The sequence below is a fragment of the Diadema antillarum genome, unplaced genomic scaffold, assembly GCF_040938485.1.
Source record: "Diadema antillarum isolate AM-2024a unplaced genomic scaffold, OU_Dant_1.0 scf00000116, whole genome shotgun sequence".
In the NCBI taxonomy this organism is placed as follows: domain Eukaryota; kingdom Metazoa; phylum Echinodermata; class Echinoidea; order Diadematoida; family Diadematidae; genus Diadema; species Diadema antillarum.
The window spans coordinates 994,487-1,052,308 of NW_027271005.1; the positions used below are offsets into that span (position 1 = coordinate 994,487).

Genomic DNA, 57,822 nt, shown 5'->3' on the forward strand with positions numbered 1-57,822 from the left:
AGATGACTCTATTTGTACTTTTATGTATTATTTGGTATGAATATGATTGGGTGCTTCATAAGTTTTAATGTAGCTTTTGTTTACTTACTTGTTTATATTTGTGTTTTCTATTTATGTTTGAATTTAGCATGTAGGTTATCAATTTGACAGGTATTTTTTAGATGTTTCTTCCTGTGGTTTCTGATATACACCACAGAATGCAAAGACACACTCACAGATTTATATGAAGAAGATTAAAGTGAGCTCAAGTCAAAGAGGAGGAAAATATAAACTCATTTTGCAAATCATATGATGCTCTAGTATTCAGGTGATGCTTCTGGAACCAAACTCCATAGATACATTGCTTCTCATGTGATAACTGTCAGTACAGCATCCTATTTCTTATCTGTTTGAGATTAAAAAAAAAACAACAACCCATCATTGACGTCCTTGAAATATATCTATTTATACAATAACATTTGTGCTGGTGGGTATGTACATTGTAATGTTGACCACGCCCCAGTAGTGCACAGTTTGTGCTTTGAAAAGAAAAAAAACCACACAGTCCAGCTTGCATTGTGTGTGATCAGATCATTTCAAATATACTGTGCTGCCACATTTGGCAAAGCTATTATGTCCAGTGAACACTTAGAAGCACTGTCCCAATCATTTTATTTATATGTACCTGAGTTAATGAGAATATATACCATCATTTTAGTCCAAGGGATCATGTGTCTGCCATCCGTTACCATGGCAGAAATCTAGTCTGGGCTTTCATGTCTACATGTGGCAATTGTTCTATCTTGTCACCATTTTTTCTATATTCACTATGCAAAACTATATAACATAGCACTGTTTTTTAACCCGTTTAACATGTGTACGTGGCGTATATTTTAATAAAAACAGTCCCCTCTTGTGTAAATAATATCTACCCCTTGTCAAGTGTGGATTTGTTCGACAATCCTTTTTGTTTCGATTGTATATATATCTATAGTGAAAACTTTGAGCAAAGAAAATGGGTTTCATCGGGATTCGAACCCGAGACCTCCGGATTACTAGACTGGTGCTCTACGGACTGAGCTATTGAAAGCCCTAGTGCGGTCGTCCCAGAACCCTTAATTCTCTTTGCTCGTGTGGTCAGAAGCTTTAGTGTGTGTATGTGTGCCACACACACATTAACCTGACATAAACCCAAAGGATGTAAATCAACTTTGGGATAAATGCGAGGGATTGCCGAAGCAATCCAGCCCTTTTCATATTTTGTAATATATATTGAAACAAAGAAAGGGAAAACTCACCAGAAACAAATGATATATAATTGTAGTGAAAACTTTGAACGTAGTGAATAGCAAATGTGCATGGTATGAGATATCTATCTATCTTTATATATATATATATATATATATATATAATATATATATACTAGATATGAGAAAGGAAGGAGAAATCAGTGCGTAGCTTTTGACATCATTATTCCTCTTACTGTTCCTCCTTTTCGGAATATATATATATATATATATGAAGAGCATAAATGCAATAAGTGAATAAATAAATAGATAAATAAATTAAAAAAAAATCAATCTAGGGCAATTACCCCTTGGCCAATTACCCCAGACCCTTTCCCTGACCATAACCATAATCCTCATCCTGAACCTAGACCTAACCCTAAATCTAATCTTTACTCTAACCCTTATCGCTTACATGTACCAGTATTTAGCCGGGGGGGGGGGGGGGGGGGGGGGGTAATTTCCCTGACATTTCATCAATTGCGGTATGGGAGATTGAATCTGATGAAGAATAAAGAAAATTGTTACATGAAATATACATGTGATGATTTTGATATCTTAAATTTCTTGTATAATAAGTGTGCTATCATTAAAAAGGTTTCATTTTCTTTGTCACTTTGATGATGACCTAGTTAAAAAAACAAAAAAACAAACAATCAAACAAAAAGAAGGGGAAAAAAAGAGGCCTGGGGGTCTCCCGCTCACATGGGGTATGGTATCCATTTATTCTATTACATTGGTAAAGAGACCTGCAAAGTACACTGTACCTAGAAAACTTGATTATGCAGTTTAAAGAAAAATAAAGATCAAAATATAAAAACTGGTCCTCTTTCAGTCCCCGCCTGGATCTACCGTAACTAACCCTTGAAAGTACATGCGGCAATGAACTTACAGAGTATTTTCATCTAAGCAAGATTTTCTCTCTTTTTTTTTGTATATTAAGTATAGACCTAATCTACCATTTGCAGATGAAACAAAAACCCGGCATTAGTGCTTCAAAAGAGTTCTAAAATGTGACTTTGGGATAGAAACAACCACTGTAAAAACTTGAAGCCATATAATCGATGAAGTGTTAATAAATGCACAAAATGTAAAATAATAACATAATGATATAAATGTTTCCAGCCTAAACCGTCTACAGTTACGGTTTATTGGGAAAAACACTGATATCACCTAATATTTTAGGTTTTATTACAGAAGTTTTATATGGTAGGATGTTTTGTCATACAACAGACCTACACAGATGCATCAAATGTGATATCTTTCAACATTTTTGAAAGGCTGCTTTCAAAGGTAAACTGGACCTTTTTAATGAACACTGTGACTCCAGTGATAATGCTGTCGAGCTCTGTGGCAAATTTGACCTTGTGTAATTCTACGAGAAAAGGAGGGAAATGTGAAAATTAGGGCCCAGTACATATGAGTACATATGGCCATAGCCCCCTCCCCCCCCCCCCCCCCACTCTCACACTGAGAGCCCATCCCTGGAACTGCCATGGATATATTTAATTAAAACTGCAGTCACCATTATATTTACTCATAACATTAACTTCTCGTTCTAGAGAAGAAGATATATAAACATTTCCTAATTTGGTGGATTATATTCCCCCCCCCCCACTCCATGTGGCATTGTGCCCCCGAGGCTACCCCACATGTGGGAAATTGTTCACATTTGTACTTATATATTTCCTACACTCTTTGGCTATAACACCTAGCTGTCAAGTTTGTTGAAAATCTTATCTTACACTTTCAAGAAGGAGATGAAAATATGAAAAATTGGGCCCAACTTGACCCCCCCCCCCCATCCCTGGATCTGCCATATTTTGTTTTAAATTTAATCACGGGGTTAAAAGACCTTAATCAGCCTAGAGGCTGTTTTTCAGAGAGGCCGTGAATAAAGTATTTGACATAAACAGAACATATCAAAGATACTGAACAAAACAAAATCAAATCTAATATAGAGGTGATACGAATGTCAAAGAAAAAAAAAACACATAACGAAACAAAGACTAAACACACTTAAGTTCTATAGAAGAAGATTCCCAAAGATTCCTTTAAATTCATGGCCTCCTCCTCCCTCCCCCGCATTGTGCCCCTTGCAATTGGGGGTCCTAAAGCGAGGTATGATGCCCAATTGCACAGATACATATTCTGTCGCCTTAGCTATAATCCCTGTCAATTTTGCGTTGTGAAAATCAGACTATACGATTTCAAGAAGATGAAAATTTGAAAATTGGTCCCAATTTGGTACCCCATCTCATCCCCTAATCTGCCATGTTCTATCACCCTAGCGATAATCCCTGCTGCCAAGTTTGGTGAAAATCAGACTATGAGTTTTTCAAGAATTTGAAAAATGTGAAAACTGATCCCAGTTTAGGCCTAAACCCCCTCCCTCCGCCCATCTCCAAATCTGCCGATATCAATACTTGAAACAACAGTCACCAATCTAACTTATTCATAGCACTGACTCATGCAGCTTACCACTTAATTTGAGAGAAGATTAGTAAAGATTCCTGGCATTGCGTTTTTGTTTGTTTGTTTGTTTGTTTGTTTTATTTCCATCCTAGAACACTGGAGAAGATGGCTGGATAGCCTACATTTAGATCGGCACTATACCTGGTCTTCCATGGGGCCCAGTTTGCATGCGGGACTACTTCACCCAGGTTAAACACCCTGCTCTTTGCGATGAATAAATGAAACGGGATCTTTAATATGCATGAGTTGTGACTCTCTCACACACAGGACCTTCGTTTTATGTCCTATGCGAGGGACAGAGTGTATTGCTTCTTACTAGAGGGGACAGTATGATTCTTTGCTCAGCGGGACCACCCGAGAATCGAACCGGTGTCCTTTGGATCGTGAGGCAGACGCGCTACCGACTGAGCTAATTAAATTCACCGCGATGGATTCCGGGTGTGGAGTCCGATGCTAGTTTGTACAAATATCTGTTCTATCAGTCTATCAAACATCTGCCAAGTTTGGTCAACAAAGAAGCGCCATGCATTTTCGAGAAGAAGATAGAAAATAATAATTAATGCCCCAATACGGACCCACTGGAGCCGCCATGCATGAACAAGAAACTACCGTCATCAGTGTATAGCTTACTTACTCGTAGCTTTAGCTCCGCTCTATTAACTATCACTTTTGGTTTTAGAGAGGATTGTGAAGATTCCTTTTTTTTTGGAGGGGGGGGGGGGGGGGGGGGCAAGGAGCCATTTTGAAGAAATTGAGATCTTATCCCCCTAGGGATGCTATACCTGCGAAGTTTGGTGGAAATTCAAGAGTTTTCAAGAAAAGGGTGTAAAAAGTTTACGCAAGACGGACAACGGACGACCTCGGACAGTGAGTTCACCATAGCTCACTGGCATAGATGAAAACAGACTGAAGACAGTTTTTGCATTCCATTTCTTCATATACATATACCGGTATGTTAAAATTCAGACTTTGCATGAGATTTGATGTGATGTCCAGGCTAAAATTGTTTCTAAAGATGTCCTTACCGGTGACACGACACGACAAGGACTTACTAGGGATAGCGTTATAGGGTTGTCAAGTGATAGGGTTTTCAATTTAGTTTGATATGCCTAGGATTATGGTTTGGGTTAGATGTTTGTGGGTAGGATCTATTTCTTGCTTAGCGTCCATATATTTCATGGGGATGGTCCCCGAGCTATTGTTGCAAGAGCAAAATGTTATCCGGAACCTTCTTGATCCCCACCCATGATATCTTGGGGTAAGCCCTTATATACTTACATCAATCATCTCCATAGATGAAAAGTATAGTTTTACCCAAAAGGCTGGTTGTGTTATGATCCCCTTAACAGATTGAAGTCAGAGTAGGCCTCGCCCTATTTGTATTTTTCTTTCTTCTGATGCACTGTACTAGTTATTTTTGTCAATTATTTATAGCTAATACTTGCATAGTATATATACTTGTGCATGATAATTGCCACTCTACTATCTTCTTTTTAATTAATTATTATTATTATTATTTTACATTGCTCGGTAGCTTAGTCTATATGATAGCAGTGCATTACTGTAGTCTGACTTGAGCACGTGATACGACCAGTGCGAAGGTCATGCATTGCATGTTCGTCTATCCAGAGTGCATGTAGTCTCCTCATTGGGGAATCCCCGCCAGTATGTCTGGCCGACACATCGTACACCAGAGACTGTGTAGTACAATTACTTACCGTGCTTGGGCGAGTGCAGGCAAGACTCAATACTTTGACAGCACGAATTACCTTCTGCCACTCTATTATACCGCCACCGCCTTTACACCAGTGAAATCGGTAAGACTACAACTAAACATTTTTCCCATTAATGAAAATAGTGATAGTGTGGGAGATTTATGACAGGGTACTTTACATGCATGCATGCCCATTATCATGGAAACATCAAGTCATTGATTTGCCTTATACACAGTGTACTTCCCTTTTCATTACATGTACACGGTGCTTTTACTTCGCAGATTTTGCATTCGCTAGTGGCATATCTTGCGCAGAAAGAGGTTTCTTCCCTGCCAGGTGCACAATGTCATACGGCTCTCTCCCCAGCCAATCGAGCAGTGACGCTGCAGGTGCCGGACAGGTAAACACATTCAAATGAATCATGACAATTTGTGATTTTTTGGAAGACCTTTCAACCTAACGCATGAGTTGTTTTATACAAATGCATGAAAGCATCGACGAGAAATATTAGCACAGGCAATTATTACATAATGCAGTGAAAGCACCAATAAATATTAACATGCAACGAGATAAACTGAAGAGAATGCAGGTCCGTAACGTCACCATCTCTTGAACCTTTTTGTAGCAAGAAGGTTCAAGAGATGGAGTCACAGCAGTTCTATTCTCTGTGCTAGTCCCTGGTTAGATGACGTCACATAAAATATTTGAAAAAAACTATTGTGCCAAACATGTTATGCCCCTCAGATAGGAAGACAACAGATGCATGAATCATGGCATGGAGCCAATCTCTATGGAAGATATGTCTTGTGATGGTATTTACTTTTCGCCATCCCTGCTTATAAAAGATGAGTGATACATGGGGGTAAAGACGCGGGGACGCGCGAATAGAAAGTTGCGCAAAAAATGCTGAAATAAACATCAACATTAACCGTCTGGACATATTGGACACTATAACCTGACATATCACTTTGTAAAGCACTACCATGGCTACACCGAATCAGCTTCATTAGTCAGAATTACGCGGATCGAGAAGTGATAAAGTTTCCCAATGGGTAGGACTACAATTTCAAACACTTCCACAACATACACCTCAGATTTACACTTTCGCACATTATTTCCGGACAGAATTGACTTTTATTTTACATGCTTTATCATCAGGTGAAGTTTCATTTCATTTTTGACGAATAAAAAATCAAAATACACTCGAAATTATCTTATCCCAAGAGTTCAAAATGAAACTTCAGATTGCTAAGAAACATGACGGCATCGAACCCCATCAATGCACACACATGCGTGGATCTGTGGAATTCTTTTGGAACTCTACTGAAAATTGATAGCTGTTTGAATAATCAAAACTAGTTGGAACTCCATCTCTTGAACCTCCTTTACTTGTAGGCACTTCACTCGTTTTGCAAGGCGGACGTAACAAATTTATAGAATTACAAGTATGTCTGAACAAAAAAAAAATGAATTTGCGCTTCAGACCATATAGTAGACCACAATGAAAGCATTCATTTCATTGATTTTCACTGAGTATGTTAGCACTTTTATCATTATCATTGATGAATATACTATAAGCTGTAATGAATACTTTTTATTTTTTTAAATTTATTTATTTCAACATATTTGACAGGATAACAAGATCAGCAAGTGAATGCTGTTTTACATCAAGGTCCTGTACAATCCAACTATATAAATATAAAAATCATGTCACATAAGTATAAGCATAAAAACCACTACAAACAAGCAATCAGAGCTGAAAGGAGCAATACGTCTATAGTTGAAATCAGTAGTAACCAGATCGATGTATGATATGACGAAACAATATGATAGAAAAGGATATATTAAAACAGCGAATAAAATGATGCAAGATTATATACACAATCAAACCATTTGGTGTACAAAAGGAATTTAAAAACTCTACCAGTAAGGACTTGAATCAACAAGCCCACGATCATGAAAAGCAGATAGAAATTCCATGTAAAAATCTACACTAATAAATAAATTACATGCAATCTGGCAGTCATGCCCATTAAACCTAAACAGTTGAATGCTTGTATACCCATAACACACATTCAAGGACTCACGCACACATACTTTGCACAAGGCAAGTTTGGGTAATACAATGTGACCAAAAATAATATGATACATATTATGTAAAAACAGGGCGTTTGATAAAATCAGTGAAAATACATTTTCTTACATAATTTAAAAGCTGATAATGACTTTGATTTCTTTAAAACATTTGGTAGTGAGTTCCGTACCTTTCCTCCTGCATATGTAAAGCAGCTTTTAAAACACTCTACATTCGGTTTAGGTGGTACCACATTCAAAGAACCAGCTGCTCTTGTATTAGACCCATGCCTGGCAAAAATCATCTCAATATTATTGCACATTCGGGTGGGGGCAAGTCCATGGATGCATTTATACATTAGCGTTGACAAAAAATAATTCCTTCTATTTTCAAATGCTTGTAAATTCAAAACCATGATAATGTCATTTCCATTTGCAGTTTCGTAATCAAAATTTGATGTGATAACTCGTGCTGCCCTCTTTTGTAGTCGATAAAGAATATTTCTATTTTTCACAGAGCAATTTCCCCAAACGGAGCATGAATAATCAATACACAGTTGAATAACTGCAGTATACAAAAGTTTAAGTGAATCTTTATCCAAAAATTGGCTCATTTTACGTAACATAAATAATTTCATAGAAATAGATTTGGCAAGATTTTGTATGTGTGCACCCCACTGAAGATGGTCGTCTATTATAACACCCAAATACCTAAAATCATGAACCTGTTCAATCCTTTTTCCATCAAGAAAAGTGTTCAAACTTTTGGAGCACCGTGGACTTAATAGCATTACCTTAGTCTTATCTAAGTTAATACATAATCTATTTCTCTTGTACCATCTATATAATGAGTTCAAATCATTTTGCAACATTTGTGTAACTCTATCAGTATCTTTAGGCGAACAATAAATTACTACATCATCTGCGAATACATTACAGGAACATGAATATACAGATTCGGAAATATCATTAATAAATATGAGGAAAAGTTATAGGCCAATGTACACTCCCTTGTGGTACCCCTGTCGTGATACTTTTGGATGTTGAGAGATGGCCATGGCAAAAAACATTTTGACTCCTACCAGTGAAATAATCAGAAAACCATTTCAATTGTTTGCCCTTGATGCCATAACATTCCAGCTTATGCAATAATAACGTATAATCAATTGAATCAAAACACTTAGAAATATAAAAAAAACAACAACATGCAGTAACTGCTTCACGATCGTTAAAAGACTCCAACCAATCATCAACAGCTCGATGGAGACAAGTGTTAGTTGAGTGATGGGGCAAGAATGCGGCTTGATCGTTAATCAAATCATTTTGCTGAAGATATGCCAATAACTGATTTTTCATCTGCTTTTCAAAAATTTTTGATACATGACAAGCGACAGAAATTGGTCTATAATTTGAAGGATCATTTTTACTTCCTTTGCCCTTATAGGCGTCGTTTTAGCCCTTTTCCAATCAGTCAAACTCTTATTACATGTAATATAAAGTGTTTCAGAAATGACAGGAGCAGCTATACATAACAACTTAGAATCAAAATTCAGAATGTCAAGGTTGCTATCTTTACCAAGATTTATGAGAGAATTACGAATGCTATCAACAGAGACACAATCAAAAATAAACTCATAAATACATTCAGAATGATTCCATTGAAAAGTACTTTTACCACCTTCTACTATTTCTTTACCGACATTAACAAAATATTCATTCAATTTATCAGCAGTCAATTCCATCGGAACGTTATCTTTACGTTTTCTACCCGTGACTCTATTCAGTTCTCTCCACACTCTCTTACTGTCATTTTTACATTTATCTAACATAACATTCATATACTTCTTTTTACTACTGCATCTAAGTTTGTAATACTGTTTCTGACTCTTTGGTATTCCTTCTTAAAAAGAGGTTGGGATTCACATTTTTTCTTTAAATAATCTCTTTTATAAATCAGCTTTACAATATCTTTTGTGATCCATGGACAACATCTCTGTTTAACTCTTATCCTTTTTAAAGGGGCGTGCATGTCACATACTTGTAGTTTTCCATTTTATACATTTTTCATTTACTCCTTCTGCCTCATCCGTGAAATCATTCATTGAAAAAACTCTCTTAAGATCATCCAAAAACCTAATCTCATCAAACACATTAAAATCACGGAAGACAATTTCTTTATGTTTCCTATCAGTACTTATCCTCATGTCAACACATGTATGTATAAGATAATGATCGCTGATTGAAATCTTTGCTACATTACAGACAGTATGTTTATGAGGGAAACTGGTAAGTATATGATCTAAACACTTTGATGATTTATCTGTGACCCTCGTCAGCTTGTGAACAATTTGTGTTAAGAAAAACAGATTTTCAATCAAAATGATAGGATTATTACACAAATTTTCATCAATCTTATAATCATAATTCAAATCTCTCAAAATCACATTCTCTTTATTTTCATCTGTTATTTTCTCAAGAATATCCAAAAAAAAAAAAAAATCAAAATACAACCTATTCGCATCAGGTGGATGCGCTGCCATGCAACTTTAACATAATGATTACATGAAGTAACATTACCCCCACAGTGCTTATCTCCATTAATTTAAAGCCAACATGCCTGTGATCAAATCAATGACCCTTATTTCTGCTCATGCGCAAAGTGGAACTACGAAGTTGCCATACAAGCCAGTTCGTAATTTGCTCATGTGCAAATCTCCAAAACGATCTATTTTTTTATGAGGTGGTTAGATACTTTACTCCTTTTCAAAGCGGCATAATACCCAACATAACATTATGAAATTCATATTCAGACAAATAATGAACCTTCACAGACCAGGTGACCAGCACGGCCTATAGATTAATGAAGTGGTAACGTGATTAGCAGGTTTAAAACGATGAAGAAATTATTTACATTTACTCAAATGGTAATTAAGAATTCAGTGCGGAAACTAATCAGAAAATCTGAGTTTAATTTACACCGTGGATTTGGAATCTGAGACTGAATTTATGATTCTGAATTTTAATTTATTACTTCCAACCTATGATACGAATATCTACTTGGCTTTTGCTAAGTTACGAAATAACAAATACATAAATATTAGAAATAGAAAATATAAAAGTCGATGAGGGTAATTCGTCTCTCGTTTGCCACAAAAGAAAAAAAAATCAGTGCAATTAAGAATCATTAATTTGCATAAATATCAGTAGGTCTACCCGCTGCGACTATACAGGCATAGGTACGATAGGGATAAGAACCACCAATGACTATCAGGCGGAATCTCGTTATTATACTCGGTGTTACAAAAAACATTTCCCACTTTTGATCCGTTATAATTCAAATCGATATACCTCAGATAACACTAACATTGACATGAGCAATAGCTGAAAAGTGTAAAATTTTGTTGGAGGTATTTTGAAAATGAAAGCATGATTCAGCTTCTTTGAATTCAACATTAATTTTTCAGTTATTAGGTTTCAGATTTTGCTCTATTTTCAAGCCTCGGTGTTATACAAAACTTCAAATTTGCACAGGGGGTTATTGGTGTGAATAGGAGTGTGTTGTTGATAACCAGACAATGGTCCTGGACAATGGCCAGGATTGGAATGCTCCATTACCATGATTACATATTTATGAGGAATTCCACTATCACAGCTAGTCTTTATTCATTCTGAAATGCGGTGTATGCAAGCACATGGAAACATGTGCTCACTTTTTTTCATGTGCATGCATTTCACCCTTTGCATGAATTCAGACTAACAGTGCCAAGGGCAAGCCACATGAATAATTAATAAAGCATTCACGTGCCTTGCAGCAGAGCTCTAAACAGGTGGTAGCCAGGTCTATTGTTCAGGGTCAATAAGCACACACTCACATACACATCATTGGTTCCTGTGTAAATTTCAATTTTTGTACAGAGGGTTGAAATTTGCTCAAAATCTGGAACCTAACATTGAAATAAATCAATTATTTCATGAAACTAATATAAGCTTTCATATTCAAATCACCTCCAACTAAATTGTATACTATTCAACTATTACTATTATCAATGACAAATGCTCTGATGTATAGTTTTTGAACAATTATAAAGAATCAAAAGTGGGAAATATTTTTTTAACACCTATATAGTACATTTATTTGATGCTTGTTTATAGTCCTCAGGAGGTCGTGGGTTGAAGTGCAACCCAGGTATACTTGGGTCTTCCATGATCCTTTCATCATGCATAGCTATCACTCAAGTACTGAATACTAGCAAGGAGGTTTAAAGGGGACCTCCGGATGATTTTCAGACTTTTACATTTGAACAACTATAAATTAGTTAAACTGAGTACAGAGTTTTGGAATTTTAAAGTGATTGGGATGAGGAATAAGAATGTTTTCAAAATTTATAACAAATTGCAATGAACAAGGATGATGACATGTCAGCCTCACCATAAGAATGTATGAGTTGGGGCTCAAGGAAGCAGAACAAAAGAAGAAGGCATGCATATATTTTTCACAGGTGAACTTGTTGAGCAAGTGGTATTGTAATGGAATTACACTGCTACATTTCTGAAATATATGAGGCTCTGATGTCATCAACACTGTTCAGTGTAATTTGTTTAAGATTTTAAATTCATTGGTTTCTCTGCTCAAGGACCACAATAAATTCCACGAATCTATACATGGAGCTGTCGATTTATGTACTGCATGATGTGAAATTATGAAAATCGTCCGGAATGCCCCTTTAAGAGATGGAGTTCCAACTGGCTGTAATTATTCAAATAGTTGTCACTTTTCTATTGATGTACAAAAGAATTCCACAGGTGCATCTGTGCCTTTGGTGGCGGGGTTTGATGCCGCCGTCTTGCTGAGCAATCTTAAGATTCATTTTGAACGTTAACTTAATTTTGGCTATATTTTGCTTGTTTATCTATTAAATGAAACGAAATCTCACTTAATGATAAAGCTCATTAAACAAAGTCAATCCCTTCAAGAAATATGTGCAAAAGTGTAAATCAGAGCTGTATCATGTGAAAGTGTTTAAAATTGTACCCTCCTGGAAAGCCGGTTTTATCACTTTTCCACTTACTTCCTCCAAATAAAACTGATATGGAATAATCTTCGAGTATAATTCTTTATTATAGATATATCAGATTAGTGGCCGGGCACGGCCAGTCGAGTAATTTTCATTTTCATTTCATCATTTTTTGCGCAGTTTCTATTCGCCCCGTGTCTTTACCATTATATACCACCTATCTTTTATAAGTAGGGATGGTGAAAAGTAATTACCATCACAAAGACATATTTTCGTTAGAAAGTGGCTGATGATTATGCAATACTGAGACATGAGTTAATTGTCTTCCTATCTGCGCGGCAGATCGAATTTGCCAAATGCTTCAAATACTTTCGAGTGGCGGCATCGAACGTGACTTCAAAGGAAATACGACAGTTGTGACTCCATTCTCTTGAACCTCCTTGATACTAGTAATCGGTGTTACATTTACATAGGTCGATGAGGGTAATTTGTCAATCAGTTGCAATAATAAACATCTTAAAGCAACACAATACGCATCATAATTATATCATGCATATTTTCATAAAACCAGGACAGAAAAAAAAAAATCTTCTTTCTGCTTGGACTTACCAAATATTAAAAGGAAAGGATGAAATTATGTAGTTAAACATGCGTGTGCCCCATTTTAGAACCGAAAAAAAAAACAGGGCTGTTTGTACGCCTAACAGTTTTCCAAACTACTTCAGTCAGTTTATGTCTGTTTCGCAAATTTCTATAAAAATATGTAGAGAGTAGGCGGGACCGATAGGCCGTTTTCGTAATGTATTCAAATTTATGGATGTTTCATTCCCGGGAACATTAAGACGAGCTATTGCTGGAATCTAGTTTGCATATTGTTGCTATGTCAGACAAGCCTCAGACAAGCTTTCAGGTTGTCAAGAACAACATCTGTTTAAAAGATGGACATGGATATGAATATATGTCACGAAAACAGCCTATTAAAGTCGGTTTCAGTAAGTTTTATTTTTCCACTTGTATAAAGTAAATCGATGTGACAAAACAAACTATTTTGACATGAAAATAATCCTACACAAGAGTGCTCATTTCAAATATAAAATTATAAGAATACGTACATAGTTCCATGGTATATGTTAAAATATACAGGTGGAGGAGACCTTTACCGATAAGTAAATAGCTTGACTGTGGATAACGGCCTCTGGTGATTATGACTTGTTACAGTTCTCTCTATTCTTTTTTAAACTGAAGGAACAAAATACGCATAAAACGCAATAGCTTAACCAGTCGAGTATTTCCTATGTCATGTGTGATGTCATACTTATTCATCGTCATGTAAACTGGGGATCTAAAGAGCCTCACCTTGCCCGAATACAATGTATCTGTGAACAATATCGTCACTAACCATGCTCACACCTCAGGTTCCAACCCAAGACTGTGATATCATCACTTCTGGACTCTATTGTGAGTCATTGTTTTTGTGTGAGGGAGCCAGCGTATATGAAGACGAATCATACAGCGTAGTTCATGTGCGAAAGCCAGACACAGATCCTATCTATACGAGCATGTATTGATATCAAACTACATGATGACAATGCGTATTCATATTTCGTTCACAGTGGTACAAATGTACTGAGTTACTAACATGAGACGACCTGTTTCTTTTGCATTCGTTCTTTCTGGTACCCTCGGATAGCGCTGATACACGGTCAATTCAATCCTGAATGTTATACTGAGTCGCAGTGTTGTAGAACGGGTCTTTTGTTTGTGATGGAGGCGTACATTAAGAGAAGGTTGTTCAATTTAGCCAGTTCACAATTAGCTCATGTGGACACTGTACATAGATTCATGTAATGACCTTCCTTTCCTTTCAGTTCGTTTGCCACTTTACTCGTTTTCAGAGCAGCGTGATACATAAGCTTGCCCAACGGACCAATAATTTTGGGGTTCGTGTTCAAAATAAAACACTGTAAAGATGTAATAATCACAATTGCTTTTCTACCGATTTGTTATAAAGTATGCATACTTGCAGGGCTAGACAAGTTTTTGAAGACGGTGCCAATAATAATGTTCGTGTGCTGGATCTCTCCGTATGTGTGCGTGCGTGACGCATGTGTGTGTGTCCGTATGTGTGTGTGCGTGCGCGTGTGTACATTGTATATGTGTGTGTGCGTGTACGTGTATATGGGGGGGGGGGGTGGTTATTGGTCGGGCCAAGGGTCAATATAATTATATACTCCCTTCCTCACTTTTGAAGCTGCAACCCCTGTTCTGCGTCCCCTGTAGGCACCATATCTTGTGATCATTAATTTTGTCAATAATGACTTCCTTTCTCCCTTTATCACCTAATGTTGTGGCTTTCCACCATTAGGATGCTTTAGATTTGTGACGCGGACGTTAAGACGAAGATTGCGTTGGATGTTCTCCTTTCTCTCCCCGTGTCGTTTAAAATGCGAATTAGCTTTAGATTTCGCGAAGACGCAGCATATAAAAAGTAAAATGGCGCCCCATTTTATGATCAGCGCATCAAGTGGCTCTCTAACGTTGTGAATTTGAGCGGCTGCAAAAATGGCCCAGAACAAGAGATCGATTATGATAAGCATTTTGCGCATGCCCAGAACAGACTTTTTCCTCTACATGTTCCGCTTGTCGTGCGCGCGCAATAAGGGGATTCCCCGCTGAGCGAAACCTTAATGATATTATGATTGGTGTTTAGACAACAGATCGCTAAGTTTGAGTTATGGCCATTGACTAATGTCCGGTGGAACAAGCATTTTCTTCTAATCAAGAATTTTAGTCAGTGATCAACACATGAGCTGAGGTTTGAAGAGAAGAGCTGCGGGAAAATTAATCTGTAGAAATCATGACTAGCTCCTACGAGCGATTTCAAGGTAGTGAGGTATGTACACGACAATGTTGACGCATTGTGCACAGCGCAAGAGTACTTCGTAGTATTTTGGCAGCTGCGACCATTTTGCATGAAACTTTGTATCAGGTACAGAATGGATGAGAGGGAACGAATGCTGCTGTTTTTTGTGACTGCTACAATGTCGGTATTATGGATGTTTCGTGTTCTCAGACAAGCACGTGGCAATCGTACGTGGTCAGGGCCTGATTATAAATTATTTGTGTGCAGGAAATATTCCAAGTTATACATTCATGGTGTTGTCAAAGTTGTGTTACACATTGCACTGACATCCGCAAGCACTGTTCTGCGCATTCTGCCATGCATTTGACATAGCGTCTAATTTGTTGCGCTAGCAACGGAAGCAGTCTTTGTTTTGATGGCAGTGGCGGATCCATAGGGGGCGCACTGGGCGCGCGTCCCCCTCTTTATTTTTATTTGAAACAAAAGAAAAAAATGAAAAAAAAATAGGAGGAGTGATGCATGTGCCCCCCTTTAATTTTGCAAAGGTGCTCCCCTTTACTGAATTCCTGGATCCGCCCCTGGATGGTGTTTTCAAAACGCTCGGGCAACACTAGAATTATGCGCACGTCTTGTAGCCATGCATTAGTGACCGTCGTTGCAGATGAAACAAAAACCCAGCTTTAGTGCTTCAAAATAGTTCTAAAATGTGAGTTAAGGATAGAAATAACCACTCAGTGTAAAAAATGTGAACAACAGTTATAATAAGTCGATTTGCCTCTAGAAAACACCATCTACAGTTGGTCTATTGAAAATATAGTGACATCTCCATGTATTTTTGGCTTTATCCAACTTTATTGCGATTTTTTATGTGGTAGGAAGTTTTGTTGGCCTACATACAAGTGACCTACACATATATGCGTCAAAATGTGATAACTGGAACATTTTTGAAATCACTGCTCCCAGTGGTAAACACCGGGTACCTTTAATTCCTTGTGTCTGCATGTTCCTGTGCGCTGACTGTGTGTCTGCGTGCTATATGCAACACAATTATTGCACAGCCACAGCAACAGCAGCAACAACTATAGGAACGAAAACAAAAACAACGATCCAATTATTATTTTTCTGTTTTGCACCGAATGCAGTAGCGCAGAAGAGAGAAAGAGAGAGAGAGAGAGAGAAGTTCTTATGAGCATTAAATAGGCATACATCCTCACCTTATCTGCTCCATATGGAAATCTTTCTTGGAATTTTCACACCTGACAATATTAGAAGCTAACAGTCCTGTAAAAGACCTTCATGAAGGTAATTAATAGAGTTTATCAAAAGTTAAGTGCAATTTATTTTTTTTTCTGCAAATAAAAACAAACAAACAAGCAAACAAACAGACAGCCCACATTAACAACTCCATCGTAGACCCAACGCATTGATTATTGAAATGGCATGGAGCCCCTTGAAAATTGTCCTAAATGATTCAGTGAATGCAGAAATTTGATACAGTTACATTAGCAAAAGTTTGAGGAAAATAAAACTCGTTTAAAAGGTTATAAATGATTTCAAAATTATTTGTTAAATTCATGTACTGTCAAGCATGGACTACGATAAAAAGAAAGATGTAAATAGTAATTTTTATGGGAGCAGGGACGTCGATACATTTTGAGGACTGAGAGAAGAAGACACTTTGATGACAGTTATATTGTGTCCTAAAATAGGCTGGCAATGCGCTTAACATTTTGTGGTGTCACTTCCGGGATCAATCGGCAGACAAGCAAAAAAAATAAATAAAAATAAAACAAACAATCAAACAAACTAAAACCAAACCACACCAAAAAACAAAACAAAACAAAACAAAACAACTACAACAACAAAAACCGCACAGGGCTTTTTGCCACCTTCCGGGTTAATAGGATGCCAAGTGAAAAGACAAACAAACACACACACACACACACACACACACACACACAACAGGCACAAGGCTTACAAGCTTCACAGTTTCTGAATCTTGGAGTTACGTGTGGCTGTTCTATTATTAAGCATATTGTGTTGTATCTACGAATATTTTTTGTTTGTTCCTGTTATTTATACCGGCATTTTGACGTGATTTTAGTTTATGTCACTATAACCGTGGTCAAACTGGCAAAATATGCAGTCTTTAACTTCACGATCTTTTGCCAGTGTGACCGTGGCTTACAATGACTGTTTCTTTTTGTATTTATTATTCTTTTTTTGGGGTACTTTTTCCATGCGTATCTGATTCTTCCGTGATATCCAACACTTACTGGGATCAACCTACAAGACACAAATTTGCAACACTCTTAAGTTGATAAAGGGGGAAGGGGTTACACACGATTAGAGCTTCACTTCGCTCCTAAGTTATTGTTGTCCACCTGTACTTTCACAAATCCTTCAACTTTAGACGTGTCAATGTCGCTTTGCAGATGGACTGGAAACCCAGGGTCTTAGTCTGCACATCCAGCCTGCAGAGCAACGTGCAAGGATTCATTGACTGTATCAGTCGAGAGTTTGGCCACCTCGCCAGAGACATTCAGTTCTGTCAGCTGCCTTATAACGATGTGAGCGATTTTTCGTTCCGAGATCGCCCAGTGGATGCTGTGATCCTGTGTCACTCCATACACAACAGGAGAATGGCCATCACCGATGTGACAGACGCCCTCTACGACAAATTTCTGCCAAAGGCTGCGCATCTTCTCGGTGAGGGAGGAGTTCCCGTTAAAAAAAAAGAAAAAGAAAAAAAGAATGACATGGCTTTCTTCTGAAGTCAACTTTTATGCTTCGATTCTTGTTATTCGACGTCGAAAATTGTTTTTTATGTCAAATGTGGAAAAATTAAACAGTAGATAGATATAATGTAGGAATCAGGGACTGAACAATTCATGTTCGTATTTTTCCATTAACTGTAGTCGCAAAACTTATAAATAAATGAATAAATGATCTTGTATATGATTATGAATATTGGAGAATAGTCGAGTACTATTGTTCAATACTCCCCTCCCCGTTATCCGCCAGAATGTTGCATTCATATCAACGAGTCGAAACCGTATTATCTCTTGGTTTTAATACATATTTTGTTTACTTGGTATTAACTGTTTTCAGATTGTTTCATTTCTTAAAGGCAAGAACAACATCGGTGTGATAGTGCACGATATGCCATCAGAGAAGATGGACACGAGCGACAAATACAAACAACAAATCCAGTTTTTGAAGACCACTCAACCGACAACTTTCGACTGCGCCTCTCTGGTGGCGATGGCAGGGAACCTGGGGCCCAACTCTCCCGAGCTCTTCGGCGACAGTCTCATCCAGATAGAGCAATTTCTTAGAGGAACTTCTCCAAGAAAAGCAGCAGCGAGAAACTCTGATGTTGCCTTGCCAACGTCAATCAAGAACAAGACAGTCATCTTTGGTTCTGTGATTGCTCTTTGTGCACTGGCACTTATTGCTATTATTATAGTGGTTGCCACTGTAGAAGAAACAAATCCCAACTCCAACTCTACAACAGTTGAAGTCGGGTCTCATGCTGCACAAAACAGGTCAGACAGAGCTGTTAATATGGATGGTATGAAATTTACAATACCACCTGATTCCAGCGTTGAGAGAGGGGGAGAGGAGAGAGAGGAAGGAGAAGAAAAGATAATTGAAAAGGTCGAGTGGGAAGGGGAGAGGGATGGGGGAGAGGAGAGAGATGAGGGAGAAGAAAAGATTATTGAAAAGATGGAGTGGGAACGGGAGAGGGAGAGACAGGAGGGAGAGAGGGAGGGAGAAGAAAAGAGAATTGAAAAGGGGGAGAGTGAGGGAGCGGAAGAGGGGGAAGGAGATAAGAGAAGAGCAGAGAAAACGGGAGAGAGGAAGAGAGGCCCTGGGTAAAAATATCATGATCAGAGGTAGATCGTAGGATTGTCACTAAACTTAATAGAAGAACACGAATATTGAATATCGAAGTAACTGCCATTTTCTGTTATTGTGAAACGCCTTTATCACATAAACCGAAAAAGCAGTTTAATATGCCACAAAATGTTTTCATCCAATTTCAAATCTTAAGTCTATGTGTACATCCTCAAGAGAGTGATGAAAATGAAACTCGTAATCTGACCATAAAACCTGTTATTCATAGTGTAGGCTTATGTGGATTTTTCCAGCCCATTTACATCACCTCTTATATACATTTCCCATATCATTTGCTTTTAATCCCATCGTATAAGCCTTTGTAGTATGGTTCACGATCACATTTTGGACAAGGTTCTTCCCGCTTTTTGAAATTCCCATGGAGCTTAGCTATTCTGTCGTTAATTCATAGGACAAGTAGGCCCTCCAGCATTTTTACGGATCTATTTAACCCATCTATTTGTTTGTTGTGTTTAAGACGGATACGGGGGGGGGGGGGTCAGCCAAAAAATTGAAAGTTTGTTTACGTTGTTTTGCTTCTCTCAAAATTTTGAAGGAAATTTTGAATTTAAAATTTCAATTCTGGAAATGGAAACCCTCTCCTCACTCCCGTTCTGAAAACAGATCGTACCTCCACCCCCACGTGGGCGTAGTTCTGCCCCTTCGATCCCCATAGGTCCAAACCTCCACTAAAACTGTAACACTTTAGAATAACTGTTCCTTCTAACGGGCCTTCTCAAGTGTATCATTATTATTTTTTAAGAAAGCATGGAGGAGTGTTGTGGATTGGCCTGGTTCCTTCTAATGTTTGAGCATTAGTTTGGCCTGAAATTTGGCACGTCTTCACATGACCAAATGCATCTTTTCATCGCTGTTGGAAGGATGCACTACCATGGTATACTCATCACCATCTTTGTCTAAGAAATTGAGGATTGAGGTAATTTTCACAGATGAGGGTGGCGGTATTGGTCACATTCAGTGATAGTTTTAGTTATGTCAATTGTGTATATGTATATTTCTTTTGTTTTTACTTTTTAGCTTTACCAATAGGAAAGTTAAATTTGTTTGAAGCAGTTGTTATCATATCTTTGTATCATTATTAATTCAGAGTATTTTTTTATGATTATGATGGTAAACATGTGCAATTTAGTCCAGAAATGATTTCACTAAAGCCTGTTCAATCAATCAAATATGTGTGTCAGGTTGGAAATAGGCGAGAAAGTCACCAGAATGACATAATTATTAGCTTCTTTGGTGTTGCCAATCACATCTGGTGTATGTGGGAGCTAAAGCGGTATTGGACGTTTAGTTCAGTTTGTGCAGTTTGTTTTATTTGTCCACTTGTATGAAAGAAGTCAGTATGACGAAATCAAACATTTTCACATGGAAATATAAACCCTAGTATTCATTAATCACTCGAATGGTAAACGTATTACAAACTATATATTCCATGCTATTTCTTAAAGTATATAGAAGAAGAAGACCTTATCAATGTGATCAACATTATGGTTTGTAATAGTGTGTGCCGAAAGGAAATTTTGGGATACAATCATCGGGATTGGCAGGCCTAAAACTATAAACATTGATATAGGAGTATAGTATAGAGTCCCTTTATCGAGCAACAGCAATAATCTGTACAATCTAAAGCTGGATAGCTAGGCAATTTTCGTTATAATTATTATGACAGTGTTGATCGCATCAAGAAGTCTTTAAATTACGTCCTGTGAAGTATTGAAAGTCTTGCGAGACGAGAGCCTACTATAGGTAGCTGTGGCATGCATGGACATGTAATCAGATGCCTATACAGTGTATTGTGCTCTATACATGGAACTAGATAGCATGAGAAATTTGCATGCACGTCATTGCGTATGTGTTACTGTCTTCAGAAATAATAGGATACTATAGTCATTGATACCTGGTTTTTTAGTGCGAGAGAAACGGGAATGAGCCAGTTCTGAAATTGTACTTTCCGCCTTTACAAAAGGGAGTTAGAATACCTGCGTTGCATTATGTCTGTCCTTTGATGTATTCCACAGTTACAACGAGTTCACATAGTTGGTTATGTGAAAACGATCGGATTAAAAAGTGTAAAGATAATTTCACTGCACTGTGGTGTGTTTTTTTTTTCAAAGAGATTTTACATAGTAACGTTCTTTTTCACACTGTAAATGGATGATTCACAATGTATTCATAATGTTAAAACGCTCGAATTTAACAGTACGAAAATGTTTCACACTGTATTTACAATATGCTCACACGGTGTTTCACACTTTGGGATACTATGTTCTTTCCACGAGGGATATGGCAAAGGGGGGGGGGGGATTGTAAAGTACTAGTATTCACAGCTCTCCAATACCCGCGTTTGTCTTTGAGCACATAGATCATTGAAGGAGGTTTTGTAAACTTAGTGTAAACATTTACACAAAGCAAAAATTACAGTTTTTGATCAATACTAAAATATTAAAGGAAAAAAGTTATTGTATGTAATGTGTTAAATCGGACTTTATGCCTGCCATTGCGTCTAGCGAGCGGGGTTCATTTTTGCAATGATCAAACTGGCTTTTTAGTCCCTCATTCTCTCCTGCATGTGTAAAACAGTTGGTCTGGCTATATGCTTGAGTGTTAATTGTTTCTAAATTTCTCTCATTTTTCGTGTGTATATTCAATATTGGTTTACTTTGCATCGCTGTATAGCTATTCATCGTATTGTATAACGCATTTGAAGTGTATTGCTGGATTGTTCGCATACGGAGAATCATGTTTTACATTTTAGCTCAGTATATACCTTTTACAACGTAATGTCTCATTGTGATGCCGCATTGCAGCTACAAGACAATATTATCACGCGTATGTCATTTTTTTTCGTCGGAGCAAGTGTTGTATTATAATAATGATAACGATTAATATTTTGTTAAGCGTTGTATAAACCTTGACAAAGTGCTCAAAGCGCAGTGTCAATTAAGAGTGTAAAAAAACCTAATAGACCCTATAAAAAAGTGTACAACATCATATAAAACTAAGCGAAGACAAAAGGGTAGAACAGAGATAGTTTACTTGATTGTAAGATAATTCTAACAATGTCCACGTGATGTCAAACTTCATTTGAATGCTCCAAATATGTACTCTTACCTGTGAAGGCAGGTAGTCAATTCCAAAGATGTTTCAACATGTCCGTCCCCCAGAGTTGCAATTACTCTGTTATATGGATACACTATAATATTAGCGGCCCAGTATTATATTAGTGATGATCGAAGGCTTTTATAGGATGATCACACTCTTTTAAGTGTTATTTTATTCCGAGGCAGAATCATGGACACAATGAACGACCTATAACAATGATTTAAATGAATAATTTATGATAGGTAGGCAATGGGGAGAGTGAAAAAACTGCATGGAATGACATGATCTGCACGTCTACTGAGTGTTATCAAACGAGTGACGGTATCTTTTTTATTCATTTTTTATTTTTAAGTCCTTGACTGTATCGTTGCGATTACAACTGACATAAAGTCCTTGTCATCGAAGTGTTGACTTTTTTTTTGGGGGGGGGGATATAAACTAGAGCATATTATATATACACACAGTATGCCACTTTTTGACGTCTGTTTCACAGCTGGTATGTATGACTATATAGTAAGTTACGTGAAGAAATCATTGTGTATTATATTCAATAAAGTTTTTACTATTTCTGATTTGTCACTTGATTTTTTTTTACTATACATAACGTCTATTTCAAAGCAATGATGTTGTGATGCAAAAACAACAACAAAACACCAGTCCTTACTATAGTCTAGCCTCACCGACGCCGAGGAACATGTCGGACAAACTACATAAATGTCATGCGTGTGTTACCCTGTGGTTACAGCTCGTTTTTCCGAAGGTTCGTTATTCCGAAGGCTCTTTAGTCCGAAGATTCGTTACTCCGAAGGTTCGTTATTCCGAATTTCGTTTTCGGATTAATGACTCCGGAATAACGAACCTTCGGAATAACGAACAGCACCCTACCCAGTTACCCGTGCACTGAACTCTAAAGAGTTGGGCTATTACGAATGGGTCTGCTGTAAAAACTAACCACTTATCTATAAAGTGTATAGATCCATAGTAGAGCTCACCTTCCTATTAATACCGCACAATAGTAATGACTATCATTTTACATCTGCATAATACAACACTAAATTTCCATGTCGTCAAAGAACTTGTGATAATAATCATTCATATTTGTATCCTTTCGCATACAATATTCTGCATAAATAGCGATTTAATCTGTTCTAAAATTAATGTTCAAAAATCAATAAAGGATTCCGTTGCAGAGAAAGAACTTTTGTGTTTGTAACCGTCTTTCCTTATTATTATTTGTAACCTTCATCAGATATATTGTATCACGAATGATCAAAGTCATGTTTGAAACAGCGTGTACAAAGGCTCTAATCTATGCATAGAACTTACAAAACTAATTTCTTGTTTACAACCCTGAAGATGAATCAAAACACGAAAAAAAAAAACCCATAGAACAGTGAAAAGATAAATGAATTGTAGTAGATACGTACTTAATTCGTGAGTAGTAAATCATTGTGCAGTACACCATATTATAATTATGCTATTTGGGTATGTGTGCGTTGTTTTTTTCTGTTTGTTTGTTTGTTTTTGTTTTTGTTTTTGTTTTTGTTTTTGTTTTTTGGGGGGGTCACGTGCCCAGCTATATTCCTTTCGGATTATGTTTTGTTTTGTTTTGTTTTTTTTTAAACCAAAAAGAATGTATTGCAGAATTGGCAGGAGAAGGTGTGCTGAATAGGAAGACGTTACGAGCATTTTACAAAGGGATTTGCCATTTTGATGCTTGATGAGGTCTTACTCATTGCTTTTAAACCATAACGGCAAGCGTGAATTTATTCTCTTTGGTTCTAAATCTCACTTCAACAAGTTGGATTTCAATCCCATTTTCATTGTAGGTAACGATATCCCTCTGTCAAAGTCATATCGCAATCTGGTGTTATGTTTGACTCTCATGGTTATGTCTGATTAAATCACCAACATTTCTAAATTAGTCCGTTATCAAATTGCACAAGATTGGTTTTATTCGAAAATACTTGACTCGCTCCGCAACAGAAAAACTTATTCATTCGCTTATTTCTTCACTCCTTGATTTCGGTAATGGTCTGCTTTTCAATAATTGAACATTCAACTAACAAATTGCCCGTTGCAAAAACTACAAAACGCCGCTGCACGCATCGTTGCTTTGTCAAGCAAACGCAGTCATAATCACTCCTATCCTAAAGAGTCTTCATTGGTTGCCTGCTGTAAGGGACACAGATTATTAGGTTTAAGGTACCGGTACTTCTGATTTATCATGTCATTGAGGTAACAGCTCCTGATTACAATGTAAGTTTGTTCCGTCGATACCAACCTACACGAACTCTTCGTCCTCAACTTCTGGTCTCTTTTATACATGTATTCTGCTTTCTACGAAATCGTGGGGGAGCGAGCTTTCGCTCACGCTGGACCAACACTTTGTTGGAATTTACTTCCACGTGAGCTGAAAGACTCAATCTCCAGGCATACAGTCTTATAGGAGTAACCTAAAATCCTGTTTGTTTGACAATGCGTTTGAAGACAATACTCTAATGTCTTTTTTTTTCGTCGTCTTTTTCTTTTATGGTTTTATATCTCTCACGCTCTCTCTTTCCAATTACACAGACAGACAGACACGCGCGCACACACACAAATATATGTACAACGTGTATGTTATATTTCATTTCTGCACACCAATTTTCGAGCGATTCTCTCTTTCTCAAGTGTTATTGAATGATATGATAACAATTGTTATTGTTCTCTCAGTATCATTCAACACTTGAACAGAAATAAACTGTTGGTGATTATATCATGAACTATGTTCCAGTTTTGTTTTTTTCTTTTGTCTCCAACACGTGGACTCAAAAACTCCTGTCTTTCTTGTCGGCGCAATGTTTGCTACATGCTAACAGATTTCCTCACATTGATTATGGAATGACGGTGTGAAACGACAAACTGGCAGCAACATCAGGAGAAATGCATATATTTTTTTCGCCTTGGAAATTAAAGGGGGGTGGTGAATATCTTATAACAATACCCTCTAAAGTTATTCCATATCTCCAGAATCAACATTTACTTCACTTACTTGTGTGCGCGAGTGGGCGAAAGCGAGCCAGCGCCTGAAGAAACATGCTCTTTTCATGTGTCTTGAATACATATGTTATCTTTTTTACCCAATAAATATCTTCCCGAAAAAATTTAAGTTCCAGGTGCAAAAACTGCTATGCCTAACTTTCTTGTTGGCGCCATGTTTTTTACATGTTAACAGATTTCCTCACATTGATTATGGAAAGACGGTGTGAAACGACAAATTACTGGTAGCAACATCAGGAGAAATGCATAACAATTAAATGCAAGCGAGCGGAGAGAGCGAGTTTGAAAATTTGGACATTTTACAGTCCAAAAATGCCGTTTGTAGCTATATTTTTCGCCTTGGAAATTAAAAGGGGGGGGGGGTCGAATACCATAACAATACCCTCTAAAGTCATTCCATATATCCAGAATCAACATTTACCTCACTTATTTGTGTGTGTGAGCGAGTTAAAGCGAGCCAGTGCCTGAAGAAACATGTTCTTATTATGTGTCTTGAATACAAATCATTTTTACCCAATGAATATCTTCGCGAAATAATATAAGTTCCAGGTGCAAAAACTCCTATCTTTCTTGTCGGCGCAATGTCTTTTACATGTTAACAGATTTCCTCACATTGATTATGGAATGACGGTGTGAAACGGCAAATTACTGGTAACAACATCAGGAGAAATGCATAACAATTAAATGCGAGCGAGCGAAGAGAGCGACCTTGAAAATTTTGACATTTTACATTAAAAAAAAACTGCCGTTTGTAGCTATATTTTTTTGCTTTGGAAATTAAGGAGGGGGGCGAAAATAATTAATATTCAATAAGGAAATGCATTAGCATCATTATTCCTTTTCAAAAGACGGAGGTTACAAAGGAAAAAAAAGTACGTAGTGAATAGCAAATCTGTATGGTATGATATATATATATATATATATAAATATATATATATGTCAAAGCTACGCACCGATTTCTCCTTCCTTTCTCATATCTTTATATATATATATATATATATATATATATATATATATATTTATTTATTTATTTATATATATATATATATATATATTTATATATATATATAGATAGATAGATAGATATGTATACTATATATATATATATAACCCTCAAAAACAGTTTGGAAATCTGACTTCAGTTGTAAATTTCTCCAGTTTGTAAGCTCTATTCAATACATGCGTGATATCAATGGAAAGATTATTAAATTCTCTTTGAAATGATATCCTTTATACTCATTATGATTATGCTATCAAGTAAAGGGCTGTACTCAAAAGTGTCTGATAAGGAGTGCATTGAAAAGCTGCAAAATGAACAAGAACGGTCTTTATGAATGAGAATGGTCGTGACGAGTAAATAGAGAACATGTTCTTTTGTGTTATGTCTTTTGTTCTCAACTGGTCAGTCATGAAGGCAAATTTCAATAGACATCTTAACCTCACATTCAAGGTTGCAGTGGTGCCATGCCAGGCAATTTTGATAGCTCATCAAGTTTTATGGTTGTACATCATGCCACGTGTAAGAAATGTTCAAAAAGCCCGCGCCATATAGGGCAAATTGAAGCTGAGATGCTTCAAAAAGATGACAACGCAAGACCACATCAAAGAGCGAGACTTGTGCGCAGCTTTCTCGAGAAAGAGGGCATCACTAGAATGGACTGGCCTGCATGCAGCCCCGTCCTCAACCCCATAGAACATCTTTGGGATCAACTTGGCCGAGCTGTGGGGAAGAGGGTCACAAATCCAACGACATTATTGGCAGGACTCCGTCAGATACTTGTTGACAAGTGGAACGCCATTCTCAGCAGCGAATAACGAAGCTAGTCAACAGCATGAGGACACGGTGTCAGGCGGTGGTGCAAGCACTTGGATATAGTCCACCAGATACTGACCCCCGATTATGTTCATTGACAATCTTAAAGTTAAAGAAAACATAACGTAAAGACAAAATAACGCAAAATCAATACAAAATAAAGATGAAGACTTCAGTAAAACCAAGTCCATCCCATTTCACTTCTTTATGTCTTCTGAGATAAAATGGTTTGAGTCATGATCGTTTGTATTTGTGTGTGTGTGTGTGTGTGTGTGTGTGTGTGTGTGTTTGTTTATCTGTTTGGTTGAACACATTCATGTTTCACTCCATAAGAATGCTGATGTTACAGTAAATGAACACCAAAGAAACAATGGGGAACTCGCTCATAACGAGGAAACTCCTTTAGGGATGTCAAACATTGGGCCATTTTGCAGCTTTTAAATTCTGACTTAACCTCATATTTGTAAGCACTGCAACTCCATGGAAATGATGATCATAACAAGTATGGTATCATTTTAAAGAGAATTAAACAATCTTTGTGTGGTACTACGTCGGCTCGTGGGAAGTCCTTCTCACAGCGCCCCATCTGAAGAAGCCTGCAGATCCAGCTGGCGAAAGTCTTATCAAGCAAAGTTACAGAGACTCCAACTCTCCCGCTTTCAAAGGGAGATCTCCCTCCGAGAGCCAATTTTTGCAAAAATCTTCCGTTCTCCCGCTAGAAATGATTTTTTACTCTGTGTCATCGTATGTTGTAAAATAAGCCTTAGATAGCACGAGATAACATCTAGGACCCTAGAGTTGGACCCCGGCAGCAAGGAACTTCGCGCTTCGCGCACATCAAGTTGGAGTCTCCCGTTTGCTAGGGGTTTCAGGCGGGAGAATCTCCAGATCAAAAGGTGCTTGGGTTCGGAGTCTCTGAAGTTGATATCTACTGATTGTTATAAAACGAACGTTCATCCAGTTATGCTTTCATATTCAAACCACCTCCAACAAAATTGTACACTATTCAGCTATCACTTGTATCAATGACAGTGTTATCTGATATATATAGTTTTTGAATTATTAAGAATCAAATGTGGGAATTTTTTTTGAAACACCTCGTACATAGAATCATGTAATGACCTTTCTTTCCATTCAGTTCGTTTGCCACTTTACTCGTTTTTCAGAGCAGCGTGATACATAAGCTTGCCCGACTTACCAATATTTTTGGAATTGGTGTTCAAAATAAAATACTGTTGTAAAGATCTGATAATCATGAATGCATTTCTACCGATCTGTTATAAAGTATGCATATTTGCAAGTTTTTCAAGTGTAATACAGTGCCAATAATAGTGTTCGTGTGCCTGTATGTCTCCGTACGTGTGCGTGCGTGTACGCATGTGTGTGTATCCGTATGTGTTTGTGCGTGCGTGCGTGTGTTGTGTGCTTGTGTGTGTGTGTGTGTGTGTACGTGCGTGTGTGTGTGTGTGTGTGTGTGTGTGAGTGTGTGCGTGCGCGCGTGTACGTGTGTATGGGGGGGGGGGGGGGAGGGTGGTCGGGCCAAGGGTCAATACTCCCTTCCTCCGTTTTGTTTAGCTGCAACCCCGGTTCTGCGTCCCCTGTAGGCACCATATCTTTTGATCATTAATTTTGTCAATAATGATTTCCTCTCTCCCTTTATCACCAAAATGTTGAGGCTTTCCACCATTAGGGAGCTTCAGATTAGCGACGCGGACGATTTCGTTGGCCTTTCTGCTCTCTCTCTCCCTGTGTCGTTTGAATTGCGAAGTAGCTTTAGATTTCGCGAAGAAAGTATAAAAAGAAAATTGGCCCCCCATTTTATGATGAGCGCATCAAGTAGCTCTCTAAGTCGTGAATTTGAGCGGCTGCAAAAATGGCCCAGAACAAGAGATCGATTATGATAAGAACATACTTTTTCCTCCACACATTCCGCTTGTCGTGCGCGCGCACTAAGGGGATTCCCCGAAGCTGAGCGAATGTTTAGACAAGAGATCGCTAACTTTCAGTTATCGCCATTGACTAATGTCTGGTGGAACAAGCATTTTCTTCGAATCAAGGATTTTAGTCAGTGATCAACACATGAGTTGAGGTTTGAAGAGAAGAGCTACGGGAAAAATTAATAAATCTGTAGAAATCATGACTAGCTCCTACCAGCAATTTCAAGGAAGTGAGGTATGTACACGTATGTCGACGCATTATGCAGAGCCCAGCGTTGCAAAATACGACGCGTCGTATTTGGGCACCTGCAACGATTTTGCATGAAACTTTGTATCAGGTACAGAATACGAGGGCACTAGGGCTGTTTGTTTTTTGTGACTGCTACCTTGTCGGTATAATGAATGTTTCGTGTTCTCAGACAAGCACATGACAATCGTAGCCTCGCGTGGTCAGGGACTGATTAATACGTGTAGTATGTGTGTATGAAATATTCCAAGTCATACATTCATTGTGTTGCACTGACATCCTCGAGCGCTGTTCTACGCATTCTGCCATGCATTTTACATAGCGTCTAATTTGTTGCGCTAGCAACGGAAGCAATTTTTGCTTTGATCAGTTTGAGATGGTTTTCAAAAGACTCGGGCAACACTATGCGCACGTCTTATACAGGCATTAGTTACCATTTGCAGATGAACCATAAAAAAAAGCTTTAGTGCTTCAAAATACTGTAGTTCTAAATGTGAGTTAAATCCCTATGGGCATTCAGACGATTTTCATAATTTCACATCATTGAGTACATAAATTGACAGTTCCATCTATAAATTTGTGGAATTTACACGTACTGTGGTCCTTGAGCAGAGAAACAAAATTCTAAAGAATCTTAAACAAATGATACACTGAACAGTATTGATCACAATAGAGCCTCACATACTTTCAGAAATGTAGCCGTGTGGTCATTGCAATATCACTTGCTTAACAAGTTTACCTGTGTAGAATCTATGTATACGTATATTCTATATAATAATGCTTTCTTCTTTTGTTCTGCTTACAAGCTTCACAGTTTTTGATGCCATTTCCAGCTGACTTGTCTAACAACATCGACTGCTGACAAGCAAAGATTAACAAACAAACAAACAAACAAACCAAAATCAAACCCTATACTTTCTGTCAGAGAGGTGTACGTTTTCGCCAAGAGGTCCGGAAATATTGCAAAAAAGCCGTGTCGGGCCATTAAAAAAGAAAACTCAATTCTTGACCTTGCAGTCCCTTTAAGATTCGTCAGTCTTTATATCAAGGATCAAGGTAGTACGAACTTGTAACAAACCATATCAGAAGCAATTAATTACGAAGCTTTCTTTTTGTACGTTCGATTTTGACGCATTTCTATACTATTTTGTTGATTATGTTTAATTCCTTAAAAGTCAGTTCAAACATATTAATGTGTTGCACTTTGATAAGTGTGTTTGTTTGTATGCGTGCGTTTTGAGTTTGCAATTCAAAGTTTATTTTGTTGAACTAAGAAGATATTTGGTTCACGAGGTTCATTGACTCCACGAGTTTTCCTATTAAATCCAAAATTCTACCAGTAAACGTTTATAATTATATACAATGTACGTGTTTTATTTGCCCAATTTATACTTCAGTGGTTGGTATCATAAAGTTATGTTTGAAGAGTTTGTTCGCAAAAACCGATAAGTCCATTTTTGAAGATTTTGAAGTACGGTTTCTGTAATAAAGTACAAAATAATAACTTTTAAAACGATATATTGGTCACGACATATAAACGTACATTTTTGAAGTTATAGTCATAAGAAACCAAAATTTTCTTATTACTATTCTGTTTATTTTTCTTGACCTTTAATCGCAAATATCTCCATTTGGCAAGTATAAACTTATTGGTGGTTGTGAACAAACTCTTCGTTTGTTTCGTGTGTTCTGAATCTTACGTGTGGCTGTTCCATTATTTAGTATTGTGTTGTAGCTGCAAAGATTTTTTTTTGTTTCTCTTATTTATACTGTCATTTTGACGTGATTTTAGTTTATGTCACAATAACCGTGGTGAAAGTGGCAAAATATACGATCTTTAACTTTGCGATTTTTTGCCAGTGTGACCGCGGCCTATGACTGTTTGTTTTTGCTATTTATTATTCCTTTTTTAAACTCTTTCCATTCGTATCCGATTCTTCCGTGATATCCAACACTTACTGGGATCAACCTACAAGACATAAACACTCTGCAGTTAATAAAAAAGGGGGATGGTTACGCAAGAGAGCTTCATTTCTAAGGTATTTGCGTCCACCTGTACTTTCACAAATCCTTCAACTTTAGACGTGTCAATGTCACTTTGTAGATGGACCGGAAGCCCAGGGTCTTAGTCTGCACATCCAACCTGCAGAGCAGTGTGCAAGGATTCATTGACTGTATCACTCGAGAGTTCGGCCACCTCGCCAGAGACATTCAGTTCTGCCAACTGCCTTATAACGATGTGAGCGATTTTTCGTTCCGAGATCTCCCAGTGGATACCGTGATCCTGTGTCACTCCATACACAACAGGAGAATGGCCATCACAAATGTGACAGACGCCCTCTACGACAAATTTCTGCCAAAGGCTGCGCATCTTCTCGGTGAGGGATAAAAACTGTCCCCCGTTAAAAAAAGCAGAAAGAAAAAGAAAATGGCATGGCTTTCTTTTGAAGTCAACTTTTATGCTTCGATTGCTTCGGAAATTGCTTTTTCTATCAAATGTGGAAAAATTCAGAAACAGTAGATGGATATGTGTAGGAATCACGGACTGAACATTTTATGTTCGTATTGTTCCATTAACTGTAACGTTAGTCGCAACACTTGCAATAAATAGATAAAGAAATAATTGTGTACATGATTATAAATATTGGAGAATAGTTAAATACTCTTGTTAGATACTCCCCTTCCCGTTATTAGCCATAATGTTGCATTCATATCAACGAGTCGAAACTGTATTATCTCCTGATTTTAATACATATTTTGTTTACTTGGAATTAACTGTTTTCATTTCTTAAAGGCAAGAACAACATCGGTGTGATAGTGCACGATATGCCATCAGAGAAGATGGACACGAGCGACAAATACGAACAACAAATCGGATTTTTGAAGACCACTCAACCGACAACTTTCGCCTGCGCCTCTCTGGTGGCGATGGCAGGGAAACTGGGGCCCAACTCTCCCGAGCTCTTCGGCGACAGTCTCGTCCAGATAGAGCAATTTCTTAGAGGAACTTCTCCAAGAAGAGTGGCTGCGAGAGACTCTGGTGTTGCCACGCCAACTTGGACGGTGAATAACAAGACGGTCATCCTTGGTATTGTGGCCGCCGTTTGCCTGATGTTAATCATTGCTGCAATAGTGGCTGTGATTGTAGAAGAAACAAATCCCAACTCCAACTCTACGGCAGTTGAAGTCGGGTCTCATGTTCCTCAGAGCAGGTCAGACAGAGCTGCTAATATGGAAGGTATTATGAAATTGACTATACCACCTGATTCCAGCGTAGAGAGAGGGGCAGAGGAGAGAGAGGAGATAGAAGAAAAGAGAAATGAAAAGGTGGAGTGGGAATGGGAGAAGGAGAAACAGGAGGGAGAGAGGGAGGGAGAAGAAAAGAGAATGGAAAATGAAAAGTGGGAAGGGGAGGAAGAGAGGGAGGGGGATAAGAGAAGAGAAGAGGAAAGAGGAGAGAGGAGGAGAGGCCCTGCGCATGCTGGGTAAAAATACCATGATCATACCGCAGATGGGATCGTAGGCTTGTTACTACCTTAATGGAAGATTACGAATATCGAAGTGTCTCTGCCATTTTTCTGTTTATTATGAAACGCCCTTATCACATAAACCGGAAAGGCAGCTTAATATGCCACAAAATGTTTTCATCCAATTTCAAATCTTGAGAATATGTGTACATCCTCAAGAAAATGATGAAAATTAAACTCGCAATTTGACCATTAAACCTGCTATTCATACTTTAGGCTTAGGTGGATTTTCCCAGCCCATTTACATCACCTCTTTTTTATATATCTTTTTTTTTAATTTGCTTTCAATTCCATCTTATAAGCCTATGTAGTTTGGTTGACGATCAAATTTTGGACCTGGTTCTTCCCGCCTTTTGAAATTATCATGGAGCTTAGCTATTCTTAGGACATGTAGGGGCTCCGGCATTTTTACGGGTCTATTTAACCCATCTATTTGTTTGTTGTGATTAGGACGGATACGGGGGGGGGGGGGGGGTGGGGACGGGGGAGGGGGAGGGGGAGGAGTCAGCCAAAAAATGGAAAGTTTGTTTAAGTTGTTTTGCTTTTTTCAAAATTTTGAAGGAAATTTTGAATCAAACTTTCAATTCTGAAAATGGAAACCCCCTCCCTCACTCACTCCCGTTCTTGAAACAGATCGTATCCCCCAATGTGGGCATAGTTCTGCCCCTTCGGACCCCATAGGCCCAAACCTCCACTGAAACTGTAACACTTTAGAATAACTATTCCTTCTAACGGGCCTTCTCAAGTGTATCATTATTCTATCTTTTTTTTTTTAACAAAGCGTGCAGGAATGTTGTGGATTGGGCTGGTTCCCTCTATAATGTTTGAGTATTTGGCCTGAAATTTGGCACGTGTGTACATGACCAAAACGAATCTCTCATCGGTGTTGAAGGATGCACTGCCATGGTATACTCATCACCATCTTTGTCTAAAACATTGAGGATTGAGGTAATTTTCACAGATGAGGGTGGGGGTATTGATCACATTGATAGTTTTAATTATGCCAATTGTGCATGTATATTATCTCTTTTGTCTTTTTACCAATAAGAAAGTTAAATTTGTTTGAAACAGTTATCCTATTTTCTTTTTATCATTGTTAATTAAGAGTACTGTAATATCTATTTTTATGATTATGATGGTAAACATGTGCAATTAAGTCTTTGTCTGCCAGAAATGATTTCAATAAAGTCTGTTCAATCAATCAAATACGTGTATCAGGTTGAAATAGGTGAGAAAGTTCAGACTTATAGCTTCTTTGGTGCTACCAATCACGTCTGGTATATAATATTATGGGAGCCAAAGCGGTATTGGACATTCAGTTCACTTCTTTTTGCAGTTTGTTTTATTTCTCCATTTGTATGAAAGAAATTGGTATGAAAAAAATCAAACATTTTCACATGAAAATATAAACCCTAATACTCATTAATCACGCGAATGGTAAATACGTACATACTGTCTATTCAATGATATAAGGAGGAAAACGTTATCGAAATCGCTGTACTTGGACAAAGGCTTTTGAGCATTAAGATATGGTTTGATATAGTGTGCTAGGAAGTTTTGGGACACATTCAGCATGATGCGCATGCAGAGCCATTCAAAGGATTTAATCCTGAGCCTGAGAAGATCCATGTGATGTACTGTATCCACGGGATTATCAGTTAATGCAATCTGGATTAATGTTTAAACGCTCGAATTTAACAGCATGAATTTAGATACAATTATATTTCACACTGTATTTACAATATGCTTACACTGTGTTTCATATTGTGTTTCACTCTTTGGGATATTGTGTCCTTTCCAGGAGGGATATGGCAAGGGGAGGGGAGAGGGGGAGTGATCAAAGTACTTAGTACTCACAGCTCTCCAACACCCGCGTTTGTCTTTGAGCACATAGATTATTGCAGAATGTTTCGGAAACATATTGTAATCATTTCCACAAAGCAAAAATTACCGCTTTTAATCAATACTTAAATATTAAAGGGACAAAACTTTATTGTGTATATGTGGTAAATGTGTTAAATCCGACTTTATGCCTGTCATTGCGTGTAGTGAGTGGGGTTCATTTTTGTAAGGATCAAACTGGCTTTTCAGTCTCTCATTCTCTCCTGCATGTGTAAAAAAAGATGGCCTGGTTATGGTGGAGAGTTGATTTTAAATTTCTCTCATTTTCGTGTGTATTTTCGATATTGGTTTTCTTTGCATCGTTGTATATTCAACTGTATAACGCATTTGAAGTGTATTGCCGAACTTATGTACGGAGAATCACGTTTTACATTTTAGCTCAGTGATACCTTTGTACAATGTATAGCTATATAATGTCTCATTGTGATACATTGCAGCTACAAGACAATATTATCATGCGTATGTCATATATATATATATACATTTTTTTTTTTGCGGAGCAAGTGTTGTATTATAATAATAAAAACGATTACCATTTTGTTAAGCGTTGTATAAACCTTGACAAAGTGCTCAAAGCGCAGTGTCAATTAAGAGTGCAAAAAAACTAATATAAAAAATGTGTACAACATTGAATAAAACTAAGCGAAGACAAAAAGGTGGAACAGAAATAGTTTACTTGATTGTAACAAAGTTCACGTGATTTCAAAACTTCATTTGAATGCTCCAAATATGTACTCTTACCTGTGAAGGCAGGTAGTCAATTCCAAAGATGTTTCAACATGTGGTAGAAGTCCGTCCCCCAGAGTTACACTTACTGTGTTATATAGACACACTATATTAGCGGCCCAGTATTATATTAATGATGATCGAAGGATTCTATGGGATGATCACACTCTTTTATAGATGAGAGTGTTGTTTTATTTCGAGGCAGAATCATGTACCCAATGATTTGAATGATAATTTATAATAGGGAGTGATAGGAAGGCAATGGGGAGAGTGAAAAAACTGCATGGAATGACATGATCTGCACGTCTACTGAGTGTTATCAAACGATTGACGGTATCTTGTTTTGAATTTTGTTTTAAGTCCGTGACTGTATTGTTGCGATTACAACTGACATAAAGCCCTAGTCATCGAAGTGTTGACTTTTTTTTTTGGGGGGGGGGGGGGAATGTAAACTAAAGCATATTATTTGACTTTATTATATGATAAGCACTTTTTGACGTCTGTTTCACAGCTGGTATGTATGACTATATAGTAAGTTACTTGAAGAAATTATTGTGTATTATATTCAATAAAGTTCTTACTATTTCTGATTTGTCACTTGATTTTTTTTTTTTTTACTATACATAACGTCTATTTCAAAGCAATGATGTTGTGATGAAAAAACAACAACCCTATATAGTCTAGCCTCACCGACGCCGAGGAACATGTCGGACAAACTATACATAAATGTCATGCGTGTGTTACCCTGTGGTTACAACTCGTTTTTCCGAAGGTTCGTTATTCCAAAGGCTCTTTAGTCCGAAGATTCGTAATTGCGAAGGTTCGTTATTCCGAATTTCGTTTTCGGATTAATGAATCTCCGGAATAGCGAACCATTAGAATAACGAACAGCACCCTACCCAGTTACCCTTGCACTGAACTCTAAATAGTTATCTTAGGCTATTACGAATGGGTCTGCTGTAAAAACGCCCGTTGAGACTAACCACTTGTCTATAAAGTGTAGATCCATAGTAGAGCACACCTTCCTATCAATACAGCATAATAGTAATGACTATCTTTTTACATCTGCATGTACGACACTAAATTTCTATGTCAAAAAGCTTGTGATAATAATTACTTATATTTGTATCCTTTTGCATACAATATTCTGCATGAATTGTGATTTAATCTGTTCAAAATGTCAATGAAGGATTAGAGAAAGAATTTTGTGTGTCAGTAACCTCTTTCTTTATCATTGATCATTATATTTGTAACCTTCATACAGAATAAACTTGATAATGTATCATGAATGATCAAAGTCATGTTTAAAACAGTGTGTACATCAAAGGCGTGTAATATATTAAATCGATGCATAGTCCTCTAACTTGTAAAATTAATTTCATGTTAAATCAAGATAAATCAAAACACGAAAAAAACAAGCAGAGTAGTAAAAAATAGATAAAGTGTAGCAGATACGTACTTAATTATGCCCCCGCATACTCGATAAGGGGTATATTATGAATCAGCGTGCGGTCGGTCGGGCGGTCAGTCGGTCAGGCGGTCGGGCGGTCCGTCGCAAATCTTGCGTCGCGAACTCCTACAGTTTTGAAGCAATTTTGATGAAACTTGAGGTACATGATGACATTGAGGTGTAGATGTGCAAGACATGGTTTTTTTTTTGCGTGTGTGTGTGTGTGTGTGTGTGTGTGTGTGTGTGTGTTTGTCGAAGAAGGCATTGCCATGGTAGCCACAATTTTCCCCGAAACTTCTGGAGTGAACTACTTCCACAGTATTGAAGCAATTTATTTCAAATTTGGTATCTACAAGCATGTATAATGATCTATATGTGTATAGTTACGCAAAACACACTTTTTGTTTGTACTCGACAAGGCGTTGCCATGGTAACGGCACGTTTTCTTGAAAATCTTGTGGAGTGAACTACTTCCATAATTTTAAAGCCATTGAACTCAAATTTGGTGAACATGATGACATTGAGGTGAAGATGTGCAAGACATGTTTTCATGTTTGTCGGAGAAAGCGTTGCCATGGTAACTACAACTTTCACAAAACCTTGTGGAGTGAGCTACTTCCACATTACATCAGCACTTTATTTCAAATTTGGTATGTATGATGATCTACAGATGTAGCTGGCAAGACGTACTTTGTATTTGCACCCGACAAGCACATGACAAGGCGTTGCAGTGGTAACGGTATATTTTCTTGAAGATTTGTGGAGTGAAGTATACTTCAACAAATTTGAAGCAATTGAGCTCAAATTTGGTGTGCATAATGGCACTGAGGTGTAGATGTGCAAAACATTTTTTTGTTCATTTGTCAGAGAAAGCGTTGCTATGGCAACTACAGTTTCCCTGAAACCTTGTGGAGCGAACTACTTCCACAGTGTTTAAGCAATTTATTTCAATTTGGTATCTAGGTCATATAATGATCTATAGGGGTAGTTTTGCAAGATACACTTTGTGTTTGTACCTGACAAGGTGTTGCCATGGTAACTGCATATTTTCTTGAAAATCTTGCCGAGTGAACTACTTCCACAATTGCGAAGCAGACTCAACTCACAAGATGCTCACAAGGTACACGTACACACACACACACACACACACACACACACACAGCCTTTTATCAAAGTCTGGGCAATTCTTTTTCATAGGAATCTGGGCTGCGGGAGCTGGGGTATTAATCACCTTTAGTGATACTTCTAGTTAGTATCAAATGGTTATACCGTGCACCGTAAGTATGCTGGATTTTTTTTTTTTCACTTGCCTAGCTATTATCATTCCTTTCGGATTATGTCTTTTCTTTAAAAAAAAAAAGATAAAGACTGTATTAGAGAGTTGGTGGGGGAAGGTTTGCTGAATAGGCGGTTGCAATGATTTCAGTTTCCCAAGAAATAATGTCATCAGAGCTGATTCCGATGTTTTTATTGCATAATAATATGCCTGGTACAGTTTTAAAAAGCCCCAGAAGACAAGGTATTGAAATTGATGCATTGTTATAAAAGTGTAGATTGTACTATATACCACAGAGATAAAGTACCGTCATCCGGGCTTCCGTATCAGAATGCGGGGATATATTGGTCAGTTAATGGAGATCTGTTTGTATGAGCAGTGCCCAACGTCAACGTCATTGAAGTGATGATCTCTTTCCTATATACAAACAACGCCTCCTTATCCTATCAACAGATGGCATATATGCAAACGTGTATGGTATCAAAGGTAGATAACACGCTGAACGCGAAAAAAAAAGAAGAAAGATCAAACTGTGATAACATAAAACACGGAGCGTGAAAAATTAGATGAAATCAAGTTGAACTACCTATCTATACTCCCTCATAAGTATACACAAGGTCGTAATCGGAAGGAATCGACATAAAATTCTATGAATCTAGATACGGATGAATAGTGTAACGGAATAACACGTAGTGCATAATAGCGCGGTAAGGGTATACATGGTAATTTGTTATATAGCAATACATTTGTTGTTCAGCATTCTTTGTTATATCAATAAACAATGTAACATGAAAGACCTAGGTTGTCTCCTGGATTGTACAGGAGACACAAGGCAAAGACAATGGACAATACAGAAAAACATGTAAATACATCATACATTGTAAAAAAAAAACCACACTCAGCAAGTACAGTTACGTACCTGGGTACTCACAAACAAATTGACCAAAGATACATTTATACACAAACAAATTAAAATATACAATACATATATTTGATTTCAAAACATACCTTATTATCATAATAATACAACTTCATCTCATTCTACTATTTTCATTTCTTTACGTTTTATATAAATCGTTCTGGTAAAACCTCTCTCTCCCTCCCTCCCTCTCTCTCTCTCTCACTCTCTCTACCTTCCCCTCCTGCCTTTCTTATGCCTTCTTATGCCTATATAATATGATATGATATGATATAATATAATATAATATAATATAATATAATATAATATAATATAATATGATATAATATAATATAATATAATATAGTATAATACAATATTATATTATATTATAAAATTAATATAATATATTATAATAAACAAGTAATCAACATTGGTGAAGGTGATGGGACACACTATCACTTCCGAAGCGATCTGGGTGTAGATATCTTTCCGAAGCGCAGCGTATATTGTTAGTCTTAGTTATAGGGTGGTTTGTTGGTGCCTTTTTTTTAGAGCTATGCAAAACGTGAGTTTTTGTATGTCTTTGTCTTGTACATGTATCGTCGTTGTTGTTGTTCTTTCAATAAATCATACAATGAAACTATCGAAACCTTGTCCTGGTCTGGAAGTCTTTTAGATGTTTGCATTTCTTCTCGAGAATGAGAAAGGAGGGGGGGGGGGGTGGCCGAAAATACCCTAGATTGACATGTACGCATAGAAATAGATATAGCGAGGAGTAATTAAAGGATATATTGGAATAAGCTCATTGGACTTGCGCGCGTACACGTGCGTCATTAGCATGCTTATGATCATTGGTCCATATGGTAAGATGAATTCAAACGGACAGGTAATAATTCTAATTTGGTATCTATATTACAAACAGGCAATTAAATATCAATTCAGCAGGCCCAAGTGGCAAGAAGGTTGGTGAAAAACAAAAGTCGTAATAGTCTATTCCACGCATCTGTAATACCTGTACCGCGTGTCCTGGACCAAAATGTTTTTTCTGTGTGACTCCTGGTTTACCTTTGTTCGTGTTATGTCAAGGCCTCGGTGGAAAATGGCCGAATGGGTCATGACTCCCTCACTTAAAAAAAAATAAAAATGAAACAACATTTTGAATAAGACAATGCGTGAATGAAGCAAACAAAACCCCCAAAAGTACCCAAAACATAATTAAATAACAAAGTGGTCATAGACGCATTGAAGGCATGGTTGCAGACAAAAAGAAAAATGATTCCCTACAACAGAATGGACGAGTAGTTGAAGTTCAAGCATTTGTTCTGCATAGTGATGACAAAAGCCCTGGGGAAGATATAAAAGTAATGTTACGGAATAACAATAGTGCAGAAATGGGAGAATCTGATTTTACAATATATACTAGATGTCGACCTGATAGCCTCTCGATTTTTCCTGGATATGATGTGTGTAAAGACAACACCCACACAAAACGCCGGGAAGTATCACTAGTATATGCAGCTCGTGTGACTTTCGCAGATTTTCCACTAGAAACCAGTGCAATATTTATATCGCTGAACGGAGGTTCAGATGATGATGATGATGATAATGATGATAATAATAATAATAATAATAATAATAATAATAATAATAATAATAGAAATAATAGTGATAATAATAATAACAATAATGAAAATACTACTACTAATGACAATAACAATAATGATGATACTGATGATAATAATAATGATGATAATAATAATAACAATAATGATAATACTACTACTAATGATCATAACAATAATGATGAAAATAATAACAACAAAATAAAAAAGAACAAATAAATCAAGTAGGCAAACAAACAACCAAAAACAACCACAATCCTGACAGTGGTTGAGGGTTCGCGCTGTGCTTGTATACTACAAAGAACTGATCATTTTAGGTGAAAACATAACACTTAGTTTGGGGCTGTTTTGTACGGAGTTTATCATAGCATTTTTCGGTCACTTGCGTATTGACTAAAAACCTCTGATTACTGTCCCCCCCCCCCCCCCCCCCGCAGAATTTTTAATTGCAACACATGACGTTCCGTGCTCACACACAAGAGAATAACACATGAGAATAATCAGGGAGGTGGGAGAGAGACAGTTGACGCTCTTCCACCTCCCTGGCCAGGGTCCGATATAAACACAGGAGAGAGGCTATAAAACACGCCCGCTACGGCTGTGTGCGACGGGGAATCCCCGCCAGTAGCCGACATTTATAAACCGTTTTTGTCCTGACCTGTAGTATGCATCGTTGACTGGCTGTGAGGTTGGACCTACGCGCGAGTATTAAACTGGGCTCACCCCTAGCAGTTAAATGGCGGAGCCAGAGAAATCGGTGAGTTTGTACACCCCCCCCCCCCCCCCCCATGAGCAGACAGCTGATGGTTACACGTCATGGGTACTTGACCCATAAGCATTCATAGGCCTGCTTGTTATGGTGCCACCGACACTTTCAGTTATGTAGGCCTATTCCTCTCTAAACCTCCCTACACATACGTTGCTATTTCCTTGCAGATACTGTGCAGGCTGCGTTTATCACCTTTCCCCAGTTTGAAATGGCTTTCCATACCCGCTATCAAAAGCTGTTTCCAAATTCCTTTACAAACGCCTTCCAAAATAAGATGCGTTTATCAACTCATCGCCTACACGAAAACTGGCCTTGTCACTGCGCAGCTGCATTGCGCCGTTTGACCCGAGGAAAATGGGTCAGGGACGGTGCGCGCAGTACAAAGTTGTTTCATTAGAAACACGTTTCTGGCTGAAACCTGTTTCGGAAAGCACAAATTTGCAGTTTTTATAAAGGCTTTCCGAGCCCCAAATTCAAAACAGCTTTGCGTTAAAAAAAGAAAAAATCCCTGAAAGCCATTTGAAAAACATGTTTCGGCCGAAAAAAAACGAAAGAGTTGATACACGCATCGCGCCACCCGGAGTCACCGTGAAGTTTTTTCTTTGCCGGTTAGAGCACAATGTCGAACGGTACTAATTCAAAGGCATCCCTCAGTGAAGTACCAGGTACCAACACTGAGGTAAAAAAAGTGTGTACATGGAGTGAAATGCGATTACCCGGATAAATGACCCCCCAGATATTACATCCGTATTCTGATACTCTCCGGTCGTCAGCAACCCCCAGTACCGTAGGCGCTGCCAGTTTTCTCTGGTCCCCACAACACCCAGTTGCCACTCCTTCTTGAAGATTTAAATAAAAAAAGAATAAATGAATAAATAGATAACGTATGAAAGCAAGTGCTACTACTTCTACTGTATACTACTACCACTACTGCTACTACTACTACTAATAATAATGATGATAATAACAACATGATATGATATAATATAATACTAGTACAATACAACGTATCATACATCGATATGTTTTTCCCACTTTTTCAAAGTCAGGTTTTGTCTTTCTTTATTTAGACTCTTCTTGACGAATATAAGTATGGTAAAGTTCGTTTTATCTTAAATGAAATACAAAATACATAGTTTTGTATACTATACTCAGACCATCAATTTCACTTTTGCTTCATCGAAATAATTTGTGTTTATTGCAATGATTATTATGTAGGCTATGTTCTATAATTTCTAAGTACTACAACGACTGCGGGGACATCAAGTTGATGAGGCCTATAGCAGTATAGGTTGTACATCAAGTTGATGAGGCCTATAGCAGTATAGGTTGTAGTAAGTTGTACCGTTTTTCAAGTACTAAATGACTGAAAGTAGCACTCTATGATTTATGGATTATTTACGGTAGAAAAAAAAAGTTACTATGTTTCACTGACTGTTCAAACGATGCCAAAGCAACAGCAACAAAAAAGAAACGCCATGTTTGGACGCGATGTTTCTTATAATTCACTTGAATTCTTAACGAATTATAAGAACACATGCTAGAGCCATAACCTGACAGGGCATACACGCTAGAAATTACGTCTTAATTTGTGCTAGGTAATATGCGAGAGGCCTAGGCTGTAGCTGCTACGCGGTATTCTAGCTTCAATTTCCGTTTCCTCAGTCATGCACGTGCGGTAATTGTTTTATACGATTGGAGACAAAGTATGATGGAACAGGTGCTAGCAATTCTGGGATATAGGCCTGCACTGTATTGTGAGATATGCATCGCCAGTGGCGTATTGTTTATGGCGTACGAAGATGACTGCTAATGCTTCTCACACCCACAACCCAGGTATTCGTGTAATGTCGGAATCCAACCTTAATAAACTTAGGGAGAAATTAAGTTCAGAGGATTGGTCCACTGTATACAGTCAAAGCGACATTGATTTAGCCTTTGAAAATTTTATGAATATTTTGATTGCTAATTATGATTCTTGTGTTCCTCTCCGAAGACCTCACCATTCTAATTATAAAAAAGTACCACGACAACCATGGGTTACAAAATCTCTTCTCAGGTCCATTAACCGCAAAAATAAAATTTTTCATAAGTATCGTAAAGATCCATCCCCTTTAAACAAATTAAGATATGTTCGTTATCGGAATATATTGACATCCATAATACGTATAGCCAAGCGAAATTATTTTTCCCGACAGTTTGTTAAATATAAATCTGATGTGAATTAAGAGTACGTGGAAGGTGATTAATGAGGCGCTCAAACATAAAAACAATACTGATCCTCCTAAATATATTTCAGTGGACGGCCGCTAGATTAACGACCCGGTCAATATGGCGGAATCTTTCAATGATTATCTTGCAACTCTTGGTCCACATCTTGCCAGTAAAATCCCGAAATAATCAACTGAATTTTATAGATACTTAGGTAATAGGAATTTTCAATCAATATTTTTTGAACCTATTGCTGAAGAAGAAATTATAGATATTATTAAGAATTTGAACGATAAAAAAAGTTCAGGATATGATGGAATTACAAATTTTCTTTTAAAAAATGTTTTAAACGAAATCATTACTCCTCTTACATACATTTTCAATCAATCCTTATTTAATGGCAAAGTCCCCAATAAGATGAAGGTCGCAAAAGTTGTCCCTATCTTTAAGAAGGGACAGAAAGATTTGGTGAATAATTACCGACCAATTTCTTTGTTGACTTTCAATCTCTAAAATTCTCGAAAGGGTGGTTTACACACGATTATTAAAATTTCTCACAAGTTCATAACATTCTGTCGGATTCTCAGTTGGTTTTAGAAAACATTACAACACAACCCATGCTTTACTTACTTTTATAGATAAGGTAGCTCATGCTATAGATAGTTTGAACATACAATTGGAGTTTTTCCTTGATTTTTCTAAAAGCTTTCGACACGATAGATCATGAAATCTTGTTTAATAAATTGTGTCACTATGGAATCCGCGGTACTCCCTTAGAATGGTTTAAGAGTTATTTAACAGAAAGAAAGCAATTTGTTAATATCAATAGCCATGATTCGCAATTAAAGCCTATTTCATGTGGAGTCCCGCAGGGCTCCCTCTTGGGCCCACTTTTATTTATAGTATACATAAACGATCTTCCAAAATCCATCGCAAATTTTGTCATTCATTTGTTTCGCCGATGACACAAGCTTGTTTTTTCACATCGAGACCCTAATGCATTAATAAATATGATGAATACTGAGCTCAGGTCCGTGCAATCCTGGATTTATGCGAACAAATTGTCCTTGAACATAGAAAAAACTCATTATATGGTATTTAGTAATTCTTTGAATGTTGTTCCATATGATATCAAAATAAAATGATTTATGTTTAAAGCAGGTTAATAACACAAAGTTTTTAGGGCTTTGGATTGACCAAGAATTATCCTGGAAAAACTCATGTTAATTTTGTAAGTAAAATTTTGTCTAGAAATATTGGGATTTTTGAATAAGCTAAAACATTTCTTTCCTGTTCATATTTTGCAGAGTATATATTCTTGTTTAATATCTCCTCACTTCAATTATGGAATTTTGGCGTGGGGAAATGCAATTCACTCATTACTAGATTCCCTTCTCCGTATTCAAAAGCGTGCAATAAGAATCATAAACCACGCCGGATAGTTTGCCCATACCAATTGTTTTTTCCATCAAAACAGAATTCTGAAAATTTCAGACTTATTCTATTATAATCTCGGAATTTTCATGTATAAACTAACAACTAATGAATTACCATCTGTTTTTATCCACATGTTCAAAAGGAATCGTTCTATCCACTGTTATCCCACTCGCCAGAGTGACACCTATCACCTTCCCCGTACTCGCACTATTTTGCAAAGAAGACAATTATATTTACTGGACCCAGATATTGGAATGATCTCCCTTTAGATATCACTTCTTCCTTATTTTTATTCACCTTCAAACGCAAATTAAAACAGTTATTACTTAGTGGATACACACTACCAAGCCTTTAGCAACCTTTTTATGCTCCCAGTCTTTTGTCCTTGTCCGCAGCACCAAGTTACGTAAGTGATTTCATGGTACCGATACAATCTTTTAATAATACAGCATTTGTGTTATTCAAACACTGCGAGATTTGTATGCAGTCTGGTTTGTGCGATATCTATGTGGTTCATTAGTTTATTACTCATCTATTTTTTTGTACTGGTGTAATTTTAGTTGGTCAAGACAAACATATCCGTTCTCCGTGTAAAATTATATGCCTATGAACTCGGGAACCTACAGTTTTACAAGCTTTAAAGCTTTTATGTAGGCCCCACTCATATTTCTTATACTTACTAGTGACATTTTCATACCGATGTGACCATGCACATTTGTGTCAAGTATATTTTCTTTTTCTTTTTCTTCTACAATCAAAAGACATGATTGTATATATTTTGTACTCTTGTTTTGTTGTCAATAATTTTGTAATGTCATCAGTGAGAAAAATGGAAATATGAAATAAATTTGAACTGAACTGAAAAAAGATGGGGGGGGGGGAATGGTTAAACCAATAGCATTTTTTCTGGTAAAATATATACATTTTTGTTTATATCTTTCATCTAAAAGACCCCTCTATTAACTAGCAGTGAGTATAGGATCATCCCTCCGGTATATATCAATTAAAGGACAAGTTCACCTTTATAAACATAAGGATTAGAAAGAATGTAGCAAAATTAGTAGAACACATCATTGAAAGTTTGAGGAAAATCAGACCATCGGTTCAAAAGTTATGAATTTTTGAAGTTTTTGTGCAGTACCCGCTGGATGAGAAGACTACTGCAGTGCATGAATAACTTAGATGTCACATGCGTACAACAATATAAGGAAAATATAAAGAGAATTTCACAAAAATTCCATCTTTTGAAAAAAGTACACATTCCCCTGACTCCTTACCGACAAATGTTATGGGTAATATTATTCCCCCTACCTTTAGAAAGAGGCAAGTCAAGTGCTCTTTATTATGCGAAAAAGTGAAAATATGTTGAATTTTCTTTTACATTTTCTTTATACTGTTGTACGCATATGACTCACAAAGCTGTAGTAGTCTCCTCATCCAGCGGTTCCAACACAAAAATTTGAAAAAATTTCATAACTTTTGCATCGATTGTCCGATTTTCCTCAAACTTTCACTGATGTGTTCTACTAATATTGTTACATTTTCTCAATCCTTATGTTTATGAAGGTGAACTTGTCCTTTAAGTAAATACAATATTTCTTTGTATATTATCTGTTATGAGGAATAGTAATACTATACAGTTCAAGGCATTACTTCATTGAAGTGGTCATCAGTTCACCTGTATGCACTTTGAATTGGTGTAGGCTAGGACCTACGTACACTGACTTGTAAGGCTTGTGAGGCGAACAAAAAAAAATCGGTAGTATAGGGATAAAAACAGCTAGGTTGACGGTACGAATAGTCCGTTTTTGGATTTGAAAAAATTGTCGACGTGTGATTTTACACGATTCGCCCAAGCAAGGGTACCACAATGACACGGTCTAATGCGCAAAAGCGACTGGTGTGTGGGAACATGTGTGTAATATTGGTGGAGCTGACTGTGCCTTGGGAGACAAGGATGGATGAGGCAAGGGAAAGGAAGCTGGATAGGTATGCTGAGTTGAGGGAGGAGTGTGAGAAAAGGGGGTGGAGAGCGGAGGTGCATACTGTGGAGGTGGGGTGCAGGGGATATGCTGGTCGATCGGTAAGGAGGTGGGTCAGAGGGATGGGAATAGGTGGTAGGGACGGGGAAAGGTGGATCAGGAGAATTCTGTGGGGCAGCGGAGACAGGATCTGCATGGATAGTAGGGAAGGCTTGGGGGGTGGTGGGAATAGGGGGGTGTAGAGAGAGTGTTTCGGGAGTGAGGAGAGGTGATTGAATGCCAAGCTTTTTCTTTTCTGTCTTTTCTTTGTGATGTTTTGTTTTGTTTTGTTTTGTTTTTTGTTTTTCTCTTTTGAAATGCCATGGGGGGTGCTGTCAAGGGGATCCCAACGCAGCACCGGCCAGCCAGGGGAGGTGTACAGCACTTAAATGGCCGAAACACTGGTGATTCCCTGGTGTGCTGCTGACGACCCATGGCATTTGCGGAGTTAACATCTTTCCGTTTATTTTCTTGCTTTTGAGACGCTTGGGAGAGGCCAGGTGACGACTGCGAATAGAGCAGTGACACCCGGATAGGTGGGGCATCAGGGAAGGCTACCCTGATGGCTATGGCAAGCAAATAACCGGCCCCTCAGAGTTACCGGTTTTAAGTGTGGCCCATTTGCGGCGTAGGGCTGTGCGCCAGGGCTGAGGGGTGGCAGTGCTCTACATGCTGTGTTTGAGCGGAAGGAGCCGATTGCATGGCCACCGGCGAGAAGTGAGAAGTGGGAGCTTTTTTGACATCAAGCTTGCGGGAGTTTTGAAAGTGGAATTGGCTGGGAGTGTTGAAAAGAAGATGCGTATGTTTGAGGGGTTGTGTTATGGGGCTTGTGCAGAAGAGTTTGGGATAAAGCCTGTGGGTAGTGGAGGTGGGGGGAATGTGGAGGGGGATTTTGGAAAGTCAGGGTCGAGGAGACAGCGGTTGATGGCCCAATTGAGGGCGGAGAAGAAGAGCTTGCGGCGTAGGTGGAGGCAGGCAGACGGAGAAAGGGCTAGTCTGAAGGGTTTGTATGAGGACCTGAAGAAGAGGTATGCGGATGTTAGGAGGGCCGAATATCAGTGTAGGAAGAGGAGGAGGAGGAGGAGGGAGAGGAGGGAGTTCTATAAGAATCCGCACAGGTTCACAAAGAGGTTGTTTGAGGAAGGGGTTTCAGGAAGTTTGGAGGTGTCGAAGGAAGAGCTCGAGAGGCATCTGAAGGCCACATACTGTGATGAGAGGAGAGAGGAGCCTTTTACCGGGGTGGCAGGGCTATTGAGGGCCACAGGAGCCAGAGGTCAGTTTTGACTTGAGTGAGTTGAAGTTGTGGGAGGTTGAAGCCGTGGTTAAAAAGGCCCGAGCTGGCAGTGCAGCTGGGCAGAATGGCTTGTCCTACAAGCTGTTCAAGTACTGTCCTCGTGTCCGAAGGGTGCTGTGGCGGATCCTAAGGGTGCTATGGCGGGAGCGGATTGTTCCAGTCAGCTGGTGTGTGGCAGAAGGGGTATATATCCCAAAGGAGAGGGATGCCAAAGGCATTGGCCAGTTTAGACCGATTTCGCTTCTCAACGTGGATGGTAAGATCCTCTTTAGTGTCTTAGCAAGGCGGTTGTCAGGATTTGTCATGAAGAACAAGTTTGTGGACACCTCTATACAGAAGGCAGGGATACCAGGTTTCCCTGGGTGTACGGAGCATGTCCAGATGATTTGGGAGTCAATCCAGAGGTGCAAACGTGAGAAGGAGGATGTGGATGTCATCTGGTTGGATCTTGCAAATGCATATGGATCAGTTCCTCACAGGTATCTCAGCTTTGCTCTTGAGTTTTTCTGGGTCCCTAGGGTGATCCGGGAGATGGTGCAGAGCTACTACAGCCAGTTCAGGATGAGATTCACGACCCAGACTTACACAACAGAATGGCAAGCGCTAGAAATTGGCATCCCCATGGGGTGTCCAGTCTCGCCGCTGCTGTTTGTCCTTGGGATGGAAGTGTTAACCCGGTGTGTGGCCCCGAGAATTGAAGGGTTGATGCTGGCTGCAGATGTGGTTGTGCCGTCGATTAGGGCTTTCATGGATGATCTCACAATCGTGTCTGGCAACGAGACCCAGGTCAAAGATGGCCTCCATAGGTTGGAGGAGTTGGTGGCCTGGACACGGATGAAGTTCAAGGCCAAGAAGAGCCGCTCAGTGTCAGTGCGGAAGGGGAAGGTGGTCGCAAGGAGATTTCAGATTGGGGGAGAAGATATCCCTCAGGTCACTGAGCAGGGAGTAAAGAGCCTTGGGCGGTGGTATGAGTGCAAGTTGAATGACAGGCACCGAGGAGTTCAGATCTATGAGAAAGTGGTGGAGTGGTTGAAGAGGGTGGACAGGACACTCATCCCTGGGAATGCGAAGGTGTGGTGCTGCCAGTTTGGCTTGCTACCACGGATCATGTGGCAACTGCAGGTGTACGAGGTGGCAGTGTCCAGGGTTGAGAGGATGCAGCAAAAGATGAACTCATACTACCGGAAGTGGTTAGGCGTTCCAAGAATGCTTACAGATCTGGCATTCTTTTGCAGATCAGGCAGGTTGCAATTGCCTATGACGTCAGTGGTGGAGGAGTTCAAAGCTGGCAAGGTTAGGCTAGTGATGATGATGAGGGAGTCAAAGGACCAGGTAATAGCAGGAGTTAGGCCACCGATCCGCACAGGGAGGAAGTGGAGGGCGGAGGAGGCTGCGGACGAGGCAGTGGCAATGGCAAAGTGGAAGGAGATGCAGGGTGCGGTTCAGGTGGGTCGGAAAGGGGTCGGGTTTCATCAGGGTGTCAGATGGTACAGCAAGCAAGGCAGGAAGGGTAGGAGGGAGTTGGTGGTGGAGGCGGTTAAGGAGAAGGAGGAGGAGTACCGCTTTGCCAAGGCTGTACAGCAGGGAGTGCAGGGAGCATGGACCCGATGGGAAGGGGTGGAGCAGAGGAAGGTGTCATGGAATGACCTTTGGTCAATGTCCTCTGGAGCTGTGCGCTTCATGATCAGTTCCACCTTTGATGTTTTGCCGTCTCCAGTAAATCTCCAGAGATGGGGCATTGTGGAGGATGGTGGATGCAGGGTCTGCAACAAGGCGAAGGGCTCACTAGAGCACACTCTGTCAGCATGTAGAGGTCTATTACAGGCCTATACATGGAGGCATAACCAGGTGTTGAAGGAGATGGCGGAGGTGGCGAGGGTGGCAGTGGAGGCAAGGAAGAAGAATGGGCCTCCTAGGGTGAGGGGAATCCGGTTTGTGAAGGAGGGTGTGAGATGCAGTGTGAGAAGGAAGGGTCAGAGGGATGATGGTGGGGGAATCTTAGCAGCGGGGGATGATTGGGAGGTGCGGGTGGATGAGGGAAACCGTACAGTGCCAGAGGAGGTGGTAGTAACTGCCCTTCGGCCGGACATGGTGCTGGTGGCTAGGTCTGTGCACAGGTTAGCAATGGTGGAGCTGACTGTGCCATGGGAGACAAGGATGGATGAGGCAAGGGAAAGGAAGCTGGATAGGTATGCTGAGTTGAGGGAGGAGTGTGAGAAAAGGGGGTGGAGAGCGGAGGTGCATACTGTGGAGGTGGGGTGCAGGGGATATGCTGGTCGATCGGTAAGGAGGTGGGTCAGAGGGATGGGAATAGGTGGTAGGGACGGGGAAAGGTGGATCAGGAGAATTTGTGGGGCAGCGGAGACAGGATCTGCATGGATAGTAGGGAAGGCTTGGGGGGGGGGATGGTGGGAATAGGGGGGTGTAGAGAGAGTGTTTCGGGAGTGAGGAGAGGTGATTGATGCCAAGCTTTTTCTTTTCTGTCTTGTTTTGTGATGTTTTGTTTTGTTTTGTTTTGTTTTTTGTTTTTCTCTTTGAAATGCCATGGGGGTGCTGTCAAGGGGATCCCAACGCAGCACCGGCCAGCCAGGGGGAGGTGTACAGCACTTAAATGGCCGAAACACTGGTGATCCCTGGTGTGCTGCTGACGACCCATGGCATTTGCGGAGTTAACATCTTTCCGTTTATTTTCTTCTTGGTGTTACGTAGACTTGATTTTTGTTTTCATCCATGATTGCGCTTTTTATTCACAATATCTTTCTTCAACCTTCTACGGGTACGTGTTACTGTCGATTTACAGGAGAATAAGAGGCCCAGGGTCTTGGTCTGCACATCCAGCCTGCAAAGCAACGTGCAAGGATTCATTGACTGTATCACTCGAGAGTTCGGCCACCTCGCCAGAGACTTTCAGTTCTACCAACTGCCTTATAACGATGTGAGCGATTTTTCGTTCCGAGATCTCCCAGCAGACCCAGTGGATGCCGTGATCCTGTGTCACTCCATACACAACAGGAGAATGGCCATCACCGATGTGACAGACGCCCTTTACGACAGATTTTTGTCAAATGCTGCACAGTTTCGTGGTGAGTCTCACGCTCCTTGTTTATTTATTCATTCATCTATCAATCGATTCTCCAGTTAGCACAAAGGCCATACGTATTTCAGCACAGAAATGTCGATCCTATAACATGCAGTTTCACTGATTGGCAAAATAGAGACTGTTAAGCGTGATGAATCCGGCTTTTAAAAGTGTTAAATATTCTGAAATGCTAATGTTTGACTTCATATCTTAAGTGGAATTGAAATAAAAGTAAAACAGTGATCTATCAAGGCAACAATGACAGCTCCAAATTAGTCCCCAGAGACATGTCATCATAAAATGTCTAATCATGATCTGTTTTTTCAAGGCAAGAACAACATCGCTGTGATAGTACACGATATGCCCTCGAAGAAGTTGGACAAGAACGAAAAATACAAACAACAAATCGAGTTTTTGAAGATCACTCAACCGACAACTTTCAAAAGCGCCTCTCTCGTGGCGATGGCAGGTCAACTAGCCCCCAACCCTCCCGAGCTCTTCGGAGACACCAACACCCAACTAGAGGAATTCATGAAAGGAACTTCCGTCCAAAGACCGGTACGGAATTATCCCCATGATGAGATGAATTTACACACTTTCCACAAAATTAAGGTCTATTTACCATTCTGCTCCTTGTCATGTGGCACCTGTCGATGGACCAATTGAGTGTACTTAGTGTCCTACAAGAGGGCATTTAGCAGTATTTTCCCTTGTTGCATTTTTCGTATCGGTCAGCACTCTATTATAAGCTGTCAAGCGACAAGATTGTCATTTTGCCGTCTAGTAACGTCCGAAGATGATCGTCATGATTATGAATATTTATGTATGAGGAAGCAAAACAACAGACAACGAATATTGAAGAGACAAAAACAAACATCTTGCGTGCATGATACTATAGTAACAGAGAATCTTGGGATGGCCATATAAAGTGATACCAATGCACATAAACAGCTGAGTTTTAGTGCTGAGTGATGGTATCATGTGAAATGCATGTACACATCGTTGCAAAATATAGGCGATTTGATTTTAAGACATTGGGTAGCACGCAAGTAAGAGGCGAGGGCACAACAGCCATACAAGTAATGAATACTCTTTCCATTTTTTTTTTCAATTCAAAGTTTATTTCATTTTTCGACAAAACATATGTTTCACTTCTTTTGATAACAGAGAATAAGGTAAATAGAACATAGTGAAATGAAAAGACTGTACAACAGTTGAGGACCTATAGTAATCATACATTGTATAGTAAAAAAGAAACAGAAGTAATCGAAGTGAAGTACCCCCGTCATGTATACCGTTGCTTAAAGTGCGAAAAATGGAGGGACCCACTGAAAAGACAGAGCTTGTAGTATGTGGGCCCCTCTAAAAAATGCACAATTCTGCATCGTATACTCTCTCAAAGACAGTTGAGATCTTTTTGAAGTCCCTTGATAGACTAAGCATGATAAGTACGAATTGATAGTGTACAATTATTCTGATATGTGCCCATTCTGAATTTCTGCTCGTAAATTAGAATATGGTATAGACAATGTACAGTTCACTATATCAAACTCGTCGCGATATAGTGGAAAAAAAAACCCCAAATGTAATGACTGTAACGTAACGAAACTTTTTTAGGGGATGTAAAGGAAAGTTGTGTTTAAGTGGTGGATACGTAGCGTTTTGACAACAATTTGTGCATTGAAAATCATGATCAAGACTGCTCTTTTTGGATGATACATTGTTCATTCCTTTGTGTAATGTTTCAACGACAAAATCTCTTTTACAAAACAAATTGTGCTACTGCTTTGTAAATATGCAGGAGAGAGAATTTTGAACATGTATACAATATCTATGTGCATATGGCAACATAGTATTCATTCGCTGCCCAGCTCCTTCCGCTATGGCCAGGCGATCATGGATTTTTTTTTCTTACCCTTAAGCTGTGACGTACATGTTTCACAAGAATGAAAACTTTATCTAACCCGTTTATGACGATATACTGCCAGTATAGATTCTACTCTCTTTTGTCGGTGCCGATCTCTAGGACGGGAAGCCAAGGATTTTTATCTGCACGTCCGGCGTAAAGAGCAACCTGCAAGGATTCATTGACCACTTCACAAAGAAGCCGCTCAGAAACCTCGCCAGCAACGTTAAATTCTGTCAAGTGCCACGTAACGACGTGAGCGAGTTTTCCTTCCGAGATCGCCCAGTGGACACGGTGATCCTGTGCCACTCCGTTAAAGACGGCGGAATGACAGTCAGCGACGAGACAAAGGTCCTCTATGAAAAGTTTCTCTCAAATGCCAAACAGGTTCTTGGTAAGTTATATTCCTTTCCCCCCTCTCTTTTAATCTAATGTGCCTGTATTGCTTTTTATCGTTCATGGAGCATCGGTTGGATGGATACTACTGGATACCATCAGTTTCAGGCCAAAAAGGTCCAGCAGTATCACATAATGAGCGTGATCAAAGCAGATTATCAAAGCAGAAGGGACCAAGATGTGCTATGACAGATTTTGATCAGTCGTCTCCCTCTGTACAAATGTATCTTTGATCTATGACTTATGATCATATGATTTATGTTAAAAAAGTCAGTCAACAGTTGCGAACTTACGAATACATATTGTACAGAGGGAGACAACCGATGAAAATCTGTCATAGCGCATGATGAGTATGGTGTTCTTCATGGGCTATCACCAACAGAAAGCCATGTCAATGTTGCGTAAAAGTAGGCCTCCGCCATAATGAATACAGAATGTGATGTAACATGTCATCCTGTGGAACCATAAGTTCTTAAATATGGATGGTTTGATGAATATGTCTAACAGAAATCTCCTTTACCTTTTTTTTTTTCTAGTGGAAACATCAAAACAAAGCAAGATGATCTGCCTTCGTAATTTGAACCCACTGGGGTTCATAATCTATGTATGTCTTCAATATACCTTTGTTTGTCAGGAGAGAAGTATGATTAGTATACACAATCCTGGAATTTCGAGATGTCTCAGGAGTGTGGACCATCATATGAATTTTTGAAGATACTCTTTAAGACATTACTTCATGCGAACGCTACTTTCCCAGATTATAAATAAGGGGTTTGCACACTCCCGACTTACTGCCTCTTTATTCGAGTGTTTGCCAGTTTACGGAACTAAAGTAAAAGTGAATGACTGATCATTGTAATAATTCAATAACAGTTCCGTTGGAACCTCATAAGAAGGACAAGTCCACCTTCATACACATATGGATTGAGTGAATGCAGCAATATTAGTGAAAGTTCGGGGAAAATCCAACAATCTGTTCAAAAATTGTGAATTTTTAGATTACAGTGTATCTGAGCAGTCACTGCTGGATGAGAAGACTACTACAGTGTATGATGTGACATGAGTACAACGAGATAAGGAAAATGAAGAGAATTTCACAGAACTTTCTTTTTGAATAAGGTGCACATTTCTTCAACTTGTTACTGACATATATGTTAGGGGTAATATTAATCCCCCCTGCTTTCTGAAGGAGAGAAGTAAAGTGTTCTTTTGTTATGTGAGAAAAGTGAAAAAGTGTTGAATTTTCTTTATTCTTTCCTTATATCGTTGTACAAATGTGACATCACAAGCTATAGACTTCTCATCCAGCCGTGACTGGGCAGAAACTTCAAAAAATTCATAACTTTTGAACGGATTGTCCGATGTTCTTCAAACTCCCATTGAATTGGTATATATTGTTGAATTCACTCAACCCACATGTTTATGGGAGCGAACATGTCCTTTGAGTTGAACTCCCAATACTCGGGCAGAATTGCGTGTTGCTGTTTTGCTCCCTTGGGAATTTGTCGGAACTATGTTTTTTTATTTCTTCTTTTACAAGGCAAGAGCAACATTGGTTTGATAGTGCATGATATGCCCTACGAGGACATGAAGGAGTTGGAGACGAGCAAAGGATACAAAAAGGAGATAGAGGACTTGAAAACACTTCATCCCACAATCTTCGAAGACACCTCTCTGGTGATGATGGCAGGCCGACTAACGGCTGACCATCTCGAGCTCTTCGAAGGGAGCGACGATCAGCTGGCGAAGTTTATGGCAGGGATTTCCCCTACACAGAGCTTTGGGGATGATGGTCACTGAACGTGTAGGTCGTTTTTATTGCATATTTCCGCATATTTTCAATGCCATATATGGCTGTTAAGATTGATGGTAATCTAGGTAGCCAGATACTAGTGTGTTTGCAGGTATAGAGTAGTACATGTATTTCAGTACCACACACTCACAACACATCCGAACATCAGAAAATACTGGTCTTTGATGATCTTATGATTGGGTGCGTTCGTATTATTATGTTTGTAAATTCTTCAGTGGGTTCGCCACTTCGTTGATGTTGTTGTATTTGTTTGGTTTAATATGTTTGTTGTTTCCTTTACATTATTTATCAACATGACCATAAATCACGAATTTTTGTGCTGTTCCAAGTTATATCCGTAAATCTTGACCGGCGAATTATTCTTGTTTTGTGACACCCCAACCAATTTTACCACTTCCTTTTGATTGTCTGTACTCTGCCACCATTTTAAAGTTATTTCGTCAGCTTCTGCTTCAGGTACCAGTGCCACAACTTTGCTGTTTTGCTTATCAAACTGCTAGCTGTGTTTCGAAGAAATGGTGGGTCACGTATAATAACCCTTCCCTCAGTGGACTATACGTACCTGTATGTTTCAGCGAAAGTACGCAAAACAAAGCATGATTACACGAGTGAACTTTATGACGACAAGCCAACCACTGCACGATATGTAGGCCAGTATGCCCTAAATGGTACTGTCATATTCAATTGAAAGTATCTTAAGCTTTCCAATGACATGGGACATGTCTGCTCATGGTTGCTCATGGCAGACTGATATTCATCGTGTTTTGATGAAGAAGCTGATTAGCAATGTGAACGAATTAGTCGTATACATATCTATGCCCTCACCCTCTTGAGTAATTCACAAATTTTACAAGCTATGCTTTACTTGTGAATTCCTCTTTTCCATGTAAAGTTATAGATTAAGATTGTATTGCTTGCTTGTTTATTTATCCAAACCAGAGTTGATATCATTATAATAATTGTATTCATGTTATGTTGAAAATTACGTGATTCGGAAAGTTCCTTTTGATGTTATGTAGTCATGTAAGCGTTGTATTACTTTATATGGAAATAAAATCATTTTGAATTGAATTGAATTAGGATATTATGTCGAGGGAAAGGCACGTTTACACCGCTGCTCATTGTCTAGTTTTCTGAGCTAGATATACTGTAGCTTTTTGCATTTTTCTTCATCAAATTTGAGAATTAATGGTCACATGTTATGTACATGGGGGCTTGGATGATGTAGTGAGTATAAGATACAACACAGGGCGATTTACACTCTGACCGATGTCTTAAAGATGAGCACAAGTTACTTCTCTAACTCTGTAACTTCGTCATTTTCTGATCTAAGAATTGTGAAATGGGTAATGACAGTGTCGCTCGGTGTGGCAGATAATAATCATAGTGATCACGTGATTGCATGAGGTATCCCAGTCGACCTTGAACAGCAGTTTAATTGCTCTATAGATTTATCTTGCAACGCACAAGGTTCAAGCTAAAAGGAATTGTACTGTATTCAGACTGGTATTTAACAATAACAACAACAAAAAAATCATTTGTAATGATGTAATCAACCCTCAGCGTTGAAAGCCTCTGTGCAGGTATGTATATACTAGTAGGTTACATTTCTTTTACTCTGTGTCATTTTAGGTTTGAGCCACGCTGTAAATGAGATAATTGAGATTCATTTCAGATGAATGTTTTTCTCTTAAAAAGTGTCCATAATAGCCTCTCCTGAATGATGCGAAGTAACATGTGGGGCAAAATAATTACTTGTTCACCTGCTGACTTTATTTTGCTGTGAACAATAGATTTTAGCCATGCATTTACACATCGGTTTGAACTGATCAACTGAAGTTGCACAAGACTGTAATTCAATTATACAACCGCTCTTCAACCTTATATACATATCTTTATGACTATGTGTTTCTCCATCGTCAAATAAGTTTGCAAAATATAATTTCCATTGTGTTCTAGTATGAAATGTCTGTTCAATGATGTGTGTACCTAGTATTGCTTGAGTGGAATTCTTCTGCGTAATAAAG

At 38.6% G+C, this 57,822-nt stretch overlaps 2 protein-coding genes across 3 annotated transcripts; both read left to right on the forward strand.

Moving 5' to 3' along the window:
- Nucleotides 1-15,286: 15,286 nt before the first annotated feature.
- On the forward strand, nucleotides 15,287-21,023 carry LOC139719921 (uncharacterized). 2 transcript variants are annotated; one of them, XM_071631305.1, is made up of 3 exons: nucleotides 15,287-15,436; nucleotides 17,820-18,115; nucleotides 18,537-21,023. In XM_071631305.1, exons 2-3 carry the CDS (start codon nucleotides 17,842-17,844, stop codon nucleotides 19,286-19,288), a joined length of 1,026 nt encoding a protein of 341 aa, XP_071487406.1. In that variant the 5' UTR covers nucleotides 15,287-15,436; nucleotides 17,820-17,841; the 3' UTR covers nucleotides 19,289-21,023. The 2 variants fall into 2 exon arrangements, with proteins under 2 accessions (XP_071487406.1, XP_071487405.1); XM_071631304.1 differs by having other exon boundaries at nucleotides 17,842-18,115.
- An 8,237-nt stretch (nucleotides 21,024-29,260) lies between these two features.
- LOC139719902 (uncharacterized) lies at nucleotides 29,261-55,782 on the forward strand. Its single transcript, XM_071631287.1, has 8 exons — nucleotides 29,261-29,453; nucleotides 31,570-31,843; nucleotides 32,260-32,866; nucleotides 48,712-49,027; nucleotides 51,402-51,684; nucleotides 52,009-52,238; nucleotides 53,707-53,980; nucleotides 55,523-55,782. Exons 1-8 carry the CDS (start codon nucleotides 29,418-29,420, stop codon nucleotides 55,780-55,782), a joined length of 2,280 nt encoding a protein of 759 aa, XP_071487388.1. The 5' UTR covers nucleotides 29,261-29,417.
- Nucleotides 55,783-57,822: the final 2,040 nt, after the last annotated feature.

Excerpts from the sequence above, each read along its gene's own strand:
- LOC139719902 (XM_071631287.1), top strand. The coding sequence starts at position 29,418 with ATGACTAGCTCCTACCAGCAATTTCAAGGAAGTGAG. Across the intron at positions 32,867-48,711 it reads AAGAGAATGGAAAATGAAAA|GGTGCTGTGGCGGATCCTAA; the intron begins GTGGGAAGGGGA and ends TCGTGTCCGAAG. Across the intron at positions 53,981-55,522 it reads AAATGCCAAACAGGTTCTTG|GCAAGAGCAACATTGGTTTG; the intron begins GTAAGTTATATT and ends TTCTTTTACAAG.
- LOC139719921 (XM_071631304.1), top strand. The coding sequence starts at position 15,401 with ATGACTAGCTCCTACGAGCGATTTCAAGGTAGTGAG. Across the intron at positions 15,437-17,841 it reads AGCGATTTCAAGGTAGTGAG|ATGGACTGGAAACCCAGGGT; the intron begins GTATGTACACGA and ends GTCGCTTTGCAG. Across the intron at positions 18,116-18,536 it reads AAAGGCTGCGCATCTTCTCG|GCAAGAACAACATCGGTGTG; the intron begins GTGAGGGAGGAG and ends CATTTCTTAAAG.